Genomic DNA, 72,089 nt, shown 5'->3' with positions numbered 1-72,089 from the left:
CTGCCTATGTTCTCTTCTAGGATTTTGATGGATTCCTGTCTCACATTGGGGTCTTTCATCCATTTCGAGTTCATCTTTGTGTATGGTGTTAGAGAATGGTCGAGTTTCATTCTTCTGCATGTGGCTGTCCAATTTTCCCAACAGCATTTATTGAAGAGACTGTCTTTTTTCCATTGCATGTTTTTTCCTGCTTTGTCGAAGATTATTTGACCATAAGTTGAGGGTCCATATCTGGGTTCTCTATTCTGTTCCATTGGTCTATATGTCTGTTTTTGTGCCAGTATCATGCTGTCTTGGTGATCACTGCTTTGTAATACAGCTTGAAATCGGGCAACATGATGCCCCCAGCTTTGTTTTTCAACATTTCCTTGGCAATTCAGGGTCTTTTCTGATTCCATATAAATTTTAGTATTATTTGTTCCAGCACTTTGAAAAGTGTCATTGGAATTTTGATCATGATGGCATTGAAGGTATAGATTGCTCTGGGTAGCATAGACAATTCAACAATGTTTATTCTTCCAATCCATGAGCATGGAATGTTTTTCCATCTTTTTGTGTCTTCTTCAATTTCTTTCATAAGTGTTCTGTAGTTCCTAGAGTATAGATCCTTTACCTCTTTCGTTAGGTTTATTCTGAGGTATCTTATGGTTTTTGATGCTATTGTAAATGGAATCATTTCTCTAATTTCCCTTTCTACAGTGGCATTGTTAGTATATAAGAAAGCAACTGATTTCTGTGCACTGATTTTGTATCCTGCCACATTACTGAATTGCTGGATGAGTTCTAGTAATTTGGGGGTGGAGTCTTTTGGGTTTTCCACATAAAGTATCATGTCATTTGCGAAAAGAGAGAATTTGACTTCTTCTTTGCCAATTTGAACACTTTTTATTTCTTGTTTTTGTCCGATTGCTGTTGCTAGGACTTCTAGTACTATGTTGAACAGTAGTGGTGAGAGTGGGCATCCTTGATGTGTTCCTGATCTTAAGGGAGAGGCTCTCAGCTTTTCCCCATTGAGGATGATATTCACTGTGGGTTTTTCATAGATGGATTTTATGAACTTGAGGAATGTTCCCTCTATACCTATATTCAGAAGAGTTTTAATCAGGAAAGGATGCTGTATTTTGTCAAATGCTTTTTCTGCATCAATTGAGAGGACCATATGGTTCTTCTCCCTCCTCTTATTAATGTGATCTATCACATTGATTGATTTGCGAATGTTGAACCACCCTTGCATCCTGGTGATAAATCCCACTTGGTTGTGGTGGATGATCCTTTTAATGTATTGTTGGATACTATTAGCTAGGATTTTGTTGAGGTTTTTGGAATCCATATTCATCAGGTATATCAGTCTGAAATTCTCCTTTTTGATGGGGTCTTTGCCTGGTTTGGGGATTAAGGTAGTGCTGGCCTCATAGAATGAGTCTGGAAGCTTTCCTTCTGTTTCTATTTTTTCAAAAAGCTTCAGGAGAATAGGTATTAGTTCTTCTTTGAATATTTGGTAAAATTCCCCAGGGAATCCATCAGGCCTTGACCTCTTGTTTTTTGGGAGGTTTTTGACCACTGCTTCAATCTTGTTACTGGTTATTGACCTATTCAGGTTGTCAATTCCTTCCTGTTTCAGTCTTGGCAGTTTATAGGTTTCCAGACAGTGTGCCTGGAGAGCTCATTGAGGAACAGACTGTGATCTCTCTGCTCTGAGGCAGAGGGTTGGAAACGGTCTCTTCTGCTCTGACTCTTGGATGGACAAGGAAAAGCTGCCAGGGAAAGCTGCCAGAGAACAAAAGCCTCAAAAACCAGTTTTCCCTGAGCCCATTCCCCCCCGCAGGGGGCAGAGCACTCTGCCCAAACAGGGTTGCCTAATCAACAGGATGGCAGGCCCCTCCCCCAGAAGACAGGCTGGGAAAACAAGAGGCCAGCAACCCTAAGGTCCCTAGAAAACAGGTGCATCTTGCTTGAGTTGTGGTCAGTAATTTAGACTCTATACATTCCTTCAACCACCCATCAACAGAATGTCTAGGAAGAGGAACCCCCAAAATAGAAAAGACTCAGAGATTATGACTTATGCCACAGATTTACAAATGGATGCAGATATAACCAAGATGTCGGAGATGGAATTCAGGCTAGCAATTGTGAAGACAATGGCTAAAATGGAGAAATCAATTAATGGCAACATAGAGTCTCTAAGGGCAAAAATGAAAGCTGAATTGGCAGAACTTAAAAATGCTATCAAGGAGATCCAATCCAATCTAGATAATCTAACAGCTAGGGCAAGCGAGGCCGAAGAACAAATTAGTGACCTGAAAGACCATTTAATAGCTTAAAAGGGAAAAGAGGAGGCCAGGGAAAAACAACTCAGAATCCAGGAAAATAGAATCAGAGAAATAAGTGACACCATGAAGCGTTCCAATGTCAGAATAATTGGAATCCTGGAGGGAGTGGAGAAAGAGAGAGGACTAGAAGATGTATTTGAGCAAATCGTAGCTGAGAATTTCTCTAATCTGGGGAATGAAACAAACATTCGATTCTTAGAGGCAGAGAGGACTGCTCCCAAGATCAAGGAAAACAGGCCAACACCCCGGCATGTAATAGTAAAACTTGCAAATCTTAGAACCAAGGAAACCGTCTTAAGGGCAGTTAGGGGGAAGAGTTTCCTTATGTACAGAGGGAGGAACATCAGAATAAGGTCAGACGTATCCACAGAGACCTGGCAAGCCAGAAAGGCCTGGCAAGACATATTCAGGGTACTAAACGAGAAGAACATGCAGCCAAGAATACTTTATCCGGCAAGGCTGTCATTTAGAATGGATGGAGAGATGCAGAGCTTTCACGACTGGCAGAAACTGAAAGAATATGTGACCACTAAGCTGGCCCTGCAAGAAATATTAAGGGGAGTTCTAAAAACGGAGAAAGACCCCAAGAGTGATCTACAACAGAAATTTACAGGGACAATCTATAAAAACAATGTCTTCACAGGCAACATGATGACAATTAATTTATATCTTTCAATAATCACTCTCAATGTGAATGGCCTAAATGCTCCCATAAAACTGCACAGGGTTGCAGATTGGATAAAAAGACAGGACCCATCCATATGCTGTCTACAAGAGACTCATTTTGGTTTTTTTTGTTTTTTGGGGTATTTTTAAATTATTTTATTTTACTTTATTATGTCATGTTAATCACCATACATTACATCATTAGTTTTTGATGTAGTGTTCCATGATTCATTGTTTGAGTATAACACCCAGTGCTCCATTCAGTACATGCCCTCTTTAATACCCATCACCAGGCAAACCCGTCCCCCCACTCTCCTCCCCTCTGGGACCCTCAGATTGTTTCTCAGAGTCCATAGTCTTTCATGGTTCGTCTCCCCCTCTGATTCCCCCCCTTCATTTTTCCCTTCTTACTATCTTCTTATTATTTTTTTTTTAACGTATAAAGTATTATTTGTTTCAGAGGTACAGGTCTGTGATTCAACAGTCTTACACAATTCACAGCGCTCACCATAGCACATTCCCTCATTTTGAACCTAAAGATACATCCAGACTGAGAGTGAAGGGATGGAGATCCATCTTCTATGCCACCAGACCTCAAAAGAAAGCTGGGGTAGCAATTCTTACATCAGACAAATTAGATTTTAAACTAAAGTCTGTACTTAGAGACACAGAAGGACACTATATCATTCTTAAAGGGTCTATCCAGTAAGAAGATCTAACAATTGTAAATATCTATGCCCCCAACATGGGAGCAGCCATCTACAGAAGCCAACTGTTAACCAAAATAAAGAGTCATATCGATAACAATATGTTAATTGTAGGAGATCTCAACACTCCACTCTCAGCAATAGACAGATCATCTAAGCAGAAAATCAAGAAACAAGAGCTTTGAATGACACACTGGACCAGATGGATCTCATAGATATTTACAGAACATTCCACCCTAAAACAACATAATACTCATTCTTCTCGAGTGCACATGGAACTTTCTCCAGAATAGACCACATACTGGGTCACAAATCAGGTCTCAACAGATATCAAAAATTGAGATTATTCCCTGCATATTCTCAGACCATAATGCTTTAAAACTGGAACTCAGTCACAAGAAAAAAATTGGCAGAAATTCAAACACTTGGAAGCTAAAGACCACTCTGCTCAAGAATGTTTGGGTCAACCAGGAAATCAAAGAAGAACTTAGACAATTCATGGAAACCAATGAGAACGAAAACACATCGGTCCAAAACCTATGGGATACTGCAAAGGCAGTCCTAAGGGGGAAATACATAGCCATCCAAGCCTCACTCAAAAAAATAGAAAAATCTGGAATTCAACAACTAACTCTACACCTTAAAGAACTAGAGAAAAAGCAACAAACGATGCCTAAGCCATGCATTAGAAGAGAAATAATTAGGATTAGAGCAGAGATCAATGAATTAGAAACCAGAAACACAGTAGATCAGATCAATGAAACTAGATGCTGGTTCTTTGAAAGAATTAATAAGATCGATAAACCACTGGCCAGACATATCCAAAAGAAAAGAGGAAGGACCCAAATTAATAAAATTATGAATGAAAGGGGAGAGACCATGACTAACACCAAGGAAATAGAAACAATTATTAGAAATTATTATCAACAACTATATGCCAATAAACAGAGCAATCTGAAGAACCTATATGTTTAAAGAGAACGAAGATAACTATCAATGAATTTCAAAGTGTGGACCTTATTTGGATCCTGATTCAAAGTAAAAGTGCAAAACATATGAGACAATAAAGGAAAGATGAACACTGAATATTAAGGATATTATTGTTAAATATTATTAGATATGATAATGGCTTTATGCTTATATACATATAGAGTTTTAAAGGAAACTATTTTTAGAGAAATATACTGAAATATATGTGTGTAAAATTATATCTTTGATTGCTTCAGAATAATCTGGAGGTTTGACTAGAGATATAAGAAAAATAAGAATGCCCACGTGTTGCTCATTACTGAAGTTAGGTAAAAGGCACAAGAGAGTTCATTATACCATTCTTTGTTCATTAGTTTATGTTTAAAACATCTTTTAAGAATTTAACAATTAAAAAAGAGACATAGTTTTTTTTTCCTTTTTTCTTTTTTTTTTTTTTTAGGAATAATGAATCCTTATGGATTGAACAGTGGCTTTGGTCTTATTAACTAACCAAGGAACAGTGGAATAGTGACATCATAATAATATAAATACTGGTCCAGTGCATATGACAATCTCTTAGTACTTGAATCTGTTAGACATCTTCTATTTTTGTCAGATCATAAGCTTTAGGAAGCAGCAATCTGCTGAATCTTCTGAGAAAGGGACCATTACTTTTAATAACATTTTCATTAACTAATCAGTCCAATATCCTGGACTCTAAATTCCATGACCTTGGCTTCACAAAAATCATCTTGAAACACAACTGCTCCAATCCTTTACTTCCTCACCAACAGTGTTAGTGAAACAAAAGTATTAGATAAATTACTGAGCTAATAAAACAAAAAAAATATTGTAAAAATCCTAACTGATCTCATCAATATTTTTTTTCTAAAGAATCCAGTTGTGCATTTCTTCCCATTTTTGTTTATTTAATTTTGCTTTGAAGACTTCATTTTTTAGAGTAGTTTCATATTCACAGCAAAACAAAAAAGAAGGTACATAAATTTCTCATATACCCTCTGCCTTGACACATGCATAGTTTCCCTCATCATCAATATCTCTCACCAAAGTGGTACATTTGTTACAATTGATGAATCTACATTGATACATAATAATCACTCAAAGTCCATAGTTTATTTGAGGGTTCACTCTTGATGCTGTACATTCTATTGATTTGGACACATATATAATGATATGTATCCATTATTACAGTATCATACAGAATAGTTCCACTGCCCTAAAAATCCTCTGTCTTCCACCAGTTCATCTCTACCTGCTCCTCCCACCAACCTGTGGAAGCCACAGATATTTTTACTATCTCCATCATTTTGTCTTCTCCAGAATGTCATATAGTTGAAATCATACAGTATGTAGTCTTTCCATATTAACTTCTTTCACTTAGTAATATTCATTTAATATTTCTCCTTATCTTTTCATGGCTTGTAGCTCATTTCTTTTTAGTGTTGAAAACTATTTGATTATCTAGATGTACCATTGTTTAATTTTCCATCCACCTACTTCAGGACATTTTGGCTGCTCCCAAGTTTTGGCAATTGTGAATAAAGCAGATGAAAACATCCATGTACAAGTTTTTGTGTGGGCATAGGTTTTCAACTCCTTTGGGTAAATACCAAAAACTGCAATTGCTGGATCCTCCTTTTATTTAAATTTTACATTATTTAAATTTATTTGTATAACTTTCTTTCTTTTTTAATATTTTATTTATTTATTTGACAGAGAGAAAAAGAGAGAGAGAGAGCACTAGCAGGCAGAAGGGGAAAGAGAAGCAGATGCCCCACTGAACAGGGAGCCCAATGTAGGACTGGATCCCAGAACCCGGGGTCACAACCGAGCCAAAGGCAGACGCTCAACCGAGTGAGCCACCCATGTGCCCCATAATTCTCTTTCTTTAAAAGAGGGTAGTAGACATAAAAAGCTGAAGAGAGATGTATGGTATGAAAAAACACCTTCTTGATATGATTCAACTAGTTCAATTTTGATCTGCACTGAACAAAATTGACAAATTCATTGCTATAAAGAAACTCTAATGTCTGAATTCAAAATTTGCCAACACATAGTTCCAAACACATGACAGAGACATCCCCAGGCATTTGCATTCTCAAAGAAAAAAAAATTCTAATCCAAATAAATCATCACTTTGAAAAGACTATGTAGGAAGATTTTTTGGGTTTATGATTTTTCTGTTGTTACTTCCTTATTTTTGATGTGTTACTGATCTATTTCCACATTATCATGCCAGAAGGCAAAACACTTGTAATTAGTTTTGTTTAGTGATACACAGCCAAACATCACTCACTTGACCTTCAAACTATAAAATTTAACTAAATTAAATCATTGTTGCTAGATACGAAGATGTAAATTTGGAATTCTATGATATACTTATACTCATTTTTCATAATAAATATCCAGGATATTGCTAAAACAAGTGTATGTGATAGTCCTAGAATAGAACTTTTAATTTTTTGAACATGGAATTATACTACATGTAAAGCCCAGCTTGCCTTATTCATGTGGCAAAATCTTAATGATTTAAAGTAGCAGCTTGGTCAATCTCTATTTTTTTTAATCATCAAGGGAAAATTAATCACTTTTCCTCTGTATTTACTTTGAAATTTAATCACATCCTTCCTGAAGCATATATTGCATTATTCTATGGCCATCTCACTGGAATATGAATTCCTAGGAACCTGGATTTTTTTAATGATTTTATTTATTTATTTGACATGCAGAGAGAGATAGCTAGAGAGGGAACATAACCAGGGGGAGCGGGAGAGGGAGAAGCAGGCTCCTGGCTGAGTAGGGAGCCCCATGGAGGGCTCAATCCCAGGACCATGGGATCATGAACCGAGCCGAAGGCAGATGCTTAACGAATGAGACACCCAGGCACCCAGAGTCATTGATGTTTTATCATCAGAGTTTGAGGGTGTTAAAAGTAGTAAGACACATAGTAAGTGGTCAGTAGGATTTATTGAAACAATGAGTAAATATATATGCTATCAATCTTTTCACAATTTTTACAATTCAGTGGAAGCAAATAAATCACAATTTACTATTCTCCTTTTTTTTTAATTGGTAACTTATAACATTGCAATAATAGCATTTTAAATAAAACATTGTCAACTAAGGTTTAAATTTTTGTATTAACATTTTTATATATGATTATGTGGAATAACCTTAAGGAATAAACATTCATTTTCTAAAAGATCAGGATCAGATAATGGAATATCTATAATTAAGAAATTGATAGTATTTAAATATGTAGAAAATCCTCCAAATTTTTGGAAATTATATAATACTCTTTTATTTAATTTTATTTCTTTATTATGTTCAATTAGCCAACATATAGTACATCATTAGTTTTTGATGTAGTGTTCAATGATTCATTAATTGCATTTAACACCCAGTGCTCATCACCACACATGCCCTCCTTAATACCCATTGTAATACTTTTTTAAATAAGGTACAGATCATGGAAGATATTAAAAAGAAAAATGTTTTGAACTAAATATTGAAAATGTATCAAATATATTAGGTGTACCTAAAGGAGGTCTTAGAATTAAATTTCTAACTTTAAAAAAAAAAAATTAATTCTTTTTTATTTTTATTTTATTATGTTATGTTAATCACCATATATTACATCATTAGTTTTTGATGTAGTGTTCCATGATGCATTGTTTGCATATAACACCCAGTACTCCATGCAGTATGTGCCCTCTTTAATAACCATCACCAGGCTAACACATCCCTTACACCTCTCCCCTCTAGAACCCTCAGTTTGTTTCTCAGAATCCATAGGCTTTCATGGTTCATCTCCCTCTCCGATTTCCCCCCAACTTCATTTTTCCCTTCCTACTATCTTCTTCTTTTTTTAAAACATATAATGTTATATTTGTTTCAGAGGTACAGGTCTGTGATTCAACAGTCTTACACAATTCACAGCACTCACCATAGCACATACATTTCCCACTGTCTACCACCCAGCCACCCCATCCCTCCCACCCCTTACTGCTCCAGCAACCCTCAGTTTGTTTCCTGAGATTAAGAATTCCTCATATCAGTGAGATCATATGATATATGTCTTTCTCTGATTGACTTATTTCGCTCAGCATAATACCCTCCAGTTCCATCCACGTCATTGCAAATGGCAAGATTTCATTCCTTTTGATGGCTGCATAATATTCTGTTGGGTATATATATATATATATATATACACCACATCTTCTTTATCCATTCATCTGTCGATGGACATCTTGGCTCTTTCCACAGTTTGGCTATTGTGGACATTGTTGCTATAAACATCAGGGTGCATGTACCCCTTCAGATCCCTACATTTGTATCTTTGGGGTAAATACCCAGTAGTGCAATTGCTGGATCATATGGTAGCTCTATTTTCAACTTTTTGAGGAACCTCCATACTGTTTTCCAGAGTGGCTGCACTAGCTTACATTCCCACAAACAGTGTAGGAGGGTTCCCCTTTCTCCGCATCCCCACCAACATCTGTCCTTTCCTGACTTCTTAATTTTAGCCATTCTGACTGGTGTGAGGTGGTATCTCATTGAGGTTTTGATTTGGATTTCCCTGATGCTGAGCGATGTTGAGCACTTTTTCATGTGTCTGTTAGCAATTTGGATGTCTTCTTTGGAAAAATGTCTGTTCATGTCTTCTGCCCATTTCTTGATTGGATCATTTGTTCTTTGGGTGTTGAGTTTGATAAGTTCTTTATAGATTTTGGATACTAGCCCTTTATCTGATATGTCACATGCAAATATCTTCTCCCATTCTGTCGATTGTCTTTTGGTTTTGTTGACTGTATCTTTTGTTGTGCAAGAGCTTTTTATCTTGATGAAGTCCCAATAGTTCATTTTTGCCCTTGCTTCCCTTGCCTTTGGTGATGTTTCTAGGAAGAAGTTGCTATGCTGAGGTCAAAGAGGTTGCTGCCTCTGTTCTCTTTTAAGATGTTGATGGACTCCTGCCTCACATTGAGGTCTTTCAACCATTTTGAGTCTATTTTTGTGTGTGGTGTAAGGAAATGGTCCAGTTTCATTCTTCTGCATGTGGCTGTCCAATTTTACAAACACCATTTGTTGAAGAGACTGTCTTTTTGCCATTGGACATTCTTTCCTGCTTTGTCGAAGATGAGTTGACCATAGAGTTGAGGGTCCATTTCTGGGCTCTCTATTCGGTTCCATTGATCTATGTGTCTGTTTTTGTGCCAGTACCGTACTGTCTTGATGATGACAGCTTTGTAATAGAGCTTGAAGTCCAGAATTGTGATGCCGCCAGCTTTGCTTTCCTTTTTCAACATTCCTCTGGCTATTCGGGGTCTTTTCTGGTTCCATACAAATATTAGGATTATTTGTTCCATTTCTTTGAAAGAAGTGGATGGTATTTTGATAGGGATTGCATTGAATGTGTAGATTGCTCTACGTAGCATTGACATCTTCACAATATTTGTTCTTCCAATCCATGAGCATGGAACATTTTTCCATTTCTTTGTGTCTTCCTCAATTTCTTTCATGAGTATTTTATAGTTTTCTGCATACAGATTCATCACCTCTTTGGTTAAATTTATTCCTAGGTATCTTATGGTTTTGGGTGCAATTGTAAATGGGATGGACTCCTTAATTTCTCTTTCTTCTGTCTTGTTGTTGGTGTATAGGAATGCCACTGACTTCTGTGCATTGATTTTACATCCTGCCACTTTACTGAATTCCTGCATGAGTTCTAGCAGTTTTGGGGTGGGGTCTTTTAGGTTTTCCACAAAAGTATCATATCATCTGCAAAGAGTGAGAGTTTGACGTCTTCTTTGCCGATTCAGATGCCTTTTATTTCTTTTTGTTGTCTGATTGCTGTGGCTAGGACTTCTAATACTTATGGTGAATAGCAGTGGTGATAGTGGACATCCCTGCCGTGTTCCTAACCTCAGGAGGTAGTTCTCAGTTTTTCCCCATTGAGAATAATATTCGCGGTGGGTTTTTCATAGATGGCTTTTATGATATTGAGGTATGTACCCTCTATCTCTATACTCTGAAGAGTTTTAATCAAGAAAGGATGCTATACTTTGTCATATGCCTTTTCTGCATCTATTGAGAGGATCATATGGTTCTTGTTCTTTCTTTTATTAAAGTGTTGTATCACATTGATTGATTTGCAGATGTTGAACCAACCTTGCAGCTCAGGGTTAAATCCCACTTGGTCGGAGTGAATAATCCTTTTAATGTACTGTTGGATCCTATTGGCTAGTATTTTGGTGAGAATTTTTGCATCCATGTTCATCAAGAATATTGGTCTGTAATTCTCCTTTTTGATCGGGTCTTTGTCTGGTTTTGGGATCAAGGTAATGGTGGCCTCATAAAATGTGTTTGGAAGTTTTCCTTCCATTTCTATTTTTTGGAACGGTTTCAGAAGAATAGGTATTCATTCTTCTTGAAATGTTTGGTAGAATTCCCCTGGGAAGCCATCTGGCCCTGGCCTTTTGTTTGTTGGGAGATTTCTGATGACTGCTTCAATTTCCTTAGTGGTTATAGGTCTGTTCATGTTTTTGATTTCTTCCTGGTTCAGTTTTGGTAGTTGATACATCTCTAGGAATGCATCCATTTCTTCCAGATTATCTAATTTGCTGGCATATAGTTGTTCATAATATGTTCTTATAATTGTTTGTATTTCTTTGGTGTTGGTTGTGATCTCTCCACTTTCATTCATGATTTTATTTATTTGGGTCATTTCTCTTTTCTTTTTGATAAGTTTGTCCAGGGGTTTATCAATCTTGTTAATTCTTTCAAAGAACCAGCTCCTAGTTTCATTGATCTGTTCTATTGTTCTTTTGGTTTCTATTTCATTGATTTCTGCAGATCTTTATTATTTCTCTTCTCCTGCTGGGTTTAGGCTTTTTTGCTGTTTTTTCTCCAGCTCCTTTAGGTGTAGGGTTAGGTTGTGTACTTGAGACCTTTCTTGTTTCTTGAGAAAGGCTTGTATTGCTATATCCTTTCCTCTTAGGACTGCCTTTGCTGCATCCCAAAGATTTTGAACAGTTGTGTTTTCATTTTCATTTGTTTCTATGATTTTTTTAAATTCTTCTTTAATTTCCTGGTTGACCCATTCATTCTTTAGTAGGATGCTCTTTAGCCTCCATGTATTTGAGTTCTTTCTGTCTTTCCTCTTATGATTGAGTTCTAGTTTCAAAGCATCGTGGTCTTAAAAATGCAGGGAATGATCCCAGTCTCTTGGTACTGGTTGAGACCTGATTTGTGACCTAGGATGTGATCTATTCTGGAGAATGTTCCATGGACACTAGAGAAGAATGTGTATTCTGTTGCTTTGGGATGGAATGTTCTGAATATATCTATGAAGTCCATTTGGTCCAGTGTGTTATTTAGAGTCTTTATTTCCTTGTTGATCTTTTGCTTAGATGATCTGTCCATTTCAGTGAGGAGGGTGTTAAAGTCCCCCACTATTATTGTATTGTTGTGATGTGTTTCTTTGCTTTTGTTATTAATTGGCCTATATAATTAGCTGTTCCCATGTTAGGTGCATAGGTATTTACAATTGTTAGATCTTCTTGTTGGATAGACCCTTTAAGTAGAATATAGTGTCCTTCCTCATCTCTTATTATAGCCTTTGGTTTAAAATCTAACTTGTCTGATATAAGGATTGCCACTCCAGCTTTCTTTTGGTGTCCATTAGCATGGTAAATGGCTTTCCACCCACCCACTTTCAATCTGGGGGTGTCTTTGGGTCTAAAATGAGTCTCTTGCAGACAGCATATCAATGGGTCTTGTCCTTTTATCCAAAGTGATAGCCTGTGTCTTTTGATTGAGGCATTTAGCCCATTTACATTCAGGGTGACTATTGAAAGATATGAATTTAGTGCCCTTATATTGCCTGTATTGTGCTGTTACTGTATATTGTCTGTGTTCCTTTCTAGTCTATGTTACTTTTAGGCTCTCTTTTTGCTTAGAGGTCCCCTTTCAGTATTTCTTGTAGGGTTGGTTTGGTGTTTGCAAATTCCTTTAGTTTTTGTTTGCCCTGGAAGCTTTTTATCTTTCCTTCTATTTTCAATGACAGTCTAGCTGGATATAGTATTCTTGGCTGCATATTTTTCTCATTTATTACTCTGAATATATCATGCCAGTCCTTTCCGGCCTTCCAGGTCTTTGTGGATAGGTCTGTTGCCAATCTAATGTTCTACCATTGTAGGTTACAGATCTCTTGTCCTGATCTGCTTTCAGGATTTTCTCTTTGTCTCTGAGACTCATAAGTTTTACTATTAGATGTCGGGGTGTTGACCTATTTGTATTGATTTTGAGGGGGGTTGTCTGTGTCTCCTGGATTTTGATGCCTGTTTCCTTCCCCAAATTAAGGAAGTTCTCTGCTATAATTTGCTCCAATATACCTTCTGCCCCTCTCTCTCTTTCTTCTTCTTCTGGGATCCCAATTATTCTAACATTGTTTTGTCTTATGGTATCACTTATCTCTCAAATTCTGCCCTTGTGATCCAGTAGTTGTTTATCTCTCTTTTTCTCAGCTTCTTTATTTTCCATCATTTGTCTTCTATCACTAATTCCCTCTTCTGCCTCATTTATCCTAGCAGTTAGATCCTCCATTTTTGATTGCACCTCATTAATAGCCTTTTTGATTTCGACTTGGTTAGATTTTAGTTCTTCTATTTCTCCAGCAAGGGTTTCTCTAATATCTTCCATGCTTTTTTCAAGCCCAGCTAGTATCTTTAAAATCATGATTCTGAACTCTAGTTCTGACAGCTTACTAATGTCCGTATTGATTAGGTCCCTGGCAGTTGGTACTGCCTCTTGGTTTTTTTGTTTGTTTGTTTGTTTTTTGAGGTGATTCTTTCTGTCTTGTCATTTTGTCCAGAGGAGAATAGTTGAATGAGAGAACAAAATGTTAACAGAGTAACAATGACCCCAGAAAAATATACACTAAACAAATCAGAAGAGACCTGAAACTGGGGGAAAAGAAAGGGAAAGAAAGAAAAAAGAAAAAAAAGATAAAAAGATAAAAACAAACAAACAAAAAAACAGAATATGATCAAATATGATCAGGGTGGTGCATAGATCAGTGCCACTCACTAGATTTTGGGCATATTTTGGTCTGTTAGAAGAAAGTGCTTCCCAAAATTTTAAAGAAAGAAAAACTTATATATGTACAAAAATAAGGGTTAATACAATGAGGGTATGGAATATGACTGTAAAGATGAAAATTATAAATGATTTTTTAAAAAGAATTGATAAGAAAAGAAGTTGGTTGAAAAAAGAAAGGAGAGGATTTTAAAAAAAAAAGTGAGAGAATGTGATCAGGCAGGAGACTAGAACAACGCCATACACTAGAGATTTAGGGTATATTTTGGTCTGTTAGAAGAAACTGTATCCCAATATTCTAAAGCTAGAACAACTTATATATGATAGATTATGACTCTAAAAATGAAAAATAAGAAGATTTTTAAAAAGGGATTGATAAGATGTTGGTTTAAAAAGGGAAAAAGAAAAATTCAAAAAAAAAAAAGAAAAAGAAACTTAAAAAAAATTAACTTTGAAAGAATAAAGAATCATGGGGAAAAAGCCATGAATTCTATGTGCATTACACCCCTAGTGCTGGAGTTCTGCCGTTCTCATTGATCGGTAAATTTGGTCTTGGATGGCTGTTCTTGCTGAAATTCTGGGGGAGGGGCCTATTGCAGTGGTTCTCAGATGTCTTTGCGGGTGTTGGAATTGCCCTGCCCTTGCTGGGTCCCGGCTAAGTAATCTGCTCAGGTGTGCTCTCGGGAGCTTTTGTTCCCTGCAAGCTTTCCATACAGCTTTGGAGGACGAGAGTGAAAATGGTGGCCTCCCAATCTCTGCCCAGAGGAGCCAAGAACTCGGGTCCCCACTCCTCAATGCGCCCCCCAGAGAAAAGCAGTCAATCACTCCCGTCTCCCTGGTCTCCAGCTGCACTCCGTGCTCACGCAGTCTGTGACTGAGCGTGACCGAGTGTTTCTATCTCTGGCACCCGACCCCGTGTGGAGTCTCCAAACCCAGCAGATCCCTGCAGGGCACTTCCGCGCCACTCCTCCTGGGGGTGGAAGGTGAGTCTCCCCGATCTGCCACTTGTTGGGTCCCTGCTGGAGGAGCAGTGGCCTGACTGTGCCCCGGATCATGATTTATGGCAACCCCAAGCTGAGAGCCCGCTCCTCGGCTCTGTCTCTGCAGCCGGCTTCCCTGCTCCAATACCTGGGAGCTCTGCCGCGCTCAGGCACTCCTGGTTTTTCTGTGACCCCGAGGGTCCTGAGACCCCACTGTCCCAGCAAGTGTTCCATCCCCCGCTTAGCCACCGGAGCGATGTCCCTCAGTGGAGCCGACTTCTAAAAGTTCTGATTTTGTGCTCCACGGCTCTATCACTTGCCGGTAGTGGTTGACGGAGTCCCCCTTCCCTGCTGTCTATCCTCCCAAATATCACCTCGGATTCACTTCTCCGCACGTCCTACCTTCCAGAAATTGGTCATTTTTCTGTTCAGAGAGTTGTTGCTATTCTTTTCTTCAATCCCCTGTTGAGTTCGTAGGTGTTCAGAGTGGTTTGATCCCTATCTAGCTGAATTCCTGGGACCAGACGAAATTTAGGTCCCCTACTCCTCCGCCGTCTTGCTCCTCTCCCAGATCTCATTCTTTCATGACTATTACTCTTAGTTTCTTGAGGGAAGGAAAAATAACTGCTGGATATCTGGATGCCTGATTTAATCAAGAATTTACAGTTTTGTTAAATTAAATGATCAAATTGTCAAATATTATAAAATTTTAATGAATTAATATTAACAGCCACTTCACCTTTTTCCATTGTGCAATATATTTATAACTTTTCATTTTATTTGTAACATTTATTCTTTAGTTTACAAGATGGTGCCATATATGGAGAATAGGTTCACAATATTTTTACTGTTTACTATATCCAGAAGAATTACAGTACAGCCATAACCTTTATTGGCATGTGCTACACTGTTTGAAAAGTATCATTTGCTCTGATATTAAATAATTCTGTTCCATGAACATATAAATTTTATATTTATAAAAGAGATTCTTTATTTATAAAAGAGAGTCAAGAAATCACTTGACTCTTTGGAGCACATTTTGAGTATAGAGTTCTTTTATTTCAATCTTTTATTTTATGTTTTCAATTAAAATGTGTCCTTGAATATGGAGATAATCTAGCCTTCTTCAAAGGAATCGATGGTAAAATACTAAACTCAAAAAATTACATGAAGATAAAAAAGGTTGTGAGCAGAGAATCCACAAATCAAGAAATACAAAATTTTGTAAATATGGAAAAGTCATAATTGCCAGTGAATGAAATTAAAATATAATTTACTTCATAATGATTGTTTTAAAATATTAATACTGGCAAGAATATGGTGAAACAAAGATTTGGGAATTGTTGATACAATACAAATGATACAACCCTTTGTGGAAAACACTTTAATAACATAACTCAAAAATCTCAAATATTCTTATACTTGTTGACCTAGTAACCCTATGAGCTCTGTATTTTAAGCAATATCTAGATTGTGGAAAATAATTTATTATTTATGAGTATAGATTGCATGATTATTTCATCAAAAAGGAATAAATAGACTAAATTATTAGAAATTAGAGAAGAACAAAAAACACAATTCCTTCCAAAAATGCTTACACAGTGTTTTTAACAAAAGCTGCTTCTCTCTTCAGTGTTCTCAATTAAATTCTCGGTACCTAAAACCATCTAACTGTATGATTACTAAATAAATTTATACCAAATCCACTGGATTAAGTAATTTTTAGATATTAATAATGATATTTATAAAAAGCAATTACAAAAAAAGTATTTTGAATTATTTAAAACTATGTACATTCACCATTAATATAAAATACAAATGTTTCTAAAATACACTAAATAATGATTGAACTCTGGAACTAATGATGTACTAAATGTTGGCTAATTGAATTTAAATAAAAAAGTAAACTGTTAAATGCCAAAAAATAAAAAAAAATAAAATACATTAAATAATTATATACCAACAGGCTAATAGGATTGTATATTGGATGTGGAATTATACATGATGTTTTCTTCCTTTGCATTTTGTATTTCTAAATGAATAAAAATGAAATAAAAATGTCAATGGGACAGGGAGACATGTCTAAGATGTAAACAAACAAACAGAAAAAGAAATCATGATTAATAGCTAGTGGTGGTTTCATCTGACTCTGCCGTGTAGCTTTCCAGTAAGAGAGGGGACCCTTCTTAGTTTTTATTTGGACAGAAAGTACTAGTAATTAATGTAAGCATGCACCTGAAATATCTTTTACCAGCTTTGGATTTGCTGATATTTTTCTTGTATTTTTGACTATTCAACATTCATTATGATTTTAATAAATCTGTTTTGATTTATTTATAGATCAATTTTAATATGACTTATTCACTTATTCATGCAAGAAGAAGGGAAGCTTTTTGCTGTACTCCTTGAGAAAGTTGCACATATTCTGCAGTGCACCTCAAATTCCTTGAGAATCGACACCCTGAGATAAAACTACCCAAACAGGGGCACCTGGGTGTCTCAGTTGGCTGAGTGTCTGCCTTTGGCTTAGGTTATGATATTGGGGTCCTGGGATGGAGCCCCTCCATGGGCTCCCCCCTCAGCAGGGAGTCTGCTTCTCCCTCTGCCCCTCCACCCCCCGCTCATGCTCTCTCTCTCAAATAGATAAACAAAATCTTGAAAAAAACCTGCCATAACAGCTGTTTTTTCTTCTAATTCCAGGGTGATGACTTCAAGAGTCACTTCTCCGTTTTTCTTTGTTATTCACTTGTATTTAGCATTTCCTGTGCAGAATGACAATTCCCTTTTGTAAGAAATATTTTATTCAATATTTTATATTGTATTCAATATTTATATTGTATTCATTTCCATTAACATCTGGAGAGATCATCATCACTCCCTTAGCCCCACATTTTCTAGTGTTAGTTTCTAACTTGGACACAAGAATTGACTGCTTTAGCCGTACCTGTCACAAGAATAAGGCCTGGGTCCGATGACCATTCAAGTTTCTTCCTGCACAATGTTACACATTTTGTGATGGGCTCTGTACAGGCCAAGAATCTGGAAAGGACCTGAGACAAATATGCAAACAATCAAACAAAACAAAACAACAGAAAAACAGGACATTGGTATAGTACCCCAGCAGATACATTTTTTGTGTGTGTGTGTGAACCAAAGGAAAGAGAGAGCTTTATAAGGAGTCACTGCCAGTTTATTTCTATGGGGTTAGTCTGTCATGGCAAAAAACACAATAAAAGGTGAGCCTGATTCCGCCTCTTACAAGAGGCTTAGGGAAGGTCCACAGGAGGTTGGGAAAAAAAAAAAAAAAGGTAGGGTTTTGCAAATGTGCACAGTGTCAACAGGTATTCACAAAAGATTATACCAGTTGGAAATGCAAGTAGTTGAAGAATTTAGTTGTGCTCAATAGTCAACACATCAGTGAATGAAGTAGAGAATCACCTGGATATCAATACAGCAGAAAGGAAGAAAAAAAAAGATTATAGATCTCATGTTGAAACAGAGTTACCATTTCATCTGGTTTGCATAATTAATTACTTTTTTTGTATTCCCAGCCAAGTCTTTTATTAATTTGAATTAGAATGATTTAGAGTTACTTGCTAGAAATTCTTTGATATATTTAGAATGCTAATATTTGTGGCACTCGGAGAATGATTTAATTCCTGTTTCATCAGTACATTTTTAGTGATTCCTTAGACTTCAGATCCCTGAGCTGTCTTAGCAGAAATTTTCACTCTTTTTTTTTTTTTTTTTTTTTTTTAATTTTACAGCTGAAGAAACTGGGGCACTTGGAATGTAACATATCTTTGGGTAATAAATTGAAGAACAAGACTAGTATCCAGTTTTCTTTTGAGGTCAGGGTTCTTCTTATAGCACTGTGAGTTAAAATTATACAGCCATTATCAACTTCAATAAAAGCTATAAATCTGTTTTAGAAAATAAACCTACCATACTTCTCTGCGTTGTATGATGTGCAGACAGATAACGTATGTTTATCCATGCCTTTCCATCAGCTTTCAAACGCAGCCTGGAATCCTCAGCACAGCATGATCCGGCCCTTGGCCTCCATCATCTGGCTTCACCATTAATCTTACTCTCCTCACCTATCAGAGGCTCCAATCAAACTGGACTCTTGACAGTTTTAATCTTCACACTTCTCCATTTCTTCCTATTTCTTCAGTCAGTTCTATACCTCTATTCTTCCCCCACATTAAAATTCTACTTATTCATGAAGCATTGTTAGATATCCTAGCCAGTAGGACCCTTCCTGTCTTTTGAATTTCCATAAGAATTTAGTCTTTTATGGTATATCTCTTCTATTTTGTTTGGCATGATGAATATCTGTGTAAATGTTATTTCCTTTGCTATATATACATCATACAACAACAATAAGACCTGTGTCTTTGACTAGTAATCTTCAATATTCAATAAGTATTTAATAAAAACTGTGGAATAAAGAACAGATATTCTGGAAGTAAAATATTCTGTAACATTATGTAAAATGATCCAATTTTTTTTTTTTTTTTTAGATTTTATTTATTTGACAGAAAGAGACACAGCGAGAGAGGGAACACAAGCAGGGGGAGTGGAAGAGGGAGAAGCAGGCTTCCCGCCGAGCAGGGAGCCCAATGCGGGCCCGATCCCAGGACCCCGGGATCATGACCCCAGCCGAAGGCAGACGCTTAACGACTGAGCCACCCAGGTGACCCATGATCCAAAATTTTAAACTCTTTTGTGATGAGAACACAATGGAACAAGTTACAGGTAAAAGAATTACTTCTTACAGCTGATCTAAAATTATTCTTTTTCTTAAAAATATAAATAAAACTGTCAATATTACAAAATGCAAGAATACAAATACTTGAGGTAAATATATAATGTACATATGCTACATCTAAATAATTATTTATTAAAATTCTCTATTAAAAACATCTTATTAACAAATAAAAAATAAAAACATCTTATTTACAAAATATATTTCACAAGATAACATGAGAGCAAAATCATTAGAAAACCATACTGTAGAATGTAGAAAACACTAAATTGAGAGTTAGAATCCTAACTATTCCTGTGCTATTTTCCTAATCCTGTGCTATTTTCCATGTTAATCTTGCACAATCACTTATGCTTTTAAATTTTAATTTCTTTATATATGTAAAGCAGGTAGTATTATATATCTTGTGAATCTGATTAATGATGGGCATGAAAACACTGAGAAAAATTTAAGGCAAGATTCATACATTAATTTATTCAACAAATGAATACCAAATATATACCAACAAATACCAATGCTAGTTTTACATAAGTGAGTAAGGACATCTTCAAAAAAACTGACAGACCTGCAAACAAATAAGCACACTACATTGTGAAAATATGCTACATTAGATGTATATAAAACATGTATATTAGGATTGCTTTTTTAATCTATTATAAAGATTTTTGGAGGAAGCTCTGTTACTCTTTTAAGATTTTTCTTCCCAAATATTACACTATGGTATTTTCTGAAAAATCTCAAATTTCAGCATCCTAGATAGTTACTCTGGTGCTGAGTTCAGAAGAAAAATGATGAACTATTTTATTAATCTTATGATTATAGTTAAGTATTAATAATAATCCTATGCCCTACCACTGAGAATGGTAAAAATTCATGAAAAATTGGGTCCATGGATCCTGGATATCTAAAATGTATTCATTTATCTAAAAAAATGTTTTTAATTTTCCTTGCTCACTCTTGATAATTAACTTAGCCAAATATATCATCCTCTATTAATATTTATTTGTACTTACACTCTGAAAGTATTCTTATATCATTTGGTCTCTAATTTTGCTTCCAAGGTTTTAATTTTTAGGCTAGAGATTCTAGTTTTTCACTTTTGAGATTGACTAAATACTTTTGGTATCCTAAGTATACTGATATTTCCATGTGTGATTTTATTTTTATTTTATCAGAACTTGCCATCCTTCTTGGTTCCAAGATATTATTTTCTCTTAATCACTCTTATTTTTTCATCTCTTTATTTCCCTAGATTTCCTTATAGAACATTTTCCAATATCTATCTTGCTGTGTATAGACACTTTGTCTAGGTGTAATCGATCTTTTTATGTTTTTATTGCTAAATGTTATAAATAACATTTCTAGAAATTCTGCACTATTAATTTACCAATCTGCTTGTTCTTTTTATAGAAGCATTTTTCATTTCTTATAAATGATTTTAATCCCTTCTATTATTTATATACTTATTGTAGACATAATTAATTTACATTCTGCTCACATTTGAGTTATTTTAATGAATTTCTAATCCTTTTATTTTATCTGCTGACTCTCAGGGATGGTATACTGATTATATGTTTTAAAATGTTTTGTTATAAGCTTATCTTTGGAATAATTTTTATTTATTTTTCTCATTGAGAAGCCCTTGTGTTTGGGTTGTAAGAGTATCTCTTTAGAATGCTTTCATATCTGATTCATTGGGAAACCGAACCCAAATAAAATAATATAACTTTATGGCTTGAGATTCAAGAACAATGAAAAGGATCTAAACTTGAAATGAAAAACTATGCTTTTTAAAACTAGCTTAGAAGTTATCAATAATGCATATTGTGCAACTGTGGGATATGAGTGACAGCATCAATAGCAGAATGAAATAAAGATGGTGCTAAACACTTCATACACTGCATATGTAAATTAGACACTGAGCCCTCATTAATGAGATGTGTATACGTGCATGCATGTGGTTTCATTCTGTGTGTAATTGCATGTATATAATGGGCTTTGCAAAATTTGAGAGGCTAGAGGGAGGTATTACTTCTATAATAATGTGTGTATGACAAGCTAGAGCCTTGGATTTTTATCCTTTATAAAAATGGAAACTCAGGGATAACTTTAATGCATAGAGAAGCACATAGAAAAGTGACATGCACATATTAGTTATTTGATACCTGACTGCATTTTTTAGCATGGGGAAAGCATGAGGACTTTTTTTTAATATTCAAACTATTTTTTAAGTGATAAGGATTAAGGCAAAAAAAATGTGCAAAAGAAAAAGTTAAGCTATGACTATAATTTTCCAGGCAAAAGATTCACTAAGCTGGTGTTAGTGGGGATAAATATTCAGTTATATCATCAGGAGATTTTACAGAGGTAGAACTAAGAGATGACATAAACCTTGGATATGAGATTATAGAAAGAAAAAAGAGCTTAAAGTACTGATTTTGTTTGTTTGCCAACTGTGACAAAATTGGATATAAAAGATATTTTAGGGGCGAAAATTAGAGTTCAGCTGGGAGTTTAGAAGTTCAAAGTTTCTCCAAAAACTTTATCTGCATGGGGGACCATAACTTGCTGGAAACATATATGAGGGAATCTTCATCATCCAGGAGATGTTAATTCTTTATAAATGGATTATACTTCTAGGAGAGTATGTGACTGGGAAATGGAAATATGAAGACTTAGAGATCACATGCAAATTTGCATGAGTTTAAAGAGTAGTCAACTAAGGAGAAACAAAAAATAGAAGAGTTTGGAAAGTGTTATATACTAAAAAACAAGATAGGAGAGTTTTAAGATATAGGGATCTTGCTGAAAATGATGCAACATTTAGATAGATTGAGTAGAAAAAAGAAAGAGCTAACATAAACCATTTGATTTAAATAAAAAGATGTTTTTTGATATTAACAGGAAGAGTTTTTTTGTGGGTAGACGGAATGGTGCTCACTCAAATAATTTGAAGCACTGAGAAACTCCAGAATTTCTAGGTATAATGGCTCTGTTGCTGCAATGCATCTGGAACAATTGGCAGCCTGGGATTGCATTTCCACAGCACCTTGAATAAGATTGGAGAAAACATCAATGTCCTTATCTAATGAGTGTGTGGGAGGTGTGTGTAAGAGATACTATTGACAGGGTGGTAAAGGAAAACTTAATTACAGGGTGTAGAAATGGAGGCAGTATGTAATCCCAGAAGTTAATTTAAATTCCCCTAAATTTATCTTAAGATAAAAGAAAAGGTTAATGAGGACATAAGTTAGGAAGTAACAAAGTAAAACTTACTTGCAGGCTACAGGAAAGGAGGCAGAACATCAGGTTCTAAGACATGCAAGGCACCACAAAATATACAAACCAACTACAGGTAGCCATTTTGGAGAATTAATTTAACTTAAGAAAGATCATCAAAAATAAAACTACCAGATATATCTAAAATAATTCTTTCTCTTAATATATACTACACACATGCACAGACACATATGCTTCTTTGCGGTAGAGGTAGAAGGTCATGGTACTGAAACTTCTAGGTAAATATCAGTGATGGTCCATTGGTCACCTGAAACAGTTGCCTTGATCTCTCTTGGCACCTGACTCAGCTGTCAGTGTGCATAAGGTCTCCTCAAAGTGAGGTGCAGACCCTCCAGACAGAGACATAAACTTTCAGTGTTAAGAGAGTGGAGGCACAGCACCTAATGGTCTAGAGCTGCGCATTGATCTGTGAAAACTCCAGGGTTTTTATGTTTAGTAAACTCTAATATATTGGTGCTAGATATGACGAGTGTATATACTGCCTCAGCTACTCTCACCAATGACTGTAGATTTTACACATATATAAATTAGGTTAAAAATGTGTTGGTCGGTTTAAGATGATTCTTCACTGGATGCAAGCTGCTTACTGAGGCATAATTCAATTACACCCACAATACCAACCACAGAATCCATACACAGTCACACACACACCACCAAACAGAGAATAATTAATATTGAAATTAAAGGAAAGAGAGGGGAACAAATTTCCAGAACAATGGAATAGAAAATGATAGAATAGAAATAATGTATAGATTGAGAACTAAGTTTTAGAGAAGAAGTCTTTTTTTCTAAGACTTGATAAAGTGTAGATGTTTTAAGAGTCAAGTCCAGATGAGATTGTGTGAAACCAAGAGGTGTCCTATGTATGAGTTTCTACTTTACTGAAGAGGCAGACATGATGTCCCCACAAAGATGAAGAGTAAGAGGGGTGGAGAGAAGGGGATGGTGGGAAGAGTAGAAAAGACTGTGGAACAAAGAATATGAGAAAAATCTGAAGAGCAGCGAGTAAAATAATGTCCCTATGATGTAGGAAGCACTGAATTTGTACTGGTGTCAGCAGGCATGGTAATGAGATTTTCTCTATCAAAACTTGGTGTTAGAAAGTTAAGAATTAAACTGAAAAGTTATCAGTAGCTAAAAGTCAAGATCTTTATATGCAGCTGGAATTCCTTTAAGTGGACCAAACACCAGTTCACCTGATAAACTGTGCCCAGGCTAATGCAATTTTCACTTGTTTCATGAAATATTGATTATTTTTCTAATGTGCAATGGAACTTTTTTTTGGATTATGCTGAACTGTTGCCTTCTCTACACATCGCAGAAAGAATAATCAGACACTGGCTTTATGTCTAATTGTATTAATTTAAAAATTTTAAGAATATCAACTCATCCAGTTAATAGACACTTTTTTAAAAGCTTCATTTAATTCTAAATCTGCATTGTAAAATTTGTACCTGAATTAGAACTACTTAAGTTTAATTCTGAAGCTTCATATGACTTAATAATATAATATGAAATAGAATGATAAACTGCTTTGAGAGTAGAAGAGCATCTACTCTCAAAATGATGGTAACATTTTGTCACTATCACTTTTACATATTTCTGGATAGAAATTTGGAAAGCCTACTGACATTTAAAGTGGGTGTATGCTTATATCTAGCAGTTTCATGTTTAGATTTTTTTTTAAAGATTTATTTATTTATTTATTTATTTGAGAGAGAGAAAAAGAGAGTGCATATGGAGGAGAGGCAAAGGGAAAGGGGAAGAGAGAGAAGCAGACTCCCCACTGAGTGCAGAGCCAGCCCACAGGGGCTGATCCCAGGACCCTGAGATCGAGACCTGAGCCAAAATCAAGAGTCGGGAGCTTAACCAACTGAGCTACCCAGGCACCCCAAGATTTTTTTTTACCACTAAAATACAAAATTCACACAATTTTTTTTTTATTTGTTCTCCTGTTGATTGCCATCTAGGTTGTATCTAAATTTTAGCTATCATGAATAAGTTGCAGAAACATTCCTATATGAGTTTTTTGATAGACATAGCTTTTCATTTCTGGGTAATTACCAAGAAACATTGCTGGATCAATAGTAAGTATGTAGTTTAACTTTGTAAGAAACTGTCGAATGGTTTTTCAAACTGGTTTCACTATTTTACATTCCCATCGAGAGTGTATGCAAGTTGTTCTGCATTCTTTTCAACACTTATACTGATAATCTTTTTAATTTTACTCATTGTACTGGATGTGCAGTGGAATCCCATTTTTTATTTTAATTTGCATTTTTCTATTGACTAGTGATTTTGAACATATTTTCATGCTCTTATTTGCCATTTCTATATCTTTTTCATAAAGTTTTTATCCAAGACTTCTGTCCATTTGTGTTGGATTGTTTACTATTTTTTTATTGTTGTGTAGGAGTAATGTATGTATTCCACATACAAGTTGTCATTTGGATTTATGTATTATATTTCTCAGTTTTGGATTTTTATCATTTTCATAATACTGTCTTGATGAGAATTTATAATTTTGATGTAATACATGAGGTTTTCTTGGACCTGTCTTTCAATATAACAATGTGCACAAAGCTGTATTACATTCACAATATAGAAAATATGCAGCAATTTAAAATTATTGGATAACTTTGAAGTATGGACATGGCAATGTTTTCAACATAGGTTAAGTAAAAAATAATCAAGTTGATGGACAACAGGTAGTATTTTTATGTGAAAATCTATACATCTGTATGTACACACACACACATTTACATAAATATAAATGCATGAGAAATGGCCTTCCAGGATACACATTAAGTTGTTAACAATGGTTATTTCTGACAAAAGGAATAACACATGGGTGGTAATCTAGAACCTCATTTACTTGTTTCTATTTTTAACTGAAAAGTTTTAGAGAATATTTTATATATTTTTAATAATGATCTATGAAATTATTATAAAATAGCTTAAGTAAAATTCAATGACAGAAATATACAAGTATATGATGACAGTTTAAATATGTGTCATTTAAATAGTTTTAGACATTATTTTTAGGTAAATTTCAAGAAGAAAAGTTAAGCATATTCAAGTAGAAGTATGCAGTGCATTTTGAGAAACCACAAATTCTTCCACTGAATAAACAGACAGCAAATGTTGGTAGGTCATTTGGAGTCACGTGTTTCTAATATCAGAAATGATTTAACATTTAATATGGTTTAAGTATTGGGTAACCCCATCTCAGGGGCAACTACACATCAATCTGAGCTGTGCACCATAAAGATGAATGTGACATTAGAATACCTAATAGAATATCAGCATTTGTAGTCTAAGGAGGAGTTCAAAATATGGTGGGAACATGGAAAACAAAAAGCAAATTTAGTCAATTGGGTGGATAGTAATCTCATCTACAATAATAGACAGGAGAAATAGGTTCAAAGACTTATTAGTAATTTATAAAATATTTTATGCTCAAAAATAGACATGTTTTCTGATAATAGACATGTTTTCCCAAAAGGTGCCAAATTCTGTTTATCATAGTGTATGGTGGATGGTCACCCTCTTGATCAAAGGAGAAATCATTGGAGTCATACTAGATGCTTCTTCATTAATCTCACATCTAATCAGTGCTAAATTCTGTAAATTTTATATACTATCCATGTCTCAAATCTGTCCACTACTCTCTATGACCACTGTACCTGCTTAAATGTATGTTTTCACCACTTTCTGCCTCCCTAACTGAATACCCTCCCCATTGCTTCCCCTATCTCCAATCCTATCCTCACTAATCTGCTATCCACATGACTGCTAAACATTCTCTCTAAAATGCCAATCTCACCATGTCATTCTGCAGATTGTATAATCACAATGTTCCCATCATGCTTCTGAATAATATTCAACCTGCTTACAAGACCTTTTTTGTTAGAATCTCCAGCTCAAATTTCAAATATCTCAACATATTTTCTCTTCAATAAAACCATAAAATATTGACAGTTCCTCAGCAGAGTCCTCTGCATCCATTCCTCTTTATGTTTGCATGTGATCTTCCTTCTGCTTGGAATGTATATCCTCTGTCTCTACCAGTTTCTTTATTAGGATACACTTTAGGCATCATGACAATACTTCACCTCTTCCAAGAAAGTTTCCTCATACTGCTCACACATCTGTCTGAGCCTTTTACAGAGGATCATGCACGTTCTCCAAATCCAAGCCATACTCGAATAATAAGATTCCTGAGGATAGAGCTAGGTATTTTTCCTGTCTAGATTCCCATGCTTTGGAATATAGCTGTCATATTTTAAATGACTGATAAATAATTTAAATTACATGAAAAACTTATAAAAGGATTTCTCCATTAAGCTTTGGAGGGAATATTAAGTATATATTCTAGAGATATTTCTAGAAATAAGTATTTAAATATGTAGATTATCTTAGATTGCAGTCATACACCTTCAGGCACACTGACATCTTTGCTGTTCCATGAATGCACTGTGTGTACACCTCCAGTTGATGTTTCTATCAGGAATGATTTACCCAGATTGCCTCTCAGCCTCTTTTCCCACTTTCCCCAAGTTTTGCTTAAATTTCATCTTTTCAATGAGGCCTGCTATGGCTCTTATTCAGATGTTCAACCACCACCCTTTCCCATCCCAACACCCTGTTCTCCCTAAAGTTGCTCATCATCTTTAGTGTTTTTTCCACAGCATGTATCACCATATAATAAAATCTAATTTCTTTATTTTTGTTATCTTTGTGGCTGTTAAATCCTGTTTCCTTACTAGAAAGTAAGCCCCCATTTTTTTTTTACTTTATTTACAGACTGATCTAAATTTCTAGAATGGTGTTTGACATACAATACATGCTCAATAAATATTTATTGATTGGCTCTGTGGAAGAATCACCACCACTTTAACCTCATTGGACTTCATTTTGCCCAAATATTTATTTACTTATTTCCTTCTTTACCTTTTAGATACTCTGCACAGAGAGCTAATGAGGCAAGTGACATGTGTTACATTCAAGACAGAACCTCACTGAGTTGGCTAATTCAGGGAGAACAACTTTGGTTTTAGTGTTTCTCTACTTTCTTCATTTACCTGTTTCTTTCAGACACATCTGAATAGAAAATACTTGCTTGAATTCTTTCCTTTCTACATTGAAGTCTACTTAAGATTCTGCAACCACAGCTTTGAAAGTAAAGGTTAATTACTACCATCCCCCCAAAAGGATTAATCAAGTGTGATTAATACACTTGATTATTAGGTAGCCTAATACAAAACACATATTTAAGAACTGGGGCTTTATTCTCATACATATTAGGAATTTTGTGAGATTCTGAATAACGTTATGAACTATGCTGAAAATAACCATTTTAGATTTTGTAAGTGAAGCTGGAGTCTGTGAAAGCCTGTGGAGATTTTAGGAAATGTTAACCACCTTGTTTACCATTCAAGTCTTTCAAAAAAACTAGTTTGAAATCAGTTCAAAGAAGAAGAGGCATTAACTCAGAGAAAATATTTCACTGATAGCACAGCAGTCATTTTTAGTGCATATTTGTGGAATTTAACATTCTCATATTTGTGATTGTGGAAATCACATGCAATGACTCTCATTAAAATTTAGCATAAAACCCCAGTTTCAAACTACTACTTTCTATTCATCCCTGTCACTTTACTTTCATTTTGAAAACCAGGTAGACATAAATTGAATTTGGCAGCTGGTAAAGAAATGTTTGCAAATCATAAGAAGAAGCCTAATCAAAATTTAACTCAATATATCTTTATCTCAAAAGTAATAGAACTAGTGTGTGATATATATTTCATATCACAAAGGTGCCACATTAAAACAACTGTGGTTAAAATGTGAGCCACTTTTCATATTCCTCCTTTTTCCTGTGATTGGAGAAAAAAAGATTTGTTTCCTCTAAAACAATGAGAATTTTTTAGAATGTTTCATAATTGTTTTATGACATATTTGCATATGTCAACAATGAATCCAAATTTGCATTAAACTTGCACAGAGTTTTCTTCAAACTAAAAATAAAACCAATGTTAGAAAAGTTCAGTCAATTTTGAGAAAGAATGCAATGCAAAGCAAAACTTGGTCTTGATAGTAGAAATTGGGGGTATCACCTTGTTAAAGACAAATATCTATATTATATAGATTACCTACATTATATAGACAATGGATTGAGTTAATGCAATAAATTAGTCTTGCACAATGAAAACCAGAGGTTACATGGTAAACCTTATCACAGATTTGCAGCCTCAAAGATAGTTTTCAAATAAGAATGATCACATGTAAGATCTTGGTTATTGCAACAATATTTCAAAAGGTCTACTTGGAATCCTATTCCAGAAAGTACAATGAAGCAGTTTATGGAAAAAAAAAGTCAACTGTTTTTAATTCTCTCCCTCTAGGTTATCTATCAGTTAGAAACCCAAAAGTGAGTTTCTGAAAACTTGTTTTCACCTGGAGTCAGACTAAAATGGGCTCACTTCTTGTTCCTGCAATTTACTATCTTGTCTTGAGCAAGCCACTTTGGGTCCAAGTTTATTCATCTGAGATATGGAAAAAGCAATAATACCTAACTTTTAGGGGTGCTCTGCAACTTAATGAGGTAATGTTTACAAAGCATTTGGTACAGTCCAGCTTTTGGTAAGCAAATCAATATGTTAGCCATTACTTTGATTATGGTGATGATGACCACAACAGGCTTCCCCTACCCCTCCACCTCCTATTATCAAAAAGAGAGCTCCGGGACCCAGAATTACACTTTTTTTAAAAAAAAATGGACTATGTCAAACTCAAACCTTTTCAAAAGCTTTATTAAAGAAAAAAATCATCTAATTTGTCTGATATGAAGATTGCTATCCCAGCTTTCTTTTGAGGTCCACTAGAGCGGTAAATCGTTCTCCATTACCTCACTTTCAATCTGTTGCACCACTAGGTATTTATCCCAAAGATACAAATGTAGTGAAAAGAAGGGGCACATGCACCCCAATGCTCATAGCAACAATGTCCACGATAGCCAAACTGTGGAAGGAGCCAAGATGTCCTTCAACAAATGAATGGAAAAAGAAGATGTGGTTCATATATGCAATGGAATATTACTCAGCCATCAGAAAGGATGAATACCTACCATTTACATCGACATAGATGGAACTGGAGGGGATTATGCTAAGTGAAATAGGTCAAGCAGAGAAAGACAATTATCATATGGTTTCACGCATATGTGGAGCATAAGGAATAGCATGGAGGACCATAGGGGAAGGGAGGGAAAACTGAATGGGAAGAAATCAGAGAGGGAGACAAACCATGAGAGACTCTGGACTCCAGGAACCAAACTGAGGGTTACAGAAGGGAAGGTGGGGGGGGATGGGTTAGCCCAGTGATGGGTATTAAGGAGGGCATGTGTTGTAATGAGAACTGGGTGTTATACACAGCTAATGAATCACTGAACACTACATCAAAAACTAATGATGTACTACATGTTGGCTAATCGAACATAATAAAAAAAATTTTTTTTTTAAATCCCCATTGCAAGAAAAAAAAGAAAAGAAAGAAAGAAAGAATCAGCCAGTGTGAAGTTGACTCAACTTTCATTCTAGGGAAAGTCTTTAGCATAGCTTATTTAAACTTCCATGGTTATGTTCCTCATGCTATTTGGCCAGGCTACTGTCATGACCCTTTCATAATATATTTATTGATTTCAACACAGAGTTATAATAATTGCTGTTTTAAAGATGGTGCTGTCATACCATGTGCCTCTGAAGAGTTTGTATTAGTACATATTCTTTAGATTTTCTGTGGTTGTTGAGATTTTTTTTCCCACTGCAGATACCACCATAACTATTTTTTTCTGGGAAAATTATCTACTATGGCTGATCATAATTTAATTTTTCTTTATGTTAGCACCATACACCCTGCTAACATTATATCATATCATCTTTTTTTGACATTCTAATATAGCATATAAACATCTGTTTTTGACCTCCTGATATGAGATGTTGGGGTTCTGGTGCAAACAGTCAAGAAAGAATTCTTGAGACATCTTCAGTGTAAGAAAGGTGGTTTTATTAAAGCACAGGGACAGGACCTGTGGGCAGGAAAGCTGCACTGGGATTGTGAGAGTGACTAATTATATATTTCAAGTTGGGAGGGGGTTAGGGATAGTGTAAGTCTCTAAGGAATTTGGAAGCAAGGTTTCCAGGACCTTAACAAGTCATTTACTACTGTCTAGTAAACTCTTAGTCATGAGACAGTTCAAATGTATATCAGTTGGCCATATGTTTGGTGGATGATTGCTAACATATATTTTGAGGGGGTAAAGGTAAAGGGAGTTTCCAAAGTGATTTTTATACATTAATGAAAACTTGCAGGATCCTGGAGGTCAGGCTAACATCAAGTTAAGGCTGACTTTTGCCCTTAACAAAATACTAACATCGAGACAATTGAGTTCCTTGAGGAAGGTCACTCTGCTTGTCTCAAGTACTTGTCAATGGGCTATAATTTGTAAGGAAGTTTATTTTTTTTCTACATTTCTTTTATTTTTGTTCCCCTCCTCCTCCTCCTTCTTCTTCTTCTTTTTCAAATACATCTCTCTCTTTAACTGTCATCTACAATGGGTAAAGGCAATTCTCCCCAACACTTTCCAGTTCCTATGTGCAGGGTCTGAATTAAGCATCTTTGATTCCTCAGCAAATATTTGGAAGTTGTCTTAATTATTAAAATCTGGCTGAAATTATATTCGCATACTAGTAATGATAGTCCTCATTGCATGATTGATTTGGGGATGCAAGGGACTAATGTCAAGGATTTCATGCATGCAGATATTCATGCAAATAATCTAGTTTTAAATTCTGTGTTATGTCCATTAAATGCTCCCCTACTAAAGCATTTGTCAAGACAATGCCACTGGCCACAAAGGGGATTGGATGGGTAAGATCTGCACTTGGGTGTCCTATTGTATAGTTGATATGATTGAAGGAATGACTTCATCATTGTGGGACACTCTAGAGATTTGGGGCAGCAAAATAGACATTATGAACAGATTTTATTTTCTTTCTTAAAACCCACTCACTGTCTTCTAGTAACTCCAATCAAACTTGTTGATATCTACCTCCTCACCCAATATCAGCACATGTGTTTGTTTGGGTAAAACTTTAGCTTTGGCTAATTGAGTGTGCCATCTATACCAAAGTCAGTTAAATTATCATGTTTTCCTAAATATAGCAAAAAGTTTGGGGATGGACAAATGGCCTAAGCGGGTGCAGTAAAAAGCCACAGGACATTTGAATGCTAGGACAACATCAGGGATATTCCCAACTGGAGTTGAATCTAAGGAATATGAAATCGGGGGTTGCCATGGAAGTCCTGCTTTCTCAAGGGAATTTTTTTTTTTAGACTAAAGCCAACTCAAAGAAAGTAAACACAAGAGATACAGAGAGGAGATAAAAGGAAACAGAAGCCCTGTGACATTTTTGAAGCCCTTGAATCAAGCCATGACTAAAGGTAGACTTGTTGCTGAACTATTCAGATATTGCAGTGGAATGAATATCCATGTCCTTCCCCCAAATTCATATGTCGAAGCTAATTCCAGTGGGACTGTATTTGAAGATGGAGTCTTTGGGAGGTAATTAGGTCATGAAAGTGAAGTCCTCATGAAAGGGAACAGTGCTTTTATAAGAGGGAGCCACGTAGCTAGCTAGTTCTCTTTCCACCATGTGAGGACACAGCAAAAAGACAGCCTCTGTAAGCCAGGAAGAGGGCACTCACCAAAAACCTCACTATGCTGGCGCCCTGATCTCTGACTTCCAGCCTGGGTTGTAAAACTGGCAAAAACTTGGTAAAATATTTATATCCCAAAGGGGAACAGACAGAGTTTACAATTATACATTTTCTAAAGTAATGACCTTAAGGAAAAAGGGACCAGGAACCTAGAGTCAGCAAGTAGTCTGTCGAAAGTTTAGTCCCACTGAGGGAACATTAAGGCCATCTTGGTCAATATTAAGTAATAATTCAGAGCCTTTATAATTAAAACAATTTGTGATTGCTATATGCATAGACAGATAATCCTCAGCCCAGGTTCCCAAACAAATAGAGCCTACGCAAAAGCTTTTGGCTAAGGGCTCGAGAATGAAAACTGAAGGAAACAGAAGAGAAGGGGGGAAAAAATGAGGCAGAAGAGTTGGAAGACCCTATTTGAGAGTGTTCTCCACTGAATTACCATGGATTCAAACTGATTGTTCAGGCTAATGGTATTTGTTTAGTGAAACCAAATGAAATACTGCACTTGGGAATAGTTCATCTGAGAGAAGAGAGAGGAAATGATTAATCATCAGTTCCTTTTATCCCCATTTTTTCATTCATTCCCTGCCCGTCTTTGTTGTACGCCCTGGCCTTCTCTGTCAGACAGAGGAGCATCACAAAAAGCTGGAGTCCCCAAAAGTCCACTAAGGCAAGAGGGTATGGGTAGAAATCTGTCCCAGCCAGTTAGCGTTGTGCATTCCCTCAATTTGTAGTGGTATGAACAGCAGACAAGGCAGATTCTGTCTACAAGAAAACTATCTCCTTAACTGCAAATACAGCATACATCATTGCTTGGACAGCCCCAGGTGGCATCTGAAATAGCTGGAGAAAAGAAGAAGTTGTAATAAGTGGTGTAGGAACAACTGGATAGTTACATGGAAAAGTATAAAAATGGATTTGATGTGGGAAACAAAGACGGAAGAAAAAACGTTAAATTTCCTTACTGCCTACAGCCCATCGACAAGTCCCTGAAACAGGCAGAGTGACCTTCCTCTAGGGACTCAGCTGCCTTGATGTTAATACTTTGTTAAGGGCAAAAGGCAGCCTTAGCTTGACATTAGCCTGGCCAGCATCCAGTAAGTCTACTTTAACATACAAAATTCCTTTGGAAACTCTTTATCTCTTACTCCCTACCCCCAAAATAGATGTTGGCAGTCATCCCCCAGGCATATGCCCCAGGGATATATATCTGAAGGGTCTCACGACTAAGGTTTTATTAGACAGCAGTAAATGACTTAGCAATAGCTAGCCCTTCAAGGTCTTGGAAACCTTGCTTCCAAAATCCTTAGAGACTTACGTTATCCATAACCCCCTCCCAACTTGAAAATATATAAGTAGCCACTCTTCACAACCCCCGTGCAGCTTTTTCTGCCCAGGGGTCCTGTCCCCGTGCTTTCATAAAACCACCTTTTTGCACCAAAGATGTCTCAAGAATTCTTTTTTGGCCATTGGCTCTGAACCCCAACATTTTCTACATCGGACTCATTTTTACACCATGAAACAGAATAAGTTCTAAATAGAGTAAGAAATCTAAATGAAAAAAACTGATACCATGTAATTAATGGAATAAGACGTGAATAGATTCTTTATAGTCAGGAAAGGGAGAAAATTATTTACTATGACTTTAATCCAGAAATGAGAAACGATTAATAAATCTGACTACATTGAGAAAACTTTCACATGAGAAAAAATAAGCAAAACAAAATGATGAGCAGCAAACTGATCTCTGTCCCAAAGATACATTGGCAAAACCAAAGTGATTTTGACACAAAGTAATTCATGGCTGCATATTAATAACAGACAAAGACAGAAGGCACCTGGAGGGTTCTGTAATACAGTGCTGGTAGAAACACTGTGGAGCATCCAAATAATGAGACAGCCTGCTGTCATACAAAGACATCATCTCTACATACTATTTTGTATATATTCTTAAGTAAGATGCTGAAGAGAAAATACAGAATTTGATAATTTGTAGTGATAAAGTTAATTTCTAAATTGGGACCCACAAAATGGAGGCTACCCCAGTGACCCAATCCAAGCCACAAATCTAAAGTTATATCGCCCTGCACTGACGGGAAACACCTGTCAAGGGATCCAAACATACACCAATCACAATTCTCCAACTCAGCTTTAGCTGACTTACCTTACCCTAAAAAACAGGACCTGCTAGCCTTATAAGGAAATTCCTGATCTCCTTGGTAATCATGCACTGCTTCGGCATTGCTTCATCTAATGTTCTAGAAAACTGACTGTTGCCTCAGATCCCTCAAGAACAGTGCTTCCCTGCTGTGAGACCCTGTACTCCCCCAATCCGTGGGTTGTTTTACCTTAAATGAAGGACATCAAATTCACCACTAAATTTTATTTGACCATGGGAAATGTGTAGGAAAGTATATGGTATATGTATTTTTGTACTTATATTTTTAAAAAGATGGGCAAACAACAACAAAGAATTGAATAATAATGGCTACCCTGTGTCAAAGGGAGAGAACAGAACATATGAGATAGATATAAAGGCTAGATCACACTAAAGATAATGTAAATATTTTATATAACTAAAGCCCAAATTTAACAATTTAAAAAATGCAATCAGGTAAATTTTTTTAATAAAAATTTGAGTTTAACTCCGTATCAATTGGTGCTAAAATCACACAGAGAAAAACAGTCAAGTAACTGAAACAGCATTTTGCTTATTCACATATAGTGGTATACACACACACACACACACACACACACACACACATATTTGCAAATAATGGTAAGGATAATAAATGGTACTAACAATAAATGATAATAACAATGTCATTTAGCAATAATGATAATAATGGCATTTATTGCTTTCATGAATCATACTGTTAGTGATATTGGTATGCAATATCTACCTATGTATCTATCACATGCTTACGTATGTGTGTTTTTGTGTGTGTCTATGTAAAGATTTTCAGCATAAAATAAGGAGATAAAGATGTAGAACCAAAAATTATTTTTAAAAACTATGTAATCTTAAATAGTGAACTGAAAATATCAGCATGAACATGTGATTATTTTAATTTCTTTCTAGGAACTGCATAGTTCCTAAGTAGACAAAAAAGACGTCAATAAAACCTAGTAGCAGTGAGCAACACTAGCACCTGATTGTAGTCTCTAAATATTAGTTCTCACTAAAAAGGAGCTAATACTCCTTAGAGAATGAGCTGATTTTTGTTTGTTTGTTTGTTTTGGGCAGGATGTGCACATTATGAGGCAAGAACATTTTGCTTGGCTTCAAAGCCAGCGGCACTAATAATGTCATGTCTCCAGGGATAAGGATGCAATTTGAAAAGCTTTCCACTGGGAAAAGATGAGACCACTAGAGTATCAAAAGTGATAATGATCTCTAGAACTTATCCACCCATCATAACGGAAAGTGTATTGATGCAGCATTGTGCACTTCAGAATTTATTAAAAGGGTAAATCTCATGTTAACTGTTCCTATCACAGAAACAGAAACAAAACAAACAAAACAATAACAACAAAACCCTGAAGGATACAAGAAAATTCTGGGAGGTGTTGGGTATATCCATTATCTTGATTGTGGTGATGGCATCACTGGTGTTTGCTTATTGCATATTTCCAAATTCCCTGAATTGCACATATTAAGTATGTGTAAATTCTTGATATCCAATTGCACCTAAATATAGCTGTTAAAATTATAATGACTATAGTAGATATAACATGTCAAATAAATTAAAAATCTGTGGGGGCGCCGGGATCGGGTCCCACATTGGGCTCCCTGCTCCGTGGGAAGCCTGCTTCTCCCTCTCCCACTCCCCCTGCTTGTGTTCCTGCTCTCGCTGTGTCTCTCTCTGTCAAATAAATAAATAAAATCTTTAAAAATAATAATAATAAAAATAAAAAAATAAATTAAAAATCTGTGAATTTATAATAATGTTTCAAAAGCATATTTAAAAAATTATTAGTGATTTTTGGAATTAATTAGATTACCAACTCAGTATTCTGAATACATAAAAGTAAAGTGAAAGAGTGAAGCATTTATATATCTGTCACGTACTTATTATATTTCAAAGAAACCAAATAGTTAATAAGGGAGAAAATCATTTTTTTTTCCTAAAACAGTCATAGCTTGTAAATGTAAGACATGTCAGAATTAGAAAAGCAAGCACTTTGCAATCAATCAAGGGTTGCTAAACCAGTAGGTAAATGTTGACTGCAAACTTTGTAATGGATGGATCAGGTTGACAACACTTCAATCAATCCTAACATCATTTAAATTGGAATGGCCAGAGTTTATGTGCCTCATGATGGGATATGATAAAGAGTAGATAGCAACACCTATGCAGTATGCTCACACACACACACGCGTGCACACACACACAGATAGAAAGTAATCAAGGACGGAGGCAGAAAATGTTAATGTAATGAACCCTCTAGATCTAAATACCAGTTTATAGAAATACAGGGGATAAAGCAATGTTAAAAGTCTGCACAGTGATATGATCCACTAAATGGAGAATGTAGAAATATCTGGAGTGGAAAAACTGGTGTATATTAAAAGATTATTCCAAACAATTGCTAGAACTAATAAGCAAGGTTGTAGGATACAAGGTTATTATACAAAAGTCAAACATATTTCTATATACTGTTAAGGAACAAGTAGAATTTGAAATGAAAAACACAATACCATATACATTATTATTCCCCAAAGTGAAATGCTTAGGTGTAAGTCTAACTGAATATGTACAAGATCTATATGAGGAAACCTCCCAAAACTGTTGAACAAAATGAAAGAACTAAATAAATGGAGAAATATCCCATGTTTAAGGATAGAAAGACTCAATATTGTTAAGACATCTGTTCTTCCTAATGTGACTTACAAATTCAATGCAATGCCCATCAAAATCTCAGAAGTTCTTTTGTGGATATTGACAAACTACAGTAAAACAATGTGGCATTGATGAAAGAATAGACAAATACATCAATGGAAAAGAATAGAGAGCCCAGAAATAGACCCTCATAAACACAGTTAACTGATTTTTGACAAAGGAGCAAAAGTAATTCAATGGAACAGAAAGAGTCTTTTCAACAAATGGTGCTGAAAAAGCTGGATACCCACATGGACGACAATGTGTTGAGATATAGGCCTTAAACCCCTTACAAAAATAACTCAGAACGGATCACAGATCTAAAGGTAAAATATGAAACTGTAAAATTTCTGGAAGATAGCATGGGAGAAAACCTAGATGACCTTGAGTATGGTGATGACTTTTTAGATACCAACACCAAAGACATGATTCATGAAAAAATAATTTATGTGCTGAACATCATTAAAATTAAAAACTTCTGCTCTGCCAAAGGTAATGTTGGGAATAAGAAGATAAGCTATAGACTTCAATGAAATATTTGAAAAAAACATATCTGATACAGGAGTTTTATATAAAATTTATAATAAACATTTAAACTCAACACTAAGAAAATAAACAACTTGATTAAAAAATGAACCAAAGACCTTAGCAGACACCTCACCAAAGATATACAGTTAACAAATAAGTATATGAAAAGGAGCCCCACATCATATAGCATCAGGAAAATGCATATTAATACAACAATAAGATACCACTTTGTCCCTGTTAGAGTGGCCCAAATCTGGACCACTAGCAACACCAAATCCTGGAAAGGATATGGAGCAACAGAAATTCATTCATTGCTGGTGGAAATGAGAACTAGTACAGCCACTCTGGAATACTGGTAGTTTCTTACAAAACTAAACATACTTTTACCACACTATTCACCAATCCTGCTCATTAGTACTTACACTCAGGAACTGAGAACTTATGTGCACACAAAATCCTGCACACAAATGTTTACAGCAGCTTTATTCATAATTGCCAAAACTTGGAAGCAATTAAGATGTCCTGCAGCAGGTGAATGGATAAATCAATAGTGGTACATCAAGACAAGGGGATATTTTTCAGCGCTAAAAAGAAATGAGCTATCAAGCCATGAAAAGACATAGAGGAACAATTAATGCATATTACTAAGTCAAAGAAAGCAATCTGAAAAGGCTACATACTGTGTGTGATTTCAACTACATGACATTTTGGAAAAGGCAAAACTATGGAGACAGTAAAAAGGTCAGTGGTTGCGACGGGTTGGGGGAAAAGGGGTGGTGAAAGATGACTAGGCAGAACACAGGACTTTTAGGGCAGTAAAGATGGATATACATGCCATTATACATTTGTCCAAACTCATAGAATGCACAATCCCAAGAGAATGAAATGCAAAGTATGGACTTCGGGTGATTATGACATGTGAATGTAGGCTCATCAGTCGTAACTAAGGTACCACTCTGATGAATGGTGTTGATAAGGGGGCAGGCTACACGTGTGTGGGGACAGGAGAATAATGGGAAATACTTATATTTTCCTCTCAATTTTTCTGTGAACCTAAAATTGTTCTAAATAATAAAGCCAATAAAAAATATTATTAAAGTATCTATCAACCAAATGAGTATGTTTTGGATAGTGATTTTAGCTCACCAACATAAAAGGAACGTTTTATGATAACCAGGGAAAATTGAACACACACTGAGCATTAGGTAACATTAAGGGATTATGATTTATTTTATTTTGTATTATGTTTCAAAGTCTTGACTTATTAGACATATAAAATATTTACAGAAGAAACAATAAAATAGTTTTTTAAAGCTTCAGCAGAAATATTATGTGATAGCTATACCAAGAAGGGCAGATATTGTTATTTGTTGATGTATAAAATTTAATTGAGGTGAATTTTCTATCTTTGTTTATATTCTAAATTTTTATCATAAATTGTTAAAATAAATAAATAAAATTTAAATACCTGTAAAGCAGACAACTGAAAAGACTGAATATCCATTTGTAATTATTAATTTACTTAAGTTACTTGGGGAGTTTCTGTGAATTCAGGATTTAGAAGGTGATTGTACTGGCACAGAGAGGGGGAGGCTGGTTATAGTTGTCTAATAATTTCTATGTCCCATTGTCATTCATGTCTGTAAGAAAGTCTTTCCTTTTCAATTTAACTCTTATTCTAAGGAGGCAAGAGATTTTTATTTTTATTTAGTTCAGTCCCCATATACTTAAAGCCACTGTAATATAACAAAGTAATAGAGTATGTTTCTTTTATAAGGCTTTACATTTAAGAGTGAGAGAAAACATTAATTTAATATGGTTTATCAATAAAATATGTTAAACTCTAAAGATATTGTAGTCATAAGAATAGGCACATAAGTAATAATTTTCTTCTTCATAACAGGTAATAGAAGTTGAAAAACCACAAGCAGCAATGACTCTTAATTCCAGGAAATCCACCTATAACTTGGACTCTTTATTGATTCCAAATAAAAGTAAAACCTTGCCTAATACAGTATGAAAAATTTTGTTTAAATCAATCAGTAATAGACAGTTCTTCAGTTACCACTGCTAAATAAAAGAAACATTCTTTCAAAATCAAACAAGATTTTAGGGTTTATTTATTTTCCATAAAATAGTTTCTGTTTTCTGGTTGAATCTTTCTGGAAGCATCTAACATTACATACTTCATAAATCTCTTGCCCTAAAGAGTAACCATGGATCTATTTAAACTTGTTATATTACCTAACACTTTATTTGGTTTTTCCCTGGTTTCATAAGTATGAGGAAAAATTCATAGTTCAAATGTTAACAAATGAGTCACTAAATACAACACACTAAGTACACTCCATATTAAATTCATATCTAATTAGAAAATTGCTACTATCTAAATGAGATCATCTTATGTAAAGATTTACTTTAAAAAAAACCAGTAAGAATATATATTTTATTGAACATAAATATTCCTGAATTAACATTGTCACTTCCCTGAGCTCTGCACCTCAATATCCATTTGCCTGATTTCTCCTCTTGGATATATTCACATCCAATCCAGAGTTGTGCTCCCCTATCAGCCTCCTTTTCTTCTTATAATCTTATTTCTCTGAATGTACCATAATGCTTCTAAATGCCTAAACAAAAAAGTAAGTAGCCATGCTGAATCATTCCTCTCTCTTATTCCCATTCAAAATCAATGCCTCAGTCAGGTTAACTCAGCTCCTTGATCTTTTTGTATCCTATTTCACTTTCATGATTTAATTATGGCATTCACCATTTCATGCCTACATCCCTGGCAAAACGTGGTGTCTCATTGTCAAATCACCATGCAGTCATTGTGCTTTCACTGAACAAATATTTATTAAATAAAAATTATATGCCAGTCATTAGTCTAAGTGTTGGAACACAGCAGTTAAAAACATAGATGAAAATTCTTGCTATAATGGACTGTGCATTCTGTGGCAATGTCCTGTGAGTGTGTCCACAATTGTGCTGCCAAAATATTTACAATTGCAGATTTAACAGTCACTCACTTCGTTGCAAATGGCAAGATTTCATTCCTTTTGATGGCTGCATAATATTCCATTGTATATATATACCACATCTTCTTTATCCATTCATCTGTCGATGGACATCTTGGCTCTTTCCATAGTTTGGCTATTGTGACATTGCTGCTATAAACGATGTGGATGGAACTGGAGGGTATTATGCTGAGTGAAATAAGTCAATCAGAGAAAGACATGTATCATATGATCTCACTGATATGAGGAATTCTTAATCTCAGGAAACAAACTGAGGGTTGCTGGAGTGGTAGGGGGTGGGAGGGCTGGGGTGGCTGGGTGATAGACATTGGGGAAGATGTGTGCTATGGTGAGCGCTGTGAATTGTGTAAGACTGTTGAATCACAGACCTGTACCTCTGAAACAAATAATACATTATATGTTAAAAAAAAAAAAAAAAAGAAGGAGATAGTAGGAAGGGAAAAATGAAGGGGGGGAATCGGAGGGGGAGATGAACCATGAGAGACTATGGACTCTGAGAAACAAACTGGGGGTTTTAGAGGGGTGGGGGGTAGGGGGATGGGTTAGCCTGGTGATGGGTATTAAAGAGGGCACATATTGAATGGAGCACTGGGTGTTATGCACAAAAATGAATCATGGAACACTACATCAAAAACTAATGAGGTAATGTATGGTGATTAACATAACATAATAAAATAAAATTAAAAACAAAAAACAAAACAAAAAACACCCAGAAACAGTCACTCCTCTTCATTGTATCTTTCACAGGCTCCTCATTTTCTAAGAAAAAAAAACATATTTAACATGACAAACCCTTTATATCATTTCTTATATTTTGTCTTTGACTTGTGCTGTGTATTTCAACCCTCTGAGACCACTTATACATTTTAACAGTGTATGTTTTGTTTATTCCAGTCACCATGCTTTATTTTTCTGTGGAAAGCCTAATAGGTATTTGTGGAAGACAGAATAATACCCACCAAATATTATCCATGTCTTAATTCCTGGAATAGCAGAAGGGACCTAGCCAATGTAGCTAAGGTGGGAATAGGGAGATTATCTTGAATTGTCCAGATGAGTCCAGTCTAATCACAAATACTTAAAAGACAGAAGTGTAGAAGAGAAAATCACAATAAAAAGCATTTGACCCACTGTTGCTGGCAATGATAGGCTAAATAATGACCCTCTGAGTATGACTTCCTGATCCCCAGAACCTGTGAATATGTTACTTAAATGGTAAAAAAGATTTTGCAGTTGTGATTACATTAATCATCTGGAGAGGGAGAGAATATCCTGGCTTGTCCAGGTGGGTCCAAACTAATCCCAAGGGTCCTTGTAAGAGGGTGGGAGGAGGAGCAAAGTGACAAAAAGGAGATGTGACCAGACATTGGAGTGACGTACTTTAAAGATGGAGGCAGGAGCTACAAGCCAAGGAATGCAAGCAGCTTTTAGAAGCTGACAAAGGCAAAGAAATAGGTTTTCCCATGAAGCCCCTAGAAAAAAATGCAACCCTGCCAAAACTTTGATTTTAGAAAATAAATTTGTATCATTTTAAGCCACGACTTTATGATAATGTACTACAGTATCAATAAGAAACTAATAACTGACTTTGAATATGGAAGAAAATATCCATGAAACAAATATGTCAGGCTCTAGAAGCTGGGAACAACCCTCACTGACAGCTCGTACAAAAAAGGGGGATTTTGATCCTTTATCTGCAAGGGACAGAATTCTGCTAAAATCCCAGATTCAAAGGAAATTCATTCTTCCCCAGAGAGAAAGAAACACAACCCTGCAGACTCCTTTATTTAACCTAATAAGACCCATGCCATACTTCTGACCTTCTGACCTTCAAAACTATAAGACAGTAATTTTGTGTTATTTTAGGCCAATAATATACTATTAATCTGTCCTCTGACTTCAACACACACACGCGTGCATCACACACACACACACACACACACTCCTTTTTACTAGGTAAATTTCTATTCCCTCCTTAGGACTCAGCCATATATCCCAATTTTCAAGATTTTCCCTGTAGTCTGTCACCCTCCAATCTAGATTATAGTTACTTATATTCTTCAGTAACAATCTGTGAATAGATCTAATATAGCATTTCATTTACAGAACTGCAAGTCTTTCTTTGTCCTTCTCACTCTACTTTAAATCCTCTGGGAACAGAGGCAATGTGTTTTCTTCCCTGCTGCTTGCAACATTTCCAGCACAGCAGTCATCCATTTACATTGAATGAAAAATAAATGCATATATAGAATAATCAGCTTGTTTCTTTCTGACATAGTTTCCCAAACCATTCCCTAGTTAGTTATTACTTATTTGAGTATTTGATCTAAATATAAATGTTTAAAAAATGCTTAGTGCTACTGCAAGCTAAGGTAATTTTATTATCTTACATTATTGGTCAACTTCAACAGTTGCTTCCTATTTACATTATACCAATTTAAATACATTTGCTAGGCTTTCAAGTTACCCATAATTGTTCTCTAGCCTCATTATGCAAATGTAGTCCCCACAATTAGTGACATATTCTCTAGTCCTATCTTTATGTATACACTCATATTTTCCCTCAGGAAAAAATAGTTCATTGATACCCTCTCTTGTCAATCCTTTTAACCCCTTTTGTTATAATTTATAACAAAGTCTTAAGCAATAACATACCCAGTATTTTATTTCTAATTTCAAATGTTTTAATTTTGTCATCTCTACCAAAGGGTGGAGCATTGATTGACTTCCATAATACCATTGATAAAGTTTGATTTGAATATGTGTTATATTTTCAGCCTTATTCTTATAAATAAACAAATGAAAAGTCTAAAACCATTTTCGCTGTCTAATACAAATTAGCAGGAAACCATATTATAATACACTCGAAATTCTTGACTAATACTACACAGACTTTTTTTTTTTTGGAAAAGTATTTTTGTTACAATTTCAAGGCTAAAGAAACTTCACAGGAATTATATCAGTGTGTACCATATGTGACAAGTACATTTTTCAGTTTTGGAAATAATTTTAAAAACTTAGGCTCAAACTCATTCAACATTGAAAGAACTAGATGTTAGACATGTGTAGAAGCCTCTTTTACAAAAACAGTAGCATCATAACTGCTCAAATACATTTTGGTAGCATATATCTCTAATTGCCACAGGAAACAATTTTTTTTTTAAGATTTTATTTATTTCAGACAGGAAGAGTGTGCGTGCGCGTCAGAGAGAGTGTGCGCACAGTGGCGGGGAGGAGCACAGGGAGAGGGAGAAGCAGACTTCCCACTGAGCAGACTTGGGGCTCCATTCCAAGGAACCTTCCATCATGACCAGAGCTGAAGGCAGACGCTTAACCAACTGAGCCACCCAGGTGCCCCATGGAAACAATTATTTTAGATGATTTTGTAACTTTAAGAGTATCTCATGTTTTAGACAAATTTCAAATGCCCTCCTCCCCAAACTCCTGCTTTTTGGAATGCATGCTTTTAACCCCCTCCTACATTATATCAGTATTAGTCTGCAGGAGCAATACAATACAGCCGAAGTGATGTTATACGCCCTCCACAATTCGAGTATAAAAGAAATTATGAAGATTCCATCCTGATCTCTTTCTCTCTTTTTCTCTCTAAAGGAAGCCATGAGTATTAGTTTCCTAGAGCTGCTGTAAAAAATTACCACAAACTTAGTGGCTTAACCAAAACACAGTTATTCTCTTAAAGTTCTGGGGGTTAAAATTCCAAAATGAGTCTTAAGGAGATAAAATAAAAAGTTAACAGAACTGATTCCTTCTGGAGGCTCCAGGGGAGAATCTTGTCTAGCTTGCCTTGTCTGACTTCTAGAAACTTCCCATGTTTCCTGGCTCATGGGTACTCCACCATCTTTGCTTCAGGGGTCACATTGCCTTGTCTCTCTGACTATGACTCTAGCCTCTCTTTTATATTAACTCTGTGATTACATTGGTCCACTCCATCTGGAATATTCAGGAAAATTTCCCCATCTCAGAATTCTTAGCTTAATCATATATGCAAAATTTCTTTTCCTATGTAAAGTAATATATTCATAGATTGGAGTGATGTAGGTGCAGACATCTTTGTGAGAGTATTATTCTGATGATCACATCACATCATGTGCAGCTTTACAGAGGGGCCCATGTGACAAAGAACTAAAGCTTCCAGCCGGTAACCACATATGTATGCTTGGGATCAGATCCTCCAGCCCCAGTCAAGTTTTCAGAGATCACAGCACCTCCTAAAGTTTGAATGATCCTCATGAGACTTTGAACAAGAAACAAGCTAAGATATTTCTGAATTGTTAATCCTCAGAAACTGTTAGATAACAAATCTTGGTTCTTTTAAGCTACTAAGCTTTGTGGTAATTTGTTGTAGTGATAGATAGGCTAATAAATACCCAGAATGCCAAGAGGGACAGTTGATATCTGGTTGAACTCATCAAATATTGAAATTTACTTGAGTAAAAAATATGTTAGGTGAATTTTCAATGAGATATTTCATTAGAACTCACCATTTTGTTCAGCATTTTCTGAACACTTTATATGGTCAAATTAAGATATAAAATGTTATAGAATTCACTTACTATTGTGTCCTTATATTATCCTAACTGAAACCAAAAGCAAAGTTCAAACTATCAAAAATGTGATATAAAAAAAATATTTTGTGACTTTAAATTCTATCCATAAGTAATTCTACTTATGCCAACTCATTTTGTTGTTTCCCTGATGATAAAAATATAAAACTTTCTTGTAAAATCTTAAAACATTCATCAACATATAAAGAATAAAAGTAAAGTCTAATATAATCTAATAACCGGGAAATAATCTGGAAAGCACATTGTTCTGCCCAAGGTGGGTAGGCCTTATCCAATCTTTGAGTCATGAGTAGAATAAAAGACTGAGTAGGAATTCTTTCTCTCTGCCTGAGTGTCTTCAATCTGGGATACTGGTCTACTCCTGCCTTTGGACTCAGACTCTAACTGGAACTTATATCATCGACTCCTGAGACTCCAGCTTGTTGCCTACAGAACTTGAACTTTTCAGCCTCCGTAATCACGAGGGCCAGTTCATCACAGAAAATCTCTTTGTGTGTATAGATCTCCCATTAGTTCTGTTTTTCTGGAGATCAATACTGATATGAGACCGCTGTTATGTAAATATCTGCAAAGCTTCTGCCAATGGTACAAAAGCCTTAATAACTAGTACTTCTTTTTTGTAAGGATATAAGCAAAATTGAGACTGACAATAAGTAAAATTAGGGGCACCTGGGTGGCTCAGTCGGTTGAGCACCTGACTCCGTTTCAGCTGGGGTCATGATCTCAGGGTTGTGGGACTGGCCCTGCATCAGGCTCCACACTCTGCAGGGAGTCTGCTTGAGATCCTCTCCCTCTGCTTCTGCCCCTCCCTTCAATGGTGCACATTCTCTCTCTTTCTCTCTCTCTCTTTCTCTCAAATAAATAAATCTTAAAAAAAAGAAAAGAAGTAAAATTAATTTGGAACAACAGTCATTTGATCTAAATGAAAAATCTAAATAATGAAATGGAAATTTAGTGCTTTTTTGTTAAGCATATTCATTTTTTAGTTCATTGCAGGCAAAAAACGCTATGACAAAAACTATAAACAATAATTACCCAACAACAAAATAAATAAAATGATAGTTGAACTTGGTCATTTCATATTTCATATGAACATAATTTTCCACATTTCCCACTGATACTGCCAGGTAGCAACTAGCGGCTCCTTGTGTCTTACAGTTTCCAACAAAGACAATGGAACAATTGGTTGTTACACCAAGTGGTAAGCAGGGGCAACAGTATTGAATAGCTACGCCCGGTTACTTGTATCTGAGCATATTTCACTTACTGCTCTCTATTGAAAGAAAAGTGTTAAGTTACCTTGGAACTGTGTTTACATAGATTAGAAATTTAAATTGAAGGGCCATCAAATTTATCTTGGCTTTTTTTAAATGATATTTTTAATAACAATGATTAAAAATAATAATAATAGTATCTGATTAAACAATTTTGATAATATCTTTTTTCTTTTCTTCAACACATTTATTTCTTGAAGTGTTAAATAGTTGAATTTCATTCTTTTGACCCAATTGAGAACATTTTTAACATATACATTTTTGTTTATCTTTATTACAGATCATTTGTTCTCAACAGATCATCCTTTCAGAGCTTACATAATCATTGATGAAATATTAGAAGCTTTGGAGTTGGACACATCTAGATTTAAAGTTCAGCTTCTATCACTTTCTGGCTTTTGGTTCTGGGAAACATTTACTATTAAAGCCATATTTTCTTATCAGTAAAAATAAGTAATGTAATCTTATTTATGTGATGATTTGATATGATAGTTAAGTAAAATATTGCTTACAGTACACTTAGTAGAATGCCAATAATAACACCTTTTTATACAAAGTTATGTGCAGTGTTGTACCGGTTAGGGAATTGGAGCAATAGACATTAACCAGGACACTGCACAGTTTTGTTTTTTGTTTTTTTTTTAAAGATTTTATTTATTTGACAGAGAGAGACACAGCGAGAGAGGGAACACAAGCAGGGGGAGAGGGGGAGGGAGAAGCAGGCTTCCCGCTGAGCAGGGAGCCCGATGCGGGGCTCGATCCCAGGACCCTGGGACCATGACCTGAGCTGAAGGCAGACGCTTAACGACTGAGCCACCCAGGCGCCCCAGGACACTGCACAGTTTAATGGTCATCTTATACAACTTGAGCAACTGCCAGGATAAAAAGGGAAATTGTAGTAACAAGATACCAGAGTGGCACCTTTAAAACACACCTGCAGATAGACACCCAGAACTGGAGTTGGGAGCAAGAAGGATTCCAGGGGCAACCAAACTTGTTGCATACTTCTTGCTTTATTTCTCTGTCCATCTGCATCATTTTTTTCTCTTTGAATATATGCGTTTTCTATTTTCAAACTACATCATAGAAATTAGACATCCTAGTGTGCCAGAGATTGTAATATTTAAGTTTTAGTTGTGCATCGAGATTTACTGGCTGTTTTTCAATCCATATTCCATAATCCTGGCAGAGCATTTCTGATAATCACAATTTAGTTTGTGTGCCCAACACTTCTCAGCTACCAGTGCCCGTGTCAGGAATCTGAGATCACACTTTGCATGTGTGACCATTGCCTGAGGATCCAGATGCATTTTTGAGAGAAGGTGATGCAGGCAGGTAGATCTGAGGACCCAGAGCAGAGGTCCCACAAGACCAGCCAAGACGGTCCTTGGTTTCACACAAGATAGAATCAAACTTGAACCTGAGAAAGTTAAAACAGTTTATTGAATAGTATAAGTGACAGGTAGGGAATAGTGTTGCAGGGTTCTTGTCTCACAGAGTCGAAGAATGAATCTCATGGGCACAAAAGGGTGAAGTGATAGTTTGTTAAGTGAAGGTGAGAATAGAAAGCTCTCTAGAGTGAGAGGTGTCCTGAATGGGTTGCCAAATTATGTAGTTTTGGAATATTGGTGAGGTCCAAGCTGACGACCAAGGAAGAATTCTTGAGATATCTTTGGTGCAAAAAGGTAATTTTATTAAAGCACGGGGACAGGACCCGGGGACAGAAAGAGCTGTACTGGGGTCATGAGGAGTGGTCCATTATATACTTTCAAGTTGGGAGGGGATCAGGGATAGCGTAAGTCCCTAAGGAATTTTGGAAGCAAGGTTTCCAGGACTTTGAGGGGGTTAGCTGTTGTTAGGAAAAGGTCATTTATTACTGTCTAAAAAAACGTTCATCATGAAACCCTTCAGATGTACATAGGTGGGTCATGTGCTTGGGGGGTGATTGTCCACATGCACCTTGGGGGGTAGAGATGAAGTTTCCAAAGGATATTTTATATGTTAAAATAGACTTACAGGATCCTGGAGGTCAGGCTAAGATTGCCTTTTGCCCTTAGCAAAGTGTCACCATGCAGGCAGTTGAGTTCCTAGAGGAATGTCACTCTGTGTGTTTCAAGGACTTGTCTATGGGCTGTAAGTAGTAAGGAAATTTAATAATTTTTCTTCTGTCTTTGTTTTCCACATCAATAGCAGAGTGTCTGGAAAACTTGGAAAGGAAAAGAGAATGAGTTGTTGTCACCTGGGGTTAGGGGTTTACATTGGAAAGGGGTCTAAGGTACATGTTCCTTCAGGAACCCAGGGTAGGGTCCAATCAAAAGTGTCAGGTGAACAATAGGTGTTATTCCATAAACCACCGATGGTAGAGGGTGTTGATGCCATGTCAGCTGAGGTTTTTTGAAGCTAAAGTTCTGGAACATGTTTGGGATCTGGCTCTTAAATGCTATTAGGTGTTTGGGGCCTAAGATAAAACTCGGAGTATGATTAACTTTCTTGCTTCTCCCTTGAAGTGGGAACATAAATTCTTTGGCTTATTCAGAGACAAAATATACAATATGAGTAAATGGGGCCTAACAGAAGAACAACAGAGACGGAGCCTTTCTAAAATGGAGTCCCTTCAGCCTCCCTACCTCAAAGGGGTATTTTGTGAACTGGATCCACACTGAAAATAGTGCTTCCTAAAAATACAAGCACATCTGGGGAATTTTGAAGCACACTATATTAATCGAATAGATCTTTCAAAAGTTTATTGGTTGTTTTTCAGAACTGAGTATGTCATTAAAATGTTTATAAATTACATAAGCATGATTCTAAATTGAAGCTTTAAACTCGTGAAATGTGAGCCCTTCCTAAAATAGAGATGATTACTACAGTCAATATGGGTTCAGAAAGAAAAATTTTCTAAATTAATTTTGCTGCTTTCTTTGATAGAATGAATAAAATGACATTAGCAATGATATTATAGACTAGATATCCAGTAAGGATTTGTTACTGCTGTCTAAGATGATTTGGTAGCTAACATAAAGAGATATAGAATGTATGAACAAAAAAGAACTTTAACATATACATATATATACATATATATATTTTGTTGTTTTGTTTTGTTTTCTTGTTATTTCTTTAGCTGCCTGATGGAGATCTTTGTCTATTTGTAAAAATGGTAAGTCTTTCTTTTTTCATCATTCATTCATGAGTTATATTTATAATTTGAATTTTACAGTTAAAATTATGAGGAAAATCAATCTTTTTATATTTTGGAATTAATTCTGAAAGGACTTTGCTGGATTAAAAAAAATAGTGGTATCTAATAAATGGCCAATAATGAATGTAAATATAGTTGTTATGCAACAACAACAAGCAAAATATGCAATCTTTTCGTTCATTAAAAATCCATTCATGGGCGCCTGGGTGGCTCAGTTGGTTAAGCGACTGCCTTCGGCTCAGGTCATGATCCTGGAGTCCCGGGATCGAGTCCCACATCGGGCTCCCTGCTCAGCAGGGATTCTGCTTCTCCCTCTGACCCTCCTCCCTCTCATGCTCTCTGTCTCTCATTCTCTCTCTCGCAAATAAATAAAATCTTAAAAAAAAAAAAATTAAAAAAAAATCCATTCATGCTAATATTCTTTCATTTTTTTTCAAAAGCTGAGACAGACTGAAAAAGAAAGAGAAGCACTGATTGTTCCTCCTTAATTTATCAACACTTTTATCACCTTCTTGCAGTTTCTTTACTTCTCTTCCATAAAATTTTTATGGAAATTAGCTTCTCTTTAGAGAGGACATTTGTCCACCAATAGTTCCTGTCAAGAATTTCACCTAACTCCATGTCAAATAATAGACAGCAAAAGCTCTCTTTCCTAAATGTATTCCTCTACCAGGTGTGGTAAATGTGTGACTAATGATTACTGCTTCCTGCTGTGTCTTGCTTAGTTTGGTAATTAGCTCTCTCAGCTGCTCTCATCGTAAATGAAGGGGTCCTAGTGAGTCATTTAAAGAGGCTGAATGAATGGATAATCCATCATTTAGTCTTTTTGAAAAAGCCCATTTATAGGGGAAGCGCACTAGGTGGTAAGTAAGCTTCAGCAGGAGAACTTGTCAAAACATAATCTAGTTTTATTTGCATCGGATATTTTCGAAGTCAAATCTCACGGTCTGTTATTTGGAGTTTTTAATGTCCTTCCTTGTTCCACCTTAAAACTGATAACAATAGAGGAGGAAAGCATGGAGATTAAAATATGCATGTGCCAAATGTTTGAATATGTCCTTAATTATAGCAGATATTAGGCAAAGAAATCGTGAGTATGTTGAAAAAAATCTTGCAATCTGAGCAATATGTTAGAAATAATGCCTGAAAATTTGCAACCCTGCTTTAAAAGACAGATGATTATAGTTGTGTCTTTGAGAAAGCTATCAATTCATTTAGTGTATTGTTAGAAGCCTGTGTTTTTTTTGTTGTTGTTTTTAACAATTTCTGGTATGGTTTTTTTTTTTCAATTTCTGGATTTTTGTGCAGATAATGCAAATTTTCTCAATGGAACTGGGGATGGAAGATAATGCACATCACAGCAAAAATTGCAATGGCAATCTTAAACAGATGAGGAAGACTCTGTGAAAGACTCTTTGAATAGGAGAGAAAGGCCAGGACTAAGTCTGAACTTAACCCCACTAAAGCAGGGAAGTGGTAGGGTTTAAAGCGTGGCATAAACTGGTGGGAAAGTACTGTAGGATATTAGTCCATCTGAGCTCGCTAATTGGCTTTATCTTTAAGACAGGAGTTGTAATTTTACAACTTGGAGCAAAGCATTCATCAAAGTTAGGCTTCTACTCTCTCTCAGAAACTAGGAGGTGGGGTCTAAAAATTGCCATTGCAATTTTTGCTGTGATGTGAGTGCTATCTCCTTTCATGGTATTTCCAGGTTGTGAATCTGGCAAGAAGCTTTAAAAGAATGTATAGACATCTCAAAGAAGCAGAGAAAAAGAGTTGCAAGTTTTCTAAAGTAAGTTTTCTGAGATGAGGGAGATTAGGACCTAATATCAGGAGGAAAATTGTTGAAAATGTAGTCAAGTTATGGGGAACATGAAGGCCTTCTTTGTCATGGGCCTAAAGAAGGGTACACTAGAGACTTTATTTTCAACTTTTAATTAAAAATGTAACTAAAGAAAAATATGAGAATATTTTCAGATTTATGAAGACTTTGAGATGTTGAATATATTATTCACTTATGATCATTATAGTATTAACTATTCCATATGTTGGCAATATTACAAAATTTAATATTATATTTTCCTTGTAACCTTAAGTGACCAACCCTATTTTGATAAATACTTTATACTTACAAAGGATCTCTATATAAATTTATATTATATAATTAATTTGGTCACGTAATATCTTGGGAAATTCATTTGGCTATTTGACATTTGGAAATGGTGATTATTAAAGGCCGTTATTATGTTTTAAGTACTTTCTGTGGTCAGCTTCTATAATAAGCGTTTATCCGCACTGTCTCACCAAATCATTATAGTAAGTATTATTCCAGATTTACAGATCAGAAAGAAATGAAAGCTTATCCAAGGAATACAGAGGTAATACAGAGAATTATCTCACTCACCTTCAGCTTTTTTGACTACACACTACCCTGGTTCCAGACTCCATCTTCTCTCTTTTGTAACAACTGGCTTCTGGTGAGATCTTAAACCTATATCTCAGCCCAGTCCATGACAATGCAATTCTATGCAATTAAATTATCTAAATTCTATGCAATTAAAGTATTGCCATGCTTCTTAAGATTCTGAATGCATTATCTGTCACAAAGAATAAGCTGATGTTTATAACTTTTAAAAAGAATTAAATTCTACTTTTTCCTAACCAACAAAAAAAAACCTCAGTGCACCCTATAAGAAAGACTGAGTACAAATTGAAAATGACACTTGACACTTACTGCTTTATTAAGGTAGGGCAGTAGGACCTGGTGTTATCTAATGTACATGAAAACTCTAAATCTTAAATTCAAAACACTGTAACATTTAGAAGATTTCAGAAAGACATGCAGAATGGTGGGGCAATTAGCATATGATCCAGACAACCTAACCTTTTTACATTAATGCTGTGGACATAGTCCAGGTGAGACTCACAGCTGCTGTCGATACTGGTTTAGCATCAATAATTATGTTTAAAACTATTTTCAGAGCCAACAATTCTTTCCGTAAACCAAAAAAAAAAAAAAAAAAAGGCTTGGCTCTCAATTAGATGAATGGCAAATATTTGTTCTCTCGTTTGCTGATATAGATAAGTGAAAAGGTGTGTGAGTAAAAAGCACCGAGTAACTTCTTAGCGATCAGTAGGTATTGTGAAATGAGTTGTTTGATGTAACTATCAATATTCAGCAATGTACCTATTTTAATGTTACTAATGACTGAATGAGGATGAGAAGCCATGTACACTGGCATTCAGCAATCAGCAAGGTGGTGTTTACCTATGAACAAATATAGTCCATACTCTCTGAAACGAAAAGGCAGATAGAAGCAGGCTATGTGCATGCTGGAGAAGGCATTACATAAAGATATGGTTTGTAAAATGGAAGTAAAATTGGTTTGATCAGCACTTAGAAATTTGGATTCTACATCTGGCTTAGCTACCTAATACTAGCTCTTGGGTTTTCAGTGTCCTCATTCAGGAGGCAGCCACATGTAGTGATTAAGAACATTTCAGTGGTCCTGAGTCTTAGTACCTGCTCTGCCATTTATCTTTAAGTCTAAGTGACTGTATCTTTTAAATTGTAAAACAGTGGGGGCGCCTGGGTGGCTCAGATGGTTAAGCGTCTGCCTTCGGCTCAGGTCATGATCTCAGGGTCCTGGGATCAAGCCCCACATCGGGCTCCCTGCTTGGCGGGGAGCCTGCTTCTCCCTCTCCCTCTACTGTTCTCCCTGCTTGTGCTCTCTCGCTCTCTCTGTCAAATAAATAAATAAAATCTTTAAAAAATAAAAATAAAAAAATAAATTGTAAAAGAGTAGTCATTTTCTTGTAGGATGGCATTGAGAATAAAATGAGGTATGTATTTAAAGTACCGGACATGGTACCTCATAAATATTAGCCGTTGCACTTTGCAATAGAGATGACAATCTTTGTGCCAGTATCCACTATTATTTTGTAAAGATTCAAAGATGAAATGGATTTGAATTTAGTTTGTAATGTTAGGGGAATGTTACAATGTACGTTTTTTAAAATTTATTTATTGAGAGAGAGAGAGAACATGAGCAGGGGCAGAGGCAGAGGAAGAGGGAGAAGCAGGCTCTCTGCTGAGCAGGGAGCCTGATGCAGGGCTCGATCCCAGGACCCCCGGATCATGACCTGAGCGGAAGGCAGATGCTTAACGACTGAGCCACCCAGCCGCCCCTACAATGTAGTACATTTTTTAAATCATCATTCTTTTTAATCCCTCTATTTATTTAAAAGTCTAGTATAGCACAAATTATTCAACTTTCTATGGGGCAGATCATGTATTTTCTTTAGGCAGTCTTTCATGATTTATGTCGTAATGGAATGGAATGTATACTAAATTGGAACTTAAAAATGCACTTGAATATAATGACTATACCATAATTAGCCCAGTTTCAGAAATAAAAATCTGTTTCTGTTGGCATACTCTAATCAGTTTAGTTCCTCTAATTAAATGATATTTTCTCTCTCACTGTTTATTGAAGTGATAGTTTATAGAGTTCAGCAGTAGCAACTTTAACTAGGACAGTTAAGTGGAATATTTAGCTATCTTTTTGATACCCCCTTGAGTTTAAATAGCTAATATACCTCATATGGAGACACAGATTCTTTACAATAAGAATAAGTTGTACTTTCACTAATAGTTTCATACGAAATATTGATAGAGTAGATAAAGAAGAAAATAAAATGAAAACAGTAAAATCCTATTTGTTTTCTTGTAGATTTGATGATATTCAGAATAACTTGGCTTGATGACAAATGGAGTACCTGTGAAAATGAATTTAGACTTGATTACAAAAGTAATGCTAAACCACTAAAAGATTTTCTCAGAAGTGTAGCATAATCTGGGAACTTTACCTGTCATACTCAAGTGCCTACTTACACAGTTGCCATGGATGAAGAAAGACACAAAAATGATACCTGATCTTCTAAACATTTTTTAAGAACCAATATACCCCACTGAAAAAAATCATTATCTTCTTGGTGTCACTGAAAGCAAGGGAATTTACTTCATTTTGAGTTTTCCTCATCTCCAGAATATCTTAATAAAGATTAATTAATTTCATTAACTTAAGTATTAAGAAATAAAGCCATTTTCAAAGAATTAGTAGAATTATTAAAAAAATCTGTCATGAAAAATATATTTAATTTCATTCCACTGATAAAAATGAGTAGATTTGTTGAGAATATCCAATGTATTTGTATGTTCATTGATAAGACTAATGAAATTAAGAAAATATGTCAAGGCATTACAATTTTCAGCATTATAAACATTTCTTACTTTACATACAGTAGGGCAGTTGTTTTGCCATATCCTTAGATATGCCCATTCTCCTTTCCTCTTGTACAATTGTTATGTGTAAAATATGATCCTACAAACACAAACATTTGTCCCTGGGCCAAGCATTTGATGGAGAGAAATACCAAAAAGGAGAAAAGGCATTTGTAATACATTTATGTCCATCTTTCAGGATGGCTATAATTTGTAACATACTGACTTAACTGTTTTGCAAATTAATAACATTAAAAAAATTAGTAACATTTTGGATTCCCTCTAAGTTGTAAGTTTTTCAATATATATACTATAAAATTTGCACTATGTAGTACATTACTCTATGGGTTTTAATAATGCATAAAGTCTTATATCTACCACAAGAATCTTGATATAGAACAGGTCAATCACTCTAAAAATTTTTCCATGCTGTTCCTTTATAGTTAAAACAGCCTTCTACCCAGTATCCTAGAAAACACTGTTTGCCATCTCTAAGGTTTACCTTTTTACTGAATATCATATAAACAGCATCATAAAAGATGTAGTTTTGGGGATCTGGCTCCTTTCACTTACCAAAATACACTTAAGATTCATCCATGTTGTGGGATGCCTGGGTGGCTCAGTTGGTTAAGTGGCTGCCTTCAGCTGGGGTCATGATCCCAGGGTCCTGGGATCAAGTCCCACATGGGGTTCCTTGCTCAGTGAGGAGCCTGCTTCTCCCTCTGCCTCTGCCCCTCCCCCTGCTTGTGCTTTCTCACGCTCTCTCTCTCTCTCTCTCTGACAAATCAATAAATAAAATCTAAAAAAAAAAAAATTAACCATTTCATTAATGATTCAATAGTTTATTCCTTTTTATTGTTGTATAATATTCCATTTATTGAATATACCAAAGGACATATGCATTGTTCCCACTTTTTGGGATTTATATGTAAAATCTCCATAAATATTCACATACAGGTTTTTGTGTGAACATAGTCTTCACTTTTCTTTGGTAAATAGGAAGGCATGGCATTGCTGGGTCATAAGGTAATGTATACTGAACTTTATAAAAATACCAAAAAGTAACTCTACCATTTTTCTTTCCCACCAAAATGTATGAAAGTCTGGGAACTCAACAACCACACAAGTAGTTATTACTGTCAGAATAGGTGTGTAGTAGCATCTTGTTTTAATTTGCAATTTTCTATTGATTACTGATGTTGAGCATACTTTTGAATGCTTATTTACCATTATTTGGTGAGGCATCTGTTAAGATATTTTATCGAATTTTGTACTGTTTCTGATTTCTTACTGAGTATTGAGTTTGAGAGTTCCTAATTCTGTATTTGTTATTGTAAGTGCAATTTGCAAATAACTTCTCTGAATTCATGGTCTGTCTTTTCATTTTCTTAATAGTGTCACATATCAGAAGTGTTTAATTTTCATTTTTAATGAATATCTCAAATCTTTAGTGAACATGGCAGCACAAACATTTTTCCTGTTTATTTCTAGAAGTTGTATAGTTACATTTTACATTTAGGTTTATATTCCATTCTGAGTTAACTTTTGTATAATTTGCAAGATAAAGGTGAGTTTTCTTATATTTGTGTTTATACTCAACAGTTCTAGCACAATTTGTCAAAATCGTTACCTGTTCTTTACTTAATTGGCTTTGATCTTAGTTAAAATTCAGTTGGCTGTGTTTGTGTGTTTCCAAGCTCTGTGTTCCATTCCATTGTGCTGTGTGTCTATACTTTAACCAATACCAAGTTATTTTTATTACTGTAACTTTAGAATTATTCATTTGCTTCCTTTATATTGATTTCTGTCCTTCATCATTGCATTCTTTATGCTTGCTTTTAATTTAATTTGTCCATCTTTTTTCTAGTTTCTTAAGGTACAACAACCAATTAGAAAATATAGTAGAAAATACATTCACAGTAAAAATAAATACTATAAATTTTGTAATTTAGAAAAAAGGAAATATATTGGTCTAAAAAATGACAAGGTCCAGATTTTCATGGAGAAATTTAAATGGTTTTATTGTTGCATATATACAAAATAGAATTTCATAGATGGACAAAACATATTGAATTGTGGCTACATATGTCAACAGGAAAAAAAAATTAAAAATTACGTGGATTAAAGCAAATTAAAATACTGGTATAAATGGGAGAGCTAGCAATCAGGAAACTGATGTCTTATGGTTTGGAAAATCCCCAATCCGCTATAGAGAGCTGTTGTTAAAATGCAAAAGCTGCCACAGCAATGTTTGAGTTAAAGATCCACAGATTTGCAACCTCTCTCTACCTCTGATTACTAGCCATGAAATCAACAAATTAGACAAAGAACGGCATCAGAGAAAGATAATAATAGGTGGGTAATATAAAGTTGGGAGGGGATTTTATTTTTTAATGAATGAAACTATGAGAGAGAAATAGAACTGGCTACTTCTAGAATAATGTAACAATTACTGTTATAAGACTACTTCATTCTTTTTAAAATGTTGGCATGTTACGTTTTGTCATTTTAGTTTCAAAGAATGAGCCAGGGTTGGAACATTTCAGGCTGGTGGAATTACATAATTTTTTTAAACAACGTCATTCGATCTGTTTCCTAATTTAGGTATTTACAGAACTGTAACTAAAACTTGGGTCCAATTAACTTGTGGTGTTATGAATTTATTTCACTTTCTCGTGAAATTCAAAATTTCTCAACCTAAATCTGTCAGACTCTGACAAAGTTACATGTCAACATTTGCCTTTTAAAGAATGCAGCATAGCGTATTTGGATTTTTAATTAGCAACGTGTTGCTTGAAAAACAAACAAAAGTTTATCCAAGAAATTTTGAAAAAGCTCTTACTCAATCTACTATTTGGCATTACTCCTAAAAAATTAAAATTTAACTGTTAGCAATCACATTTTCTCTGGGTTATTTATTCCGTTTAATTCCCACCATATGTTGTTTATTGTTATTGCCTATTTCTTCTAGTTCTTTCTATAGAAGCTGAATGGCAAACTCTAAACACAGATATCCAGAAAGTGACTGTGTGGGCATTCAGCATTCTCATTTTAGGAGATGATACTTAAGTTTTGGGTTTTGTTACTGAAAGTGTTCAGATGAAATAACCTCATTATTCCAGGAGACACTAATTTGTCAGGTTTTTAATGACCATTACACTTCTCTGTCTCTCACACTCTTTTCATCATAACTGAAGTTACTGTTTTTATAAAAATGCCACATGCATATCTTTGTCATCAAGTAAGACCAAAAAAGAGTAAAAACCAAAAGAAAAATGTTACTAAAAGTCTAGTAACATCAGAATATTTTTTGAGATATAACTGTGAGTATATAAACAGATCAATAATAGAGGGATGGATGGAGGATGGATGGATGGATGGATGGATGGATGGATGGATGGATGAATGGATGGATAAATGGATGGGTGAAATTAAGAGTTCCCCACACTTTTGCTCCCAGAAGATCTCATGTAGTCCTGTGACTTTAAATAGCATTCGTTTTCTACCAACTCCAAAATGTATATAGTTCAGTAAAAGAAACCATATTTTTCCTGATTTTGACAACACTTTACCCTCAGTGCCACCAATAATGCTAAGTTCCTACTAATGCTTCTCCTTGACCATTTCAATAGGCTTCTGGTCTCCCTGCTTCACCTCTTTCTTTCATGGGATTTCACCACAGTAGTGAGAATTACCCATGAAACATAAAAATCAGACCCTTTTAGGGCGCCTGGGTGGCTCAGTTGGTTAAGCGACTGCCTTCAGCTCAGGTCGTGGTCCCGGAGTCCTGGGATCGAGTCCCACATCGGGCTCCCGGCTCGGCGGGGAGCCTGCCTCTCCCTCTGACCCTCTCCCCTCTCCCCTCTCATGCTGTTTCTCTCTCTCTCTCTCTCTCTCTCAAATAAATAAATAAATAAAATCTTAAAAAAAAAAAAAAATAAAATCTTTAAAAAAAAAAAAAAAAAAAAATCAGACCCTTTTATCCCCTCACTCAAAACAATAAAAGGGCTTCCTGTCACATTTACAATAAAATGCAACTCCTTAGTGTGGCCTATGTGGTCCTCCCTGTCTCTGAGCTGTCTTTCTGAGAGCATCTTCAAGCAATCCCTCTTTGCCCCACTCAGATCCAGTCATACTGAACTTCCTAGAAGGATCTTAGGTCATTTCTCCTCAGGGCCTTGGCACTTGCTCTTTCCTCCACCAAAATTATTCTTCCCCAAGGTTTTTGCATGTATTGTTCCTGTATTTTATTAGATCTCTACTAAAATATGACTACAGAGGGGAATTACCTCACCATCCTAAAATAGCCAGCTCCATGTCCTATCTCTTACCTCACTAACATTTCTCTTCATAACACTTATATTTACTGAAAATTATATTGTATGATTATTTGGGTAACTTCATTGAATGTGTTCCCTGTAGAATGCAAACTCTATAGGGGCAGGGAATAAGCTCCTCTTATTTGCAGTTTTATCTGCAACAACAGAGTGGCACCTAGTGAGCATAAAATAAATATTTATCAAATGTTATGAATTTAAGGACTGATTAAATCAGAACCTGCTATATGTTATGTTATTTTTTAAATAAAAATATTTGAATTGAATTGTAATTTAACTAAAATGTAAGTTAATTAATATTGAAAGAGTGGTTAAAATAAAGCTATAACTCTTTGTCAAAGAAATGCTAATTTTGAGATTCCTCGCAGTTTAAAAAATGTAAAGGTTTTAGTCTTTTTTTTTAATCTCTATTATTCTATCAAGCAGTATCTACTGATTTCAAAATAAAATATGATGAGATGACTAACATCTTTATTTCCAATTCTCCTTCTTCCTATCAATGACTTATTTGGGTTATATTACTTTTACAAAATTAATTTCTTAAAAAAATGACATTTTCCTCCGTATGCATAACAGTTACAGATGTCTAGGCTTTGTTTATATATGAAGAGATTTATCTTTTAGATCATGGTTTATCTCTTTTTAAATTGTTTATTCTCATTTTTATTAGATTGATGGGTTCTGTTTGTCTACCTTTTTGCAGCATTTTTTATGAGTATCATAATTATGTTCTATGTCCCCTAAGTTATGTTCTACTTAAACATATTTGCATACTTGAACATCAAGTGAACTGTGTAGAAAAAATATTTGATTTTATTTTAGTTCTGCCAGAACTTTCTATCATCACTCAACCATCTTCTGGCTTGTGTTGCTATGTAGAACTATGAAGACTATTTAATTTTTCCCCTTTTGTTATACTTGATCATCTCTATATTGACATTACATATACTTGCCAATATTTGGTTCTCCTTATCTTCTGGGAACACAGATGACTGTGTTTACCAACTTAATTGCTGAAAAAGAAGACCATATGAGTAGTTCTAGGCAATGGGATATGAGAGGAGGTGGTAAACAAAACTGCTTGGAGAAATTATAAAAAGAGTAGATTTTTATATGTGACTATGACAAGGAGCCACCATGTTCTAATTGGTGAAGCTAATGGATTATGACTCAGAGCCCACTCACTGTCAATTTATAGTTTGAACTACAAGAAACTGTTTATACTTGAGCATTTTGATCCAGAAAATGGCAATCAGTTTCATATATTTCAATGAACATGTAACATAAATTACAAACAAACCTTTGTTAGATTGTGGCATTAAAATTTGGGGTTAATTTGTATCACAGTTATCCACTTGTACAAATCCTGCGTGTTCTTACTTGCTTGTTCTCTCTCCCCCTCCATGTATATGTATGTTTATATATATATATTTTTTTTTTCTCTTAAATAAGACATGCCCTTTGAATTTTCAGGATCAAGTTTCTTTTTCAGGGAACTTATCTTTTAATCTTATTTTATCCTTCAACATGCTTTCTTTTCCCTTTGAACTGTATTCTTATTTTGGAATTTCATATTTTTTAGGGGAATTTCTTTTGTCTATATTATATAACACTCTCAATTCTATGTCATCTATTTTTTAATTTTATTTACTATGATTCACTCAGATTTACCCATTATATTAGCATTTTTTACAATTATTCTTATTGTTTTGTCTATTTTTCATTTAGCTTTTATTTCTTTTAGTTTCTTTTTTTGCTTCTTATTTCTGGAAACTCTCTGCTCTTTTCATTGTTCTGTTATATATATTTTTTTCTGTTGAGTTTTCTTCACTTTTTTTTCCTTCCTTTCTTTTAAAAGTAATCTCAAGTCTATAATTCTATTGTAACAGTAGTGGATGTTCTATCTACTACCATTTTGTGTTTCCATGAGTAATGCCTCTTACGGTGCCTGGTATTTCATAGCAGTGTGTTTACACTTCTCTCTTTAAAAAACAAAAATCCTATGACTCATGTTTCATTCCGATTCTTATCTTTGAGTTAGACCCAAGAGTGTCTGAAGAGAAGTGGAGTGGAGACCTAAGTAAGAACGGTAGTGGATGGATTAGGATTTGGCGCAGGCAATAATGTCAATTTAGTGTCATTGTTCTGAGCAACCTCTAATGAAATCTGCTTTTTTAATTTTCTTTATCTTAACCTGTGTCTATAATAGGTTTGAGGAATTGATGAAGATAAGGTAACTCGCCCCTTTAGGTCACAATCTTTCTGTGTTTGAATCTTCAGCTCGCTGATTTCTCTGCCTCCTTTTTCCTGTCACATCCAGCAAATTCTAAAACTAGGAACTAGTTTGTATATAATAACATTGGTTGTTCACATAATTTCTCTAATATTTGTACTTTGTGGGTCCTTAATGTCAAACTACATCTCTACAGGACATTTCCCATTATCATTCCCACATTCTTACTTAACCATACTCTCTTGAAGCATCAAAGACATATAGTCAAATACTGTTTTTAATAACTCATAAATTCTAGCTAAAATTTGTATTCACTGTAATCTCATATGGAAAAGTTATAGAATTTTAAAAGACAGCATTTTCTTAAAGTAAAAATTGTTTTATTATATTCTAATTCATATAGAAGATATGATCTTACTTTAGAATCATACTTTATCTTACTTTCCCATGTAAATATCATGTTTCTTGTGAAACTTCTATTGCCTGTGATAGAATGGAAAGAATAGGTGGATTGTTTGAATTCTGTGCCTCCACATGCTTAGACTGAACTAGTCTCAAGTAAAATCAACTAGGATAAAGAGGTAAGGGCATTTCAATTTTATATTACATTATATTACATTACTTGGGCTTCAGAACCATGATGTATTTTTTTTTAAGCAAAGAGAATTGGATAGATCCAATGTGAGATTTAAGAAGTGATGTGGTCTCCATGATCCAAGTACTTTAGACTCATAATTTGATTTTATTCTTCTCAGTCTTCATACACTGAGGCTGAGTGCAAACAATGCAAAGGTAAACTAAATAAAGATCTTAATGCTGGAATACAGGTAGTGTCTTCCCCAATCACTTTCACTGACTTTGGAGCCCACCGTATCTGCAAGAACTTCCCAAAGAAGTTGCCTGGACCCAAGCCATAGCTAGTCACAAGGAAGAAATAAGCACCTATAGACACCTTATTGGAGAACAAAGCCCTTTATGTTATAATATAAGGTTTTACATTTATGTTTTCTCCAACAATTCTGACTTTGATATCAGTGATCCTTCTCCTTAGAAGTAGATTGAGAACAAGTGTATTTATAGTGCACATCTCACAGCTTGTATTTGTACATTTAAGTCTGTGCTTTCCTTCCACACTACGTTTCAAAGTTATATCAATCGCACTGTGTATAAGAAATACATTGATTAAAAAAAAAGCACATGTGCCTTTTCAAAGAAAGTTAATATACTAGAACTAAAGTTTCACCTAAAAAGAAAAACCAAACTGCTTAAAAGTAAAGCATTTTTATGGATTCTATTTGGATGATTCAAAAAAATGATTAATCCATTTGAGGATAACAACAAAAAAACTCAGATCATTGATTTTCTGTAAATAAAACAGTGCCAAACTGTTTGTTCAGTGCCCTATTGGTATAAATGTGGCATATTGCTATAATACTTTTCAATCCTAAAATGTTCCATTTGGCCAAGGTGTGTTCAGTTAAATAATTATTAGCATGTGTTTTAAGAAAGAAACTATAAGAATAAATAAACTATAAGTTTTCCGAAAACACAGTCTAAATTCATTCAAGTTTTATTTTTACCTTTATCTATTTTAAAGTGATGTGTAAATTGAGCATTTATATAGTTACTTTAGAGGTTGATTTCTTTCAGTCTTTTAGGAAAGACAAGAATATTTGAAATTCTGACATAGTTTTCCATTGGGACCATGCTATGAAAGCCTTATGTAAGTGCTGGTACACTACTCTTTAATATTATCTTTTTAAAAAATTCTTAATTTGTATGATTATATTGGAAAACATGGCACATAAAGAACAAATCTGTGAGAAGACAATCCCTGGCCAGATAGATAATATGAAGAATAGTAAAGCTAAAAAAGGTAAGGAATATGTAGGTGCAAAAAAATGGTCCCCAAAATTCAGAAGAGTCAAAGGTATTGCCCTGACATATAAAAGGTAGAAAAGCCATCTTGGGTGAATTATACAGCAATGCCAAGGCATCAGAGGGATGCCACATTATTTTCATGATGTACTGAGGGTCTTATCAATATTTATGCCCTCAAATATCAACCATGTGTTGATATATCAAATTTTTATGCCAATACCGGCACCCCCATACCCCCCCCCCACACACACATTGAGTTCTAGAATTGTATACCCAATTGGTATTGAATACTTACATCTGAATGTCCCCATACAAAATTCAGGTACAATATAACCAAAACTTAAATCAGTAGCAATCTACTGAGCCTATTCTTTCTGCAGTATTAACTCAGAGAATGATACCTCCCTCTATTTGGTCTCACAAAAAGTGATTATTTTAGTTTTCTTTCTCTTTTTGCCTTCACATTTAATCAGTAACCAAATGTGTAGACCTTCCATCCTAAACATCTCTTGCCCATATAACTTTATTAAGACATATTTTCCTAATCACGTAATTTGCCCATTTCCAGTATACAATTAGTACAAAATACTAAATTTACCAAATTGTGCAATCATCAACATAAATCAGTTTTAAAACATTTCCATTGTCCTATAAGATTCCTCATGCCCTTTAATATTTAATCTCTGTTCCCTTACCCTCCTTCAAGTAAACCACTAATCTACATCCGTCTCTACGGATTCTGGACATTTCACATAAGTAAAATCACACAATATGCTTGAGGCCATTTGTTCTTAGCTTCTTTCACTTAGCATAATGTTTTTGAGGTTCATCCATAATATCACAGCATGGTTCAGTGGTTTGTTCCTTTTACAGTGCTGAATTGTACTCTATTGCCAGGATATACCACATTCTGCATATCTATTCATCAGCTGATAGACATTTAAGTTGTTTCCAATTTTTGGGTGCTTCAGATCTATTCTTTTCTTATTTTTTAAAAAATTAGTATAATACATATAACATAAAATTTAGCATTATAACCATTTTTACACGTACGGTTCCCTGGCATTAGATATCTTCATGTTGTTGTGCAACTTTTACCACAATCCATCCCAGAACTCTTGTCATATTGCAAAACTGAAACTCTACCTTTTAAATTTCATTCCTCCTTCTTTCCAGACCCTGGCAACCACCACTCGACTTTCTGTCTCTATAAATTCAACTGTTCTAGTTACCCCATATAAATAAAATCACACAGTATTTGTCCTTTTGTGTTTGGCTTATTTCACTAAACATAATGTCCTTAAGGTTCATCCATACTGTAGTATGTGTTAGAATTTACTCCCTTTTAAGGCGAAATAATACCCCATTGTATGCATATACCACCTTTTGTTTATCCATTCATCCATCAATGGACTGGAGTTGCTTCCACCTTTTGACTACTGTGAATAATGCTGCTACAAACATAAGTGTACAAATATATTTTTGAAACCCTGTTTTCAATTCTTTTGCATATATACCCAGAGGTGGAACTGCTAGATCTTATGATAATTCTATGTTTTGTTGTGGTTGTTTTAAGAAACAACCATACTGTTTTCAATAGCAGTCACTGCATTTGAACTCTCCATCAACAGTGAGCAATGGTTTCAATTTATCCACATCCGAGCCAACACTTGTTATTTTCTTTTTTTTTTCTTTTTACATATAATAACTATTCTAGTAGGTGGGAGGTAGTGCTTAAGATTAATTTTTGACTACGTTTTCTACCCACAATTATTGAGGGAGAGTGAAAATAAAGGGAAGTAAGTAGATAGTGTATTAAACTTTCCCTATATATTGGCAAACATTACACATAGGTAGATCTTTCCTTATTTAAGAATGAATATAAGGGATTAAAGTGCTAAATATATGTTGAACACTACATCAAAAACTAATGATATACTATATGCTGACTAACTGAACGTGATAATAAAAAAATAAAATAATAAAATAAAGTGCTAATATAAAAGGAACAAAACTAAAATTTCCCTGAGGCTCTGTCAGTTTGGTATTTAAATTGTTTTTGCTGAGATAAAATACAAAACACAAGATATTTTTAAAAGTGCATATTTCACTCTGGTTCATATAAACTAGTACTGTGTTTTTTAAAAAAAATAATTATTGGACATTTATTTAAAAATGACTGTTCCCCAGGAACTTTTAGCATTTTATTTTAGCACTAAAGTCATTGTTTTTTAAGATTATGTTACATAGAAACAATCCCATAGATGCTAGCAGATTTTCTGTAGATAAAACAGAAATTGGATACCCAGCACCTGAGCCCACTATGATCATGGCTAAGGCAGGCATTTTTGTAGAAGCTTTGTGCTCCTGGATCACAACTGGAAATCCAACACACTAGGCCATAGTGAAAACTGAATTTGTTCCAAGAGACATTATATCAATTTGTTCACCAAACAATTTTAGGCAGTTTTCTGTATAGTTAATTAATTAGGTAGAAGAACTGGGTGATGGGTATCAAGGAGGACACTTGTGATAAGCAGTGGGTGTTCTATTTAAATGACAAATCACTAAATTATACTCCTAAAACTAATATTATACTATATGTTAACCAACTGGATTGAAATAAAAACTTGAAACTAAAATTAATTAATAAAATTACAAATTCCCCCACCCAAAAGAAACAATATGGCTGGCAAAATTGATAAGGCTTCTGCACATATGAGGTCTATAGTCTTAGAAAGGGAAATATATGCTAGTAAATAAATAAATAATAAACATATGATTACAAGTGAGACAAGTGGTATTAAGAATAGCTGTATTATTTTATGAAAGAACAAAAGAGGGAAACTGAAACAACCCATGAATAATAGGAAAGGCTTCCTCAATGAAGTACATACTGACAGAGATATGAATAAGTTAAGAGTTTATAAAGATCTTCTAGGGGCGCCTGGGTGGCTTAGTCGTTAAGCATCTGCCTTCGGCTCAGGTCATGATCCCAGGGTCCTGGGATCGAGCCCTACCTCGGGCTCCCTGCTCAGCAGGAAGCTTGCTTCTCCCTCTCCCACTCCCCCTGCTTATGTTCCCTCTCTCGCTGTGTCTCTCTCTGTCAAATAAATAAATAAAATCTTTAAAAAAGAAAAATCTTTTTTTTTTATTTTTTTTTTTTATTAAAGATTTTATTTATTTATTTGACAGGGAGAGACAGCCAGAGAGAGAACACAAGCAGGGTAAGTGGGAGAGAGAGAAGCAGGCCTCCCGCCGAGCAGGGAGCCCGATATGGGGCTCGATCCCAGGACCCCGGGATCATGACCTGAGCCGAAGGCAGACGCTTAACGACTGAGCCACCCAGGCGCCCCTAAAAAAGAAAAATCTTCTAGATCCTTTAGTTGAGGTGAGAAAAAGAAATGGAGTGTATCAAAGGGGATATGAAGGCACTAAGGAAGAGGCTCTGTCAGTACTACAGGTAAAAGGTAATAGGGATTGAGCAGTGGTAATGAAGGTAAAGAAACATGGATACTTGAGAGCTATTTAGAAAGTAAAACATATACTAAATATTAAAAAACTGGTGATGAGAGATTGAGAAGTTTGGACATACTAATGTGAAAGTCACATTCTTGAACTAGGATGCAAAAAAATCTCAAATTAATGGCAAAATTGTAAACAATATACACTAGAGAGATTGAGCTTAAATATAATCACCTAAACAAATATTGGGTCAAAGAGCAGGATGATATTTTCACAGAATTCTTCCGCAAATAACCTACAGATTAAAAGCAATTTAGAGGTGACTTGGCAAAATGATTCTAAAGTGCATATGGAAGACTAATGCTGAAGAAATAAGTATGAAAAATCTTAAAAAGAATAAAAAAAAGTTGTAATTTGCCATGCCAGATTTCCATCAATATTTTATAATGTGTTATTAGACACTAATAAACAAGTTTACCAATGGATTTGAATAATGCCCTGAATGCGATCAAAACATTTTATGGGAACATATCATATTTTAAAGTGGCATCACTAAGGGAACAGACTATTAAAATATAAGTGATTTAGGGACAAGTTGTTATAAATATGGCATGAAAAAGATTAATTAAAACTAAATTTCAGATAGTTTATAAATTTAATTAATTGGTGTTTCTCTTCACACTTCTTGTATTCCTCAGTAATCTAATATTTATTCTATAATTATGTTTTTATTCATGACCTCTATAAATTGGTAGTGTACATAATTTCTGATGCTCTATATTTACATTCTTAAATGCCTATGGGATGCTTAATCTGTAATATCCCACAGCAAAAATACTGTTTCTTAAATTGTATTGGGCATATGGGAGTTCATCTTATTTTTTCTTTATAATTTCACGTGTTATAAATGATTTGCATGCATTTAATGCATAACTTACATTTTTAAAACAGAAAAGAGGAGGACAAGAGAAAATACTTCAAAAAATCACAGTAATAGTGGAAAAAAATTATCCAAGGCCACAGAACAACATGTGAAATATATATTTCAAAAATATATCCCAAAGTTTTTGTCAACCTATGTAAATGAATTGCTAAGATTCTTTGTGTACTGTTTTCTTCTTTGTGCTTTCATTTATTTTCATTATAAATATACATTACTTTGGGGCACCTGGCTGGCTCAGTCAATAAAGAATGAGAAAATTTGGGGGTCATGAGTTCGAGCCCACATTGGTTATAGAAATTACTAAGTAAATTAATAAACAAACATTACTTTTGTAATCAGAAGACACATCCACATACATAAAGCTAATATAAATTTTCTCAGAATATGTGAAAAATTTCAAGCTAGAAGATTTCAGAAGACTCTTTTGCCTCCTTCATTTTACATTTTAAAGCTGAGGTTAAGTATTTGAAGCAAAACTTTTTACTTGCCAATATTTTTACTAATTGTTTTTTGATTCCCCTAAAATTTAAGAAAATGAAGATTTTGGATCAAATAGCCCACTGAGGATTGTGCACACACTTTTCCAGCTAAAGGATTCTCCTAGGGAGGGGCTGAAAAAGAAGAATTTAAGGGAATGAAAGGTATATCCATCCTGCATTCTGCCTGCTAGAAACACACCTCAAAATTGTAGAAGTAATTGGAATTCAAATGCTTTGCACCTTTCACTCCAGTTCACATTTATACAAGTTATTGACCTGCCGTCACTTCCTGCCTTCTCAGCCCTGACAGATTTTCTGAATTGGTCACAGATATTTGTGTCATCTATTTTTATGTTCTGCTTATCAAATAGAAGGACAAGGACAAGAAAGTTGAAGTTGCTTAGAAATGGTTAGAGACATGGGGAAAAGTTGATTAAAGTGAAAGGTAAAATAACATACGATTTTTGCCATTCAAAGTGTTAAGGATTTTCAGGTGTTTCTATGTATGATGGATGCCTCATAGATATTGTATAGGAAAATTTCATGCTCTTTTTTTTTTTAAAGATTTTATTTATTTATTTGAGAGAGAGAGAATGAGAGACAGAGAGCACAAGAGGGAAGAGGGCAGAGGGAGAAGCAGACCCCCTGCTGAGCAGGGAGCCCGATGTGGGACTTGATCCCGGGACTCCAGGATCATGACCTGAGCCGAAGGCAGTCGCTTAACCAACTGAGCCACCCAAGCGCCCAAATTTCATGCTCTTTTATGTGCAAGATTAAAAACAGACAAAATTTTTTCCAAGATGTAATAATAAGTAGGAAGTTACTGGAAATATTTGTTATTTTAAAATAATCTTTCTAGACCAGGTTCTAGAAAAATACAAAAGCCACTTAGCAAGGTTCTTATCCTGTATTGTGTTTAGATTTCTTCTTATAGAAATGAGTGTTTTAATATATTGTTTCCATATTGCTCGATTTTTAATACCAGAAAGTATTCTTTATTTATTCCACAAATATAGTTTGATTATTAGATATAATCAAACATACATTAGAAGACATAGTGGATATAAAAGAAGCACAAAATACTTCTTCTGCCTTCAATGTTAACACAATTTTAATGATAAATTGAAACCACCTCATGAAAGGGTTTTTAATTTAATCAGATGATTTGTGATAATTCTCTTGCAATCACTGATCTTTAATAATATTTGAGTAGTGGGCCGCCTGGGTGGCTCAATTGGTTAAGCGTCTGCCTTCGGCTCAGGTCATGATCCCAGGGTCCTGGGATCAAGCCCAGCATTGGGCTCCCTGCTCAGTGGGAAGCCTGCTTCTCCCTCTCCTACTCCCCCTGCTTATATTCCCTCTCTCGCTGTCTCTTTCTCTGTCAAATAAAGAAATAAAATCTTTTAAAAAAAATAATATTTGAGTAGTAATAGTCCAGTTACACATAGACTTTTGAGAACACAAATTCACATCAAAATCTTTAAGACCCATGGTGAATTATTTTTAAATCTAGTTTGTGTATTTGTAATTGTTTTTCTCATTTATAAGATGTTTTCTTCTTTTCAACCAAGTTATAAATCATTATTGGAGGATAAAATTTTTCTCATGATCATTTAAATAATGTTTTGTACTGAATTAAAAAAGAAACTCTGATAACTACATCTGTGTATTTAATTACTTAGTCAATATGTAACATTTGCTCGATGTTGGGGTGAATGCAATTTGAACCTAGGACTTCCCTGCCATTCAGAAAATAAAAATCTTTATATCAGGCAGACAACCCATAAAAAAGTTACAGGATAGGCATCTTTTTTTTTTTTTTTTAAAGATTTTATTTATTTATTTGACAGAGAGAGTTAAAGCGAGAGAAGAAACACAAGCAGGGGGAGTGGGAGAAGGAGAAGCAGGCTTCCCGCCGAGCAGGGAGCCCAATGCGGGGCTCGATCCCAGGACCCTGAGATCATGACCTGAGCCAAAGGCAGATGCTTAACGACTGAGCCACCCAGGCGCCCCCAGGGTAGGCATCTTAATCTCTTGCAACAGTCTTTCTCTGCTTTCTCTTCACACCAGTGGAGCATGTTGGATGATCTGTTTGTTCTTTGGGAGCTTCTCTCTGAAGCATTGTTAGGATCTAAAGCAAATAGGCAAGGATTCAGAAAAAGGAGAACCCTCTTACACTGTTGGTGGGAATGCAAACTGGTGCAGCCACACTGAAAAACTGTATGGAGGTTCCTCAAAAAGTTGAAAATAGAACTATCCCATGATCTAGCAATCTACTAGGCATTTACCCAAAGCATACAAAAATACTAATTCAAAGGAATACATGCACCCCGATGTTTATAGCAGCATTATGGAAACAGCCCAAGTGTCCACCAACTGATGAATGGATAAAGAAGATGTAGTGTATACATACAGTGGAATATTACTCAGCCATCAGAAAGAATGAAATCTTGCCATTTGCAATGATGTGGATTGAGGTAGTATATTATGCTAAGTGAAATAAGTCAGTCAGAGAAAGACAAATACCATATGATTTCATTCACATATGGAATTTAGGAAACAAAACAGATGAACATAGGGGAAAATAAGAGGCAGGTAAACCATAAAACAGACTCTCAACCATAGAGAACAAATAGGGTTGTGGAAGGGGGGGGGGATGGGTTAAATGGGTGATGAGTATTAGGGAGGGCAATTGTTGTGATGAACACTGGGTGTTATAGAAATAAAGGGAAAAAAAGAAAGCAAGCAGGTTTAAAAAACAAAAATACATATATACATACGTGTGAACAGGACTTGCTTGTGTGCACATAGGGGCAGGAGTGTGTCATGAGTCTTTCTGGCTCCAGCACAAAGGAAATGGCATCTAGAATTGAAGGAGGAATAGAAGGCCAGCTGGAAAATGAAAATTCTAGATTGACCAGTAGGAGGGTATTTCTATTCATTTGTGTTTTGCAGACTAAGAACTGACTGCAAGGAAATCTAAAAGTGTAATAAGAAAATATTGAGAATCTGTTTGTCCAAGTAACAGTAAGGTTGGATTAAATTTGATAGACTATAATCAGTTGTAATAGATGGGTCCCATACACAGAAAAAAGGTGCGACCATTTATTTATTTATTTATTTATTTATTTTATTATTATGTTATGTTAATCACCATACATTACATCATTAGTTTTTGATGTAGTGTTCCATGATTCATTGTTTGCGTATAATACCCAGTGTTCCATGCAGAATGTGCCCTCTTTAAAACCCATCACCAGGTTAACCCATTCTCCCACCCCCCTCCCTTCTAGAACCCTCAGTTTGTTTTTCAAAGTCCATTGTCTCTCATGGTTCATTTCC

Source organism: Phoca vitulina, unplaced genomic scaffold, assembly GCF_004348235.1.
Source record: "Phoca vitulina isolate PV1807 unplaced genomic scaffold, GSC_HSeal_1.0 scaffold29, whole genome shotgun sequence".
NCBI lineage: Eukaryota > Metazoa > Chordata > Mammalia > Carnivora > Phocidae > Phoca > Phoca vitulina.
The sequence above is the reverse complement of the archived record's forward strand: the minus strand, read 5'-3'. Positions refer to the sequence as shown.